Raw genomic sequence first — 68,435 nt, forward strand, 5'->3', positions numbered from 1 at the left:
AGAACTTAGTCTTATTGTTTACGTCACTAGATCCTCCCCCTTCTATATATGGTTCATACTTAAGTCTTCAAAGGGGCCTAGTGACACTGAAAGGGTGATTGAATCCTGATATGCTCTCTGATTGTTAAATTGATTAATCAACCAGTGAAATGGAACTACTTGAGTCTCAGGATTGATGTTCAGTTTGAAACTTAAGTTTATAATGAGTAAGATGTCAAGGTTTTTTTTTTCAAAGAAGTAATGTCACAAAGGAATTCAAGACAACTTTCATAGTAAGACCCTAGGTTGAGTTAATTGAAACTGCTAACTTGTGTGGTCAACTAGGTGTTTAGCTGGGATTTGATTTAAAGGCAGTGTTAAACTAAATCTTAACCACAAGGTCTTGGTGGTTGTCACTGGGCATGAGGATGAGGTAAGGAGTTGAGAGTGTCTTAGGAGAGTAAAAGGTGAGACTAGCTATGAACTAGAAGTAATGACCAGTGGAGCCTTTGTTCCCTTTTTACTGAAAGCAAGATTCAGGAAAGAGTTGGGGAGGTGATGACCTCACCCTATCCTGTTTCTCGTTCAGGACCCTGAGGTTCCCTTTTTCTCCTGAAGCTCATCCCCGTGGCGGTGGGATACACAGAGGTCTTATGTTTGGTTAAGAGAAGTTTACCATGCTTGGGGGGATCTCTTGAGATTTTATGCCATCAAAACCAAGTTAAAATAAAAGTATGGGGGTCTATCACATGCTCTGTCATAATCAAATAGGTTAAAAACTGCAACATTGACCAAAAATTCTGGGGGAAGTAATTTTTCAGGACCTCGATTCATGCCTTAGAGTTCAATATTTCTTGTTTTGTTTTGTTTAAGAGTGAGTATGTTCAATAAAAACGTGTATGACATATCCATGCTTGAACTGTCTGTGTTGTTGTCACAGCCATAGCTTGAATCTGGAAAGAGAAAACTTTAGTTAGGATAAGATTGGTAGGAATTCTTTCCTTTGAACTTGAACTGATACATTTAGACCTTACTATGCATTGTCGTATAACTTGTATTGAGAAGATAAGGGTGTCCTCTGTTTAATGAGGTTTTTCTCTATAATGATGATGTATTTAAAGGCATATCATGATTAGAACTGTAGGATGAAACAGCTAAACACTGATCCTTGTCAAAAGGTAAATAAGTGATAAATTAGACTTGGTCTAATGTTGTTGTTTAAGGATATTGTGAGTGTTCTTAAGCAGATTATGGACCACTTGGCATAGGATGGTCTTTTCAAAGATATCTCAAAGAGAGGGTAGGGAAGAGTCAAGCCTAGCTTGATTCACAGTACTTCCCCTCCAAATGAGGGGTGTCATGGCACATTCTATGAACCTATGGGGGGCATCTCTGTCATGAGAGTGCATTGATCTCCTTAAACTTCCCCATTTTATCAAAGGCTTGAAATAGAAGGGGGGAAATTAACTTGCCTGAGTGTTTAAAGGAACTGTGGAAACTAAGAAAAGAAGTTGGTTGTTTAAATGAGTTGACTATTTTTCCTTTCTGAGGGAGGTGGATCAATTTGACGTTATTAGTAATAAGTGCTCTCTTAAAGAAGAAAAAAACTAAGAAATGCTTAACACAAAGAGTCAATTGGGTTCTTGTGCCATTATCTTTCCATAGACCTATAAAAAAGTCCATGAGAGGCATAGATTCTACCTCATCTGAAGCTATGATGCATAGGAGTCCTGCACCTTTTTCTTGTACATGTCCTTATTTTTGTTAGCACTCCTGCATTATTTTAGCTGTCTGAATCTATTAAACTCAATCTTCAAATGTGTTGTTGTTTTATCCATTTGAGCTATGAAAGATTAGAACTGTCCTATGTGCTGATTCTTGGTGTTCAAATTTTCTTTATGATCACGATTGCAAAATACACAATCTTCCAAGCCTGTGAAGTTCTACTGAGTGTTGTTATTGTTTAGTTTCATGAAATATGCACATGTATTTGGTTCATCTATTGATTAAGTCTTAAACCTCATTTAAGCCTTAAACTTTCAAATGAATCTCCCTTTAGAAGGCAGTTGGGCCTAGCCCAATTCAGATTTAATTAAAAAATGGGCTAGATTTCATTAAGCCCCCAAAGGTAAAAGAAAAAGAGGATGATTTTGTTTGGTTCATCTATTGATTAAGTGTTTTGGAGTTGTTGTATTACTTTTATATCATCATATGGCAGTATCTGTTTTAGTTCCCTTACTATGATCTTGAGTTTATTTTCAGTATTGTCTGTAATTAAATTATTTCCACATATAGCGATACTTGTGCATGATTATGGGACTTTGATTTATTCTATGGCAATACTGGTTTGGGGAGTTGAGGTGATTTGGGGGACAGGTCTTAGCCATTCCTCAATTCCCAACCATACTTGGGGTTCATGATACCCCTTGGATCTTGTGCGGCGTCGAAAATACGGATGGTGACGACTTTTCCCTTGCGTTGTATAAATCCCGATCAGTGAGGCCAATAGCATACAATCGAGTGCCTTAATTGTGTAACTTGTAAAAATTTGATATATATATATATATATATATATATATATATATATATATATATATATATATATAGAGAGAGAGAGAGAGAGAGAGAGAGAGAGAGAGAGATAGTTATACATGTGATAGGTTCAATAAATATAAACTAACCGGACCTTTTTATTTTCGTCCTCTTCACTGCATGGCTACTTGGGCCAAGTCCAGCCACCCTATTCGGCCAAAGGCCCAACAGGAAATTCTTTCACAGATTATTGAGTTCAAGAGAAGAAATGGAAGCTAATATTGTTTAAAAACACAAAGAAGGCCCAACCATGGGTGAAAATGGCCAACTAGGGGCTTGGTACGCCCCTAGTCTCCCCTTTCTCCTTACTTTGTAACGACCCGTTTGGTCGTTATTGCATTTTTTTTACCATTTTTGCCCCATTGACTCATCCCCGAGCCTTGTTAGTACTATTTTGATCCACAGGGACCGGTGGCACAGTTCCCTAGGCCTTGTTTTGGGTTTTGGAATAACTTTTAGAAAATTTGGTCTTAAAGCGAAAATCGTTTGACTCGAAGTTGTCTTTTGGTTAAACGTGCCCGTAATCGAATTTCGACAGTTCCATTAGGTCTGGAGGGTGATTTATGACTTAATGATGTCATTGGTTTGATTCCCGAAGGGTTCGGGTGTGATTTGGGACATTACTTGAGAAGCTAGTTAAGTTAGAATTGGAGTTGACCACGGTCAACATCGGGTCAAGATGATCCCGTGTCGATGTTTTGAAAGTTCCAATAAATTTGCATGATGATTTTGGACAAGTCCACAAAGTTTGGTTAGATTCTGATGAGTGTTGGATAAGTTTGGGTTGTATGGTGATTGTTTTCGGTTTCAACGTCGATTTGAGCATAAAGGGTACCATATTGATCAAACGGCCTTTGATTCGTGTTTCGACTGAACTATTATATCTGTATCGTAATTTTGGAACCATAGCAACTGAAATCATTAAGTTTCGACACCGTATGAGAGGATTATGGTCATTTTACTAAGAATTGGGTAGCCAAATTTTTCAGATTAATTACAAAATTACCACTGAATTCGTATTTAAAAATCTGCACTATTCCAACTATTGAAACTTTCATATCTACTTCATTATAAGGTCAAATAGAGTGATTCAAAATCATAACTTGACTCACATTTCATGAGGAATCCATTGGAGGCATCAAAAGTGAGTTTCGGGATCATTTGGCACAAGAAACGAGGCAGAACAGCTGGCCAGTTTTGTCTATTAATGTTGTTAGAGTTTTTCTCATCTTGAAAATTTGGGTTTGGGAGAATTCAAGGATGTTCTTCAAGTTTCTTCCATGGGGTAAGGTCTAAACCATAATCTAAGTATTTCTCTTTGATTCATTCCCTTGATTTAAGCTTTTATCCATGATTTCTAAAGTAGGAAATTGAGGTTTTTCATGAAGAAGGTTTAATGGGTCTTTCTTGAGAAGTTCATAAAATTGGTTAGACTTCCTAAGTTGCTTTAAATGATGAAATTGTTTGGGTTTATGCTAGCTATGATGTATCTAAGGTTGTTAACCATATACCTTCCGTTATTAGTGATGAATTCTTGAATTTAAGAGTTAGGGTTTATACCCAAAATTGGGGGTTTTTCTTGAATTGTGATATTGGATGAATCCTTGAGTTAATTTAGCAATTAGTTGATGGGTTTTGATCACCTTGTGTTTAATTGGATAATTTAGCCCCGAATTTCTCGTTTTACCCTTGTGGGCCCTGTTTCCCCAAATTCTAGGGTTGGTTTTAACCCAATTTGAGTGATATCAATATAGGTATTGATCTTCATGATTTCTAATCTAGATTTCAAATATGAATAGACTTTCTTGATCTTGACGCTCAAGGAAAGGAAGGGCTAAGGTGTGATTATTGGTGATATTGTTGTTCGGCCTTCCAGGTAGGTTATGACTTACCCTTGGTGAGACTTCGTGTAGCGAAGCATATATTTATATGATATTATTGGAGACAGCATGTAAACCTTCAGGTACGAAGTCGAGTTGGATATTGTCTTAGGTTGGGCCCTGTTGTGTGTTTGGGGTTAGCCACCCCGTTGTGTGGTGACTTGATTGTTCTATTGTTGTTGGCTTGATGCCACGTGATGATAATAGATATTGAGAACTGTTGTTACATCTTGATTGTGATATGGTAGTGCCTTACTTGTTGATGTTGATACGAGGATAGAGTTCCATATGACTTGTGTAGTCTTTCATGATATTGTTGGCGTACCCATGTTGGTACTTGTGATATTGATATATTGTTGGCGTACCCATGTTGGTACTTGTGATATGGATATATTGTTGGGGTACCCATACTGGTACTTGTGATCCTGATCTGATTTTTTATGTTGACACATGCATTGCACGCATTCTCATCCTTCATGATATATTGTTGATACACTGTTGGTACTTGATGAGACACTGTGATGATCTGGGCTCGTTTTTTAAATGAGAGTGATGTGAGAGTCCGATATCCGATGTTAGTTCCAGAATCGTGGATTGAATGAGTGCATGGACTCCGTGGGTCCCCCAGGATGGTGCCGGTGAAAACCCCCGTAGGCAAAGATCCGGGTCTCGTCTGTCTGCTGGGCAAAGATCCTAGACGAGTGGCACTTAGACTTCGTGAGTCACCTTGGGTTGTGCTACCGAGATGTCGATATTTCCGTCCGGAGTACATGTGTACACAGCATTTAAATGGCATTGCATTACATTCATACATTATTGCATTGCATCATGACTTATATTGAGATGATTTGGTGTTTTACTTGTGATGTTGGTTTCGGATTGGACATATTGAGACTTGGCACATTTGGGATTAGATGCTCTAGCGATGATGAGTATTTAGTTCTGATTATGTTCGGCTTATACTTGTTGATTTATCTGCCTATTTGCTTTATTGTCTGAATTATGTTAGCTATACTTAGTCGGCCTATGATACCTACCAGTACTGTGGTTTTGTACTGACCTGCACTTGCTGCATTCTTTTATGAATGCAGAATTACAGGTTGGCTACTTCTGTTTCTCGTGGCCGATAGTCGCCTCGAGAGTTGCTTAGAGTCTACAGGGTGAGCACGAGACATCCGCCACCTTGAAGATTCTTCTTATTTATGTCTTATTTCCTATTCCGAGACATATTCGGACTTGATGTATTATTGATATTCTAGACTTGTAGATTTAGTTAGATGCCCTTGTATGACCAGACCAGATACTAGGGCGGATTTCATTTACTTCCACATTTTCTTATTTATATTATAATTATGAGACTTTCGCTATTTTACTTCTTTCGCTATTTTTTATTATTTGTGAATGTTAAGTTAAGGGTTCATCTACCGAGGTGGCAAAGGTAGGGGCCCGCGTGACTTAGTGAAATTGGGTCGCGACATATGCATTTTTATTATATGCAACTGATTGTATCATGTAGTTGTAAAGATTGTAAAACTCATGTATATTATTGGAATCGTTATGGTCATGAATTATTCGTCTTAGGACAACGGTGCCTACGCCGTTTAGTTCGACTTTAGGTCCCCACACGATTCTCAAAACCCGAGCTTAGTATAAACGATTTTGAAAAAATAAAAATGGCTAGGTAAATAAATCGGTAAAAAAGATAAAAAGGATCACATCGTTATGGAATACTGCTACCATCTTCCTAACGAAGAAAAACCAAATTGACGTTTTTTTAACCAAAAGAACATTTTTCCTTAAAACTCAGTTTTCCTAAAAAGATTTCTTTTAAGCCCAGTCAAGAAAAGTGATTTCAAATTGTGTATATATGTAGTACATTCAAGCACCAGAAATAAGTCTTCTCTTTGGACTAAGCCCAGTCGAAAAATGGGAATTTTGGGGTTAGGGCCCAATTAAAACCACATTTTTTAAAGCCCCACTTTACAAAAAATTTAGGAAAAGGTGGAAAGACCATTTTGGGTTGAGCCCAGTAACAGAAAAAATAGAATTTTGGGCTAGGGCCCAACAAAAATCAAATACCTCTAGGCACCTAATTAATTTTTTTCAAAAAAAGAATAAAATTTGGGCCAAGCCCACACAAAAAAAATATATCACCTTTTATTTACAAATATTGGGCTTTAAGTTTAAAATTCCAAGACCAAGAAAGTTAGTTTTGTTATATAAAAGAAAACTTCTTGTAAATTAAATCCGTATAAAACATTTGAGGACATAAAAGTTTTAGATAAGGACGTTCTGAAATCGTGTTAAACGGATTAACCCGGACCATGGATGAGTCAAGAATGAACAAAATTCATTTATCCCATACATTAAATAAATGAACTTTCTTTTCATCTTTACAAAACTACGTACTACTATCCTTATATAAAAGGAACTAGTTGTATCCGGATATTATAAATCCGGACCTAAATACCCTATATGTAAAGGAGATATACTCAAATTATTTAAAAAAACATGATATGCAAAATGACAGATTTTTATAATGCGGGGAATAAACACCAAATAAACAGTTCGTGCGAATACTCATACATTGGAATTTGAAGGTCAACTATATAGTACAAATCCTTAATAATAGGGTGTCTAAAACCTTCCCTAGGGGATCACCAGAATCCTTACCTAGAACTTTGGATTACGAAGGATTTTTCAGTGTATGAATACACCCTTCAAAACTGGTTTTCCTAATTTCTTAAAAATTAGGTGGCGACTCTTTTAAAACAAAGTCCGAAAGAGCACCAACGAGTTCGAAGTAGCTTTTCGAGCGCTAACCCCACCCACGAAATGCAAACCGTTACAGTTGAGACTGAGAGAGAAGATTCTCAAAGACGCCTGGAGTCGTTAGCTTAAAGGCAACGGAGGGAAAATGGATGGGCAAGGGTACCGTCATCAATAAATCCTCATTAAATGAGCAGCAGGCACAAACATTAAAAATCAGTGCGTTTGAAGGATGATCCGTCTCAAAAATTTGGTCCAATTTCTCTTTGGCCTTTGCTAATAAAACTGATACTGATGAGCAGCAGAACTTATCCCAAGCGAAGCAGGTATAGATAGGTAAGGGAAAATACATCGACAAAGTCTCTTTACATGAGCAGCAAAGGCAAAAATTAAAGACCATATATAGGAGGGGCTAAATTAAAAACCAATGCACTTGAAGGACCATCCGTGCAAAAATATAGCCTAATTTCTCTTTGAACTTTGTTAGAAATACTAATACTGATGACATGTAATAAATAATTATGTATTTGAAAAATATCGAATACTGATGATGCAGTCCTGGATTCAACTTGAATCGAAAACCATAATTAAACTAGCCTAAAGAGTAAAGGGATTGAATTACTCTTGATAACAAGCTTAAGAACCCTAGATTGGAATGTTGATTGAGAGAGGAAGATATTATTTCATTTATCAACTGAATGAATGATTACAATGATGAAAGTACCACTTATATACTAACTACAAAACAGGCGGGAAAGTTAGTTTTAACTAACTTTTGACAGCTCAGGTCACATGCCTGGCACATGACTCTAACTAACTTCCTAACCACCTTAATATCCAAGTAATTACAGCTAATTACTTCTTGTAATTGAATTACAATCATGAACTGAAGTAAAATGCATCCCTAAATCATCTCTAATTCCTCACAGCAACTGGATCATATCAAATACTTCCCCCTTGAGATGATCCTTGTCCTCAAGGATCCTTGTAGCTTGGGATCTTGCATCCAAGAAGCTTTAACAACATCCAAGAGGTCAGCTTGAACCCCATAAATGCTAAAAAACTATACAGAATCTTGCTTCCTAGAAAAAGCATCAGCAACTACATTCTCTTTTCCCTTCTTGTAGTCAATGGTATAGTCATATCCAAGTGTCTTAACTAACCATTTCTGTTGACTAGGGGTGGTAATTCTTTGCTCTAAGAGGTATTTGAGACTATGATGATCAGTTTTGATGATGAATTGTCTTCCTAAGAGATAGGGTCTCCATTTTTTAACTACACTAACCAAAGCTAACAACTCTTTTTCATAGACTGAGAGAGCTTTAGTCCTCTTAGATAAGCCTTTACTAAAAAATGCTATTGGTTTTTGCTCTTGTACTAGAACAGCTCCAATTCCATCACCAGAAGCATCAGTCTCTATGATAAACACTTTTGAGAAATCAGGAAGAGCCAAGATAGGTGTAGAAGTTATAGCTAGTTTCAATTCTTCAAAGGCATTAGTGGCAGTAGCATCCCATTAGATATTGCTTTTCTTCAAAAAATTGTACAATGGTCTGGCAATCAGACCATAACTTTTGATGAACCTCCTATAGTACCCAGTTAAGCCTTGGAATCCCCTTAACCCCTTGATAGTAGTAGGATGGGGCCAGTCTAGCATAGATTGCACCTTTTGTTTGTCCATGAACACCCCACTCTCAGAGATGATGTGCCCCAATTAGTCAATTTCCTGCATCCCAAAAGCACACTTGCTCTTTTTTACAAATAGCACATATTTTCTGAGGATCTTCAAAGTTTCTTGTAAGGGTGAAATGTGATCTTCCCAAGTTCTGCTATATATGAGGATATCATCAAAGAAAACTAAAATGAATTTTCTGAGATAAGCATGAAATATTTGGTTCATCAGGCTCTGAAATATTGAAGGAGCATTAGTGAGGCCAAATGGCATCACCAACAACTCACAATGGCCATGGTGAGTTTTGTATGCTGTCTTGTGGATATCTTCCTCACATATCTTGATCTGATGATAACCAGATCTTAAGTCTAGCTTGGAAAAAAACTTTGCCCCATGTAGTTCATCTAGCAGCTCTTCAATCATTAAGATATCCTTGATTTTACAATGGTTCAGTTCCCTATAGTCTACACACATCCTCCAGGAACCATCTTTTTTCTTCACCATAACAATAGGCGATGAATAAGGACTGGTGATGTGCCGGATTACACCTGATTCTAGCATTTCATCCACTAACTTTTCAATTTCATCCTTTTGAATAGTTGGATACCTGTAAGGTCTTATGTTTATAAGAGATGTTCCTTAAGAGTAATTTTGTGATCATGTATTCTAGATGGAGGCAGGCCAGTGGGAACCTTAAACAGGTCACTAAACTCCTCCAAAATGCCTTTCAATCCATTATCAACCTCAGGGTCTAACTGAGTTCCATCCATGCTCAAAAATTCTGCTACAATTCCTGTGATCTGCTCATCTTGATACATACCAACTGAAATCATACACAACTCTGCTGGTTTGGCAAGTAACTTATCCATCCTATTTGGTTGGATAACCTTAGCAGCTGGTGGTTTGATACCCCTCATGGAAACCTTATGCCCCATAATACTGAACTCCATTTTCAATTTACTGAAATTCCACATGATATCTCCAAGAGTAGATATCCATTGAATGGCAAGCACCATGTTACACCCTCCTATAGGGAACACTAACATATCTGAGTCAAAAGAAACACCTTGCATTTTCCACATCAAATTTTTGCATATATAGTTGTTGTACACCTTTTTGCCATCAACAACAGACACAGGAAAAGGTGAGATAGCAATCAATACACACCCCAATCTCTTTGCAGTGTTCAAATCTAAGAAGTTGTGAGTACTTCCAATGTCAATCAACACATGAATTGACTTCCCCTTGATAGAGAGTGTAACTCTCATAGTCCTAGAGTCATGAACACCATTCATGGCATAAGCTGATACATGAGGTAAAATTGATCCCTCAGAGTCAGTTTCTAATCCTTGACCAATCATGGATAAACACTAAACGGGGTCTAATGACACTTACCCTAATTCAGTAATCTCTTCCCCTTCTTCTACTTCCATAGAAAACAGTTGTCTCTTCTTTTTGCAGATGCGACCAAGACTGTACTTTTCATCACAGTTGAAGCATAGTCCCTTACTCCTTTTCTCATCCATTTCAGTAGGTGTTAGTTGTTTGGAATTTTTGTATGGTGGTTTGGGTCCTATATTGGCATTAGTTTGAGGTTTGAAAAGTGCATTGGTAGGCTTAGAAAATGAGTTTTGATTCTGGTTTAGGTAAAATGAAGAACTAACATGGTATGATGGTTTAATATTTAAGAATCGGATCAAGTTTTTGGGATTAGGATTAGTTAACAGGCTAGTAAAAAGAAGTTGTTGGACAGAAATGGTTTGTTCTTGGATTTTAGCCAAACTAACAGCCTTGGCTAGAGTTCTTGGGCCTAGCATTTTGACAGTAAGCCAATTTCTGTTTCAAGCCCCTTACAAAACAGCTAACAACATACTCCTCTGATAGATCCACTCTTGTTAACAGTTCATCAAATATGTCTACATATTCCTAAACTGACCCTAACTGTTTAAGTTCTTTGAAATCTCCCATAGGATCATCAAACATTTTTCTCCAAATCTAGTATACAAACACCCCCACATACTCACCCCATCTAGGCCAGTCCCTAGTCATCCTACTTTTCATATATGACTGATGCCATTGCAAGGCCCTCCCTTCTAATCTACATGATGCCATTTTTACCTTAGCACCCTCTTCATTCTCTTCCACATCAAAAAATCGATCACACTTATACAACCAATCTTTCAATCACTGTCCATCAAAATTAGGAAATTCCAGTTGATATTTCTTATTAGTAGCAGTTTCATACCTTGGTTGTCTGTGAATTCTTTCTTGTGTTTCATCATCATTGACAGTTACTACTTCTGGAGTTATCTGTCCATTGCCATTGTTGTTTACATTGCCATTGTTGTTTCCATTTCCCATTAACATCCTTTTAATATCCTCCATAGCCTGTGCTACCCTTTCATCCACCAAATTACGCATGTCAGACATTGATGTTACAACTCCTTCTATGGAGTTTTTGAGAGAGTCGACTTCTTTCCTTAATTCTTGCATTCTTGTACTATGATCACCCATTATACAGGTCAGAAGAGCAATGCTTCGATACATATGATGTAGTCCTGGATTCAACTTTAATCGAAAACCACAATTAAACTAGCCTAAAGAGTAAAGGGATTGAATTACTCTTGATAGCAAGCTTAAGAAACCTAGATTGGAAGGTTGATTGAATTGGATTGAGTGAGAAAGAATATAGGAAGCTATTATTTCATTTATCAACTGAATGAATGATTACAATGATGCAATTATCACTTATATTGTTACACCTCGTAGTTTTGTATGTTGAGATTCGTTAGGTGCTAGTTGTCCTAATCATGGACACTGGAGTTATCTTCTAGGATATATAAAATTATATGTGCCTATCTTATGGTTATGAAGGTTTAAGTTCATGAAATAAGCTATCGAAGGATTTGAGAACAAGCGAATTAAGGAAATTAAGTTTGTCAGAACTTTGGGAAAACTTGGCAGAATTTTGGACAGAATTTTTGGTCCAACTTGAGGGAGCTATATCTCCTAGAATATTAGGAGTTTTCGTGTGTTTTATCTATCCAAATTGGAGTTCATTGAGTCTAGTTTCCAACGCAATAAACTGTTCGTCAATGTGACATCGGAGTAAAAAGTTATGGGTGTTTTAAGACAGACTGCACGGGCAGAGAAATTTGACGGTTTAGTTTGACGGACCGCAAAACTTTCTGCGGCCCATCAAATGGAATTCTTCCCACCGTAAAACAGTTCCAGTGAGGCTATTTTGGGTGGTCCATTTGACGGAGCGTCAAATTTTCTGCGGTCCATCAAAGTAGCCGTAAAAAGTAAGTCGGTGCTCGACTTTTTGATGTTATAAATTTGACCCAAGGTTCATTTTTCACCATTTACACCTCAAAATTCATCCAAATACTCTCCAAAACCCTCTCCTCAAGTTCATATGCTAATCAAGGCCAAACCCAAGAAGATCAAGGGATTCAAGTGCTAGGAAGCTCACTAGGGTTAGTAAAGTTCAAGTATCTCTTTGGTGTTGAAGTTGGAGGTTTTATCCTAGTGAAGTAATTTGATCCAAAGCTTTCTCTTGTGTGATTAAGGTAAGTTTTCTCGTCTATTGCATGTTGTTTGATTGTTATATAATTTGGTTGGAGGAGGAAAATAAAAAGAGAGTTCAAATATGAATTTGAGGATATTTTGAGCTATAAATTAACTTGAGTTATAATTTTAGCATGTTATGAGTATAATCTTGCTATGAGTGGTAATAATAATGATAAGGAAGTGTTGTATACAAGTGTATATGAAGTTGTTTTGGAATTTGATAGAAGTAGATGAAATAGGGGAAATGCTGCCCAATTTTCACTAGCTCACAAATTACTCTAGTTTGAACTTAAGAATGTTTTTAAGACTTAACCTTAGTATGAATCCTTTTGAATGTAGAGTTGCGGGCTTGGGAGGAGAACCTTAAGTAATTAAGGAGACGTAAAGGTATGTTAAGGCTGACCCTTTCTTTCCAAATGCATGATTCCCTTATTGTGAACTCGTACTTGATATCCATAATGTCCTACTTCCAAGAGATGCTAGAAATACATGATTTTTAAGGTTCTTATGGTATTGTTGATAAAAGTTCTTCATGATGATGGTGATGATGATTTCATTTCTAAAGATATCAAAGCTTATATTTCTTAATGTTCTCATGACATTATTGAGCTTGTTCCATGATTATTGATTTCATTCCTTGTTGTTGGTCTCAGCTTATGGTAGTTGTTCTTTCGAGGTGAAACATAACGATGATGATGTTTCCATAGTAGAAATCGGAGGTTTACCAACCTTACGTCACTCCGATAGAGTAGTAACGTTTTATTTGGCCTTTCATGCATGCTTTATATATGTGTGTATTTTCTCATACCGCGCTGCGCTATAGACGGTCGAGCAGGCACGTAGATGTGCACGCCACTGCAGTGGGTAGCTTATGATATCATTCCCGACGTGGGAGGATAATGATATGATATATGTATCGGGCTACACGTTCCGTAGCAATGCGTAGATATAATATGATATATGGATCGGGCTGCACGTTCCGCAGCAATGCGTAGATATAATATGATATATGGATCGGGCTGCACGTTCCGCAGCAATGCGTAGATATAATATGATATATGGATCGGGCTGCACGTTCCGCAACAATACGTATATATATATATATATATATATATATATATATATATATATATATATAGAAGACGTTTTTCTTTAAGAGCTAAGCATGCATGACATCCTCCTTAAGAGGCATCCAGATGTACAGGTTATCTCTTTTATCTCATATTACTTTCCATATCTTTATTATGTTGTTATTCATGTCTTACATACTCAGCACATTATTCGTACTGACGTCTTTTTATTTGTGGACGTTGCGTTCATGCCCGCAAGTAGGCAGGGAGATGGATCAGATCCTTAGGTGCTTCATCAGCTCTCTCAGGAGCGCTCCATTTGCTTTGGAGTTGTAGCCTAGTGGTACTACTCTTTTGTGTACATATGGGCATGACGGGATCTTGTCCCGTCCTTATGATGTGATGCACTCCATGTAAAGGCTCATAGACAGATGTATATAGATAGGTGTCCTATAACCTCATCGGTTAAAGCCTTGCCGGCTTGTATATATGTGGGCATAGTTGATAATGATCATAGAGATGAGCTATTATTTTTGTGGATTCATGCCCTTATTGATTATGATGTTCATAGGTTATCTTTATGGTCCACCGAGAATGATTATGTGAAGCATGTTAAGAGGTGCTCGGTAAGTTAGCTCCGGGTGCCCGTTATGCCCCTCCGGTTGGGTCATGACATGTATGCCACGGGAAAGTTTTAACTTACTTTTGACAGCTCAAGTCATGTGCCTGGCACCCGACTCTAACTAACTTCCTAACCACCTTAATATCCAACTAATTACAGCTAATTACTTCTTGTAATTGAATTACACCCATGAACTGAATTAAAATGCATCCCTAAATCATCTCTAATTCCTCACAGCAACTGGAACATATCAACCGAACCGTACTAATATCTCGTACCGAACCAAAACAAAATACCACAATTTTGAAGTTTTACTTCTGAATACCGTAAAAATTAACAAAATTGCTGATTCAATTTGATAATTCGATTTTCGATAATTTATGCCCAGTCCTACCGCTATGAGAACAGTTTGAAGTAAATTTATCTCCGCTGCAAATTGTACAACGAACTTCTCAAAGTAGATCAGACTAATAGTAACAAAATCGGAAGACTAATGCCCAAGTTGACCTAGCCGTTCACCAAATACGTGCTCCAATCATTTTGCCTTTTTCTTTGTCATGTTCTTCCATATTTGTATTCACTTAACGTGCAATCCTACTAAGACGCAATTAATAATCAGTCGTACTACGATCGAGTATCCAATTCCTAGTGAAAACTAGAGTTACTGGTAGCTCGAAGATTCCAATTCCAACGATTTATCGAGGTTTGCATGTACCTCCTTCGTAGTTTTTTCATAAGCACACTTGATACCACTTTTGACAATCTTCGATTTCGAGTCTCAAGTATGGTTTGAAAAGTCATTGAAATGATAACTGCATTCAATAAGAGGCAAAATCAACAAGCAGAAAATTTCGGACTAATGAAGTTTCTTCGAGTAAATTTAAAATATTGGCAAGGAAATCCAAAAGAATTTTACGTCGTCAGATGGAACAGAAAAGAAAGCAAAATACTTTCTATATTAACTACAAAGAAGAATACATACTATAGCGACCAATACATTTGAATTACAGACGAAATGTCTCTGATGAAAGGAAATTATCAATGGAATAATTCCTGGAACAATTCAAACTCCAGCAACCGAGACAAAAATCCGGGGAGGATGACAATTACAATATCTATCTACAAAGATGCGGTATACCAATTCTACAATATTAGTATAACATACTCAACATCGAAAGAGCTCACTGGGAAAAGCAAAAACGTGCAACCACCCCAAACAAGAATATATGAATCAATCATCTCAAAATTACCTAATTTTAAGATCTATAACCGGATCCAGATTGTGGTGGGCCAGGTGGTAACCTGTTAGGGGTGCGACGGCTAGCAGAACTAGAGCGTGAATTTGTATCACCATTTTCAGCAGGCTCATTGTAGCGGCGACTACTACCTCTTGATCCATACCTAGAGAGACCAGAAGGGCCATTTGCAGCAGCATCAAATGCAGACCTCCAATCATCACCAGATGACGGACCTGATGCTGTTGGGCTACTTTCTGCAGAAATAAAGTGCAGGCTATAAATTTGAAATGTGTAAGCAAAATCCAAAAGACCTCAAAAAAAAAAAAAAGAATATGGTCTTTCACAACTCAAAAGCTGCAGAAATAGAAGAATGAGTCAGCACCCTGGTATGGCATCCACGGGGTTCCCCGGGGAGGGGGGCATAATTAACAATTGCGTCATTTTACCCCAAATCATGTTCCAAAAAGTTCACTGCAGTTTAAGTCTAGCCAGGACACTAACTGGAAATTAGCTGGATGTGAAGTATTAGCTACCAAGGACTATAAGCAATCGTGAAGAAACTTTAAGAAGCATACAGCTCGCAAGGGTACATGGGAAGTCTGTTTCAACTAATTAACAGATAACTAACATTTTCATTCAAACCCAAATAAAATAATTAAGCAAATAACTTCGTGGGACTTCAATTGTTCTCAGACAAGGAAAACAAATGAACCGCCTATAATACCTGCTTCGCCATTTGCGTAGCTGGCAGCAGCAGCTGCTCTATTGTCGTGGATACTGAGTTGTCTAGTAAGCTTAGAAAGAAGAGAAGATTGTTTTTGAATGCGCTCTCTCCTGCGTTTTACATTCTGGTCCTCCTGGAGCAGCTCTTCAATTTTTGCAGTACTTTGGGCGCTAAAATCCATTAAGTCAAACAATGTCAACACACTAAACCCAGAAGAATACCAACAAAAATGAAATATTCAATTTATTAAACCCAGAAAATGGATTAACACAATTTCTTGCAGTAACTGCAGGCTTCCATGACACAACTACACTTTTGGCCCAAATTGAATGTCTATATTTCAGTCTATCAATTTATTGAAGAGAATTCTAAACTGTCTCTAACAAATAACAAAAGAGATATTAGTATTGAAGTAAGAAATAGGTTTACATGACTCGTGTCATGAAAGCACATATATTTCAATATGTAAGATAGTTAATTATTTTAGAAAGACGGCTGCACAAATTGTGATACAGTTGCAAGTGGTCCTTCGGATAATGGCCAAAACATTTTTTTCATAAGTATAAAGTGGACATTTTTTTTACCAGAAGTATAGAATGGCCATAACCTCAGGATCATTTGCAACTACACGTTTCTGTCACTGAAACAAATACAATGTGCCACTGCAGATGAAAGATGTTGAGACATAGAATCCGAAAGGAAAAGTTGAACTGCTTACCTGATAGAACTATACAATTTAGTAAGCATGTCTTCTTTTGCCTTCTCTACTTGGCAAAGAACCACTGCCTGAAACCAAATAAACATAACACCATGTGAGATGGCTTTACATTAAAAGAACAAAGAGAAGTGCACAGAATATGCAAAATTAAGACCTACTTTTGGCACATTGGCTGCAAGGCTGTTTAGAACAGCTTCAACATAACCACGCACTTCCTGAGCCATCCATCGAAGTTCTTCTTCAGGATCCACCGGTCTTCTAGTCATTGATTCCTAATACAAGCAGCAGAATTAATAATCTTAGAACACGTGGCCAAGGAATTAGTTTACAGCTTAAGAAAACCATAACAGGCAACTTGAAACACAACTATCAGAAAGAGAACAGATACAAAAATGAAGATTACAAACAGCCAGTTATACAGGAGTAATTATTTGTTGAACAAGGGCACTTATTGGAAAAATCTGTATTGCAGAATGGGTGAAATCAATGAATAGTTGCTTACAAGAGATCCATCTGAAAGACTTTGCCGGATAGGGGGCGCAGATTCACCCTTTACTTGACCGCCTTTAGAGCTGATGACGATTCGCAATTTATTTAACCACTCTGTCTTATCTGCCACACTCTCAGCCTTCAAGACAACAGCGCTGTGTGCTGCAACCAATTACATTTTTTCTTCTGAGCATTTCAAAATAACAAAACAAGCCACAGGAAGCAAATGATTCCAGAGATGTATAGTGTACCCTTTAAAACAGTCTTATATGGAACCCGGCTGGTTATCTTAAATACGAGATTGGGTGCTTTTGCAACATCAGGCCCATTTGCCTTTTTGTCCTTGGAACTTTTGGTAGGCGCCGGAGCTGCTTCTTCATCAGGAACTTCTTCAAGAATACACTCCTGTGAACAGAGGCGGCCCAGGATTTTAAGATGCCGGGGGCACTATTATCTTAACATAAACACCAACAAATATTTTAATGACGATTGAGGGATAATACTGTGTCGGACCGGTCACTAATAGTGTAGCGATGGCGAAAATATAAGTATATAGGTCAAATATGTGTAATAAATAAAATTTAACACAGTGAAGCAGATCAAAGAGATAGCTCAGTGGCTAAAGCTGTGCAACATGTGGTGATAGTGCAGGTTTGAATCTGGGCCAGCTCATTTAACGCTTATTGTTTTCCTAAAATAGGCTCAAAAATAATTAAAAGTGACATTCGGGTTCGATCCGGGGTGACATTTAACGGAAGCAGCAGTTGCAGCCAACATGCCCCAAAGACAGTTTCGTTTGTTAGAGTGCACAATTAAATATATACTAGTTTTTCAATGTATATACACATATATATACAGAATTTTTTCCGAAGGGTGGGAGTGCACGTGCAGTCCCACCATTACATGTAGGTCCGCCTCTGCCTGTGAATCACATGACCATGTAATTGTATTAGGGATTCGATATATTTTGCCTTTAGCAGAAGCAACATAACTGTTAAGAGCACAGGACTATATAACCCAAAACAGAGCTAGAAACCTAGCAGTTCATGCCAAATTATTACGTTTGATGGCAAATCATAGTGTGTGATCCCATCAACTTGCAAGTGTACCAAGACTGTAGTAAGCACACCAACTTCAATCACTAACAATTAGGTCATGAAAATGGAGGCAGTCTAGAAAGAGTCAACGTCAAGCAAACCTAAAAGAGAGCACCAAATATGCTGAACATAGCACTGTGAAAAACTTTGATGAGCTTAAATAAAAAAGAAGCAAAGTATGAGGTACTTATTCAAAGAGTTCAAGACAAGGGAAGCACTTAGAAGGAACAAAGAGTTTTTTAAAAAGAGTAATCCTAAGGCAAAGAGATAAGGTGGATTCTAAGGTCCAAGGTTCGAGGATATTCTGTTTCACCGACTGGAAAGAAAATCAACAAACTGATGAATGCAAACCATAGCCGAGGGAAAGAAGTGAAGAATCATGATGGAACTCCAAACTGTTCTAGTTTATTCACTACTGTGTTCAAGTATCCATAGCTGGATACATATGCGGCTCCTGGTTATTGATGTGAGGTGGATCCAGAAAAGGGGTGGTTCTAGTTATAATCCCGAAACGATTCGTGTATATATTTCACAGAAACGTGAAATCAAAGTAGGCGATAAAGTAGCTGGAAGACACGGAAATAAAGGTATCATTTCCAAAATTTTGCCTAGACAAGATATGCCTTATTTACAAGATGGAAGATCCGTTGATATGGTCTTTAACCCCACTTGTCAAGATTTTCAATTTAGCACTTAAACAAAGGGTAGTACCAATTGAACACCTGAAGTGAAGACAAATTGTGTCAATTAGACACACACTGCTGACATGGCACAGTGTGTGTAATAAACTGCTTATAAGCACTTGAGAAGAACTTTTTAGAATTAATTTTTTTTACATTTTTCCAATCCCCTTCCTCCTCTCCTCCACCATAGCCACTGCTTCACAGCTGTATAGATTCATAGTGTCAACTTATTCGTGCATGCCCACAATTTTAGGGATGTTCAAGGCTGCTGCATGCTCCTTCAATTTCTTTTTCTTCGACTAGCTAGAGAGTATTGGATCTAAGAGTATACCATAAGCTTCTTGTTTGCTATGTATCTTGACTTAAATTTCTGGATAATGACATTTGCGCCTCGCCATCAGCTGTTACAGTAATTTCAGAGTTTTTAACTTCAAATGATCTCCATTTATCTTACCCTTGGAGCTCATCCTCGTCATCTTTTACTGAATCCAGTAAGCATCAAGGCCTTTTCTATGGGAAGAATCAAGACTGATATTTCCAGGGTGGTGCTGTGTTGAGGGCCGATGAGCAAGGAAAAAACCTGGGGGGCTGGATTCTGACTAAAAAGAAAAGGTAGAAGTCTAGAAGAGGACCTTTTTAAAAAGAAATCCACATGTCACGTATTGATTGGTTTTTTTTGTCATATCAGAGAGTTTGAGATTCACGCACTTTGTTATTGTGAGAGATTATCATTTAAGTGTTCAGTAGAATCATTTTCAGCAAGCCTGAGGTATTCAATAGGTATTACCCTTAGTCTAGGTGTCTAAATGAAAAATCTTACGGGACTCCATACATATTCAGCCAGTATCCATTATGACCTTAACCATCCATAATTTTGTGCATGTATTTCTGGCCCATTCTGTATGGTTCTGCCGATTCTGACATTCAACTAATATAATTTGCATTCAAGAAAAAACTGAAATATATTATTTAAGTTTAAGAAAGAGTGAAAGACATAAAATACCTCCAATGTTATGACACCACGAAAATGGCGTTCTTCTTGTTTCTTCGTGTATCCAAGCTGAAAAAGGACGTCAGGTTAGAGAAACTTCACCAAGGGTTTATGCATAGAAATTAACTCCTGGTTTAAATTTTCTTCAAGCGAAAAAATCAATATGACCGAAAAACTCAAAAAGGAAACACTACAATGACAAAGTTAATGCGTCAAAAAATATTCCTGCTTTTATACATTCCTTATGGTAAAAGAAATAAAAGTTCCAACATTCACAAGACATTTCTCTTTGTGGGTTAAAGATGTAAATTTTATCAAGTCTTCAGGAGTCTCATCACATCATTTTTGAAGGTCGATAGATTATACAAGTTGGTAGTAGAAGGCCAGTTTATCTCTATCATGTAAAAAGTGATGAGCATGTCACCTACTGACCTTTCCAGTTTTCTCATTCAAAACAAACCATCGCTTGCTCCACCCATTTGTTTTGGCACTTCTCTTCAATAAGAATCCTGGCAGTTATAAAAGCTATGATAAATAACAGTTTTAACCTAGAGGTAATGAGAAAACTCAGAATCGATTAACCACCATCTTTTCAAGACTACTAAATATTACTGCTTCTAATGGCATCAAAACCATTTTGAACCTATCAAAGAAACAAATGTTACACGTTCAAAAAATCAATTGGGAGAACAAAGAATTGATCCAACTTTGACCTTGGCAGCTAGGCAAACAACTACTTCAGAAAGAACAGAATGCACAAACATTCACCTTCAATTGCTGAATATACTTGTTAGCTCCCCACATGCTAACATGGAAAAGTCGCACCAAAAGAAACTTCGACAAACTACAACATATTATCTTTAGTCTTTGCCCCAGGTTAGGAAATTCATACTAATAACAACTCTATCTAAAGATCACCTTTCTTAAAAAAAATAACTCTATCTAAAAGGGAACACAAAAAATTACTAAAACAAGAGATATACAGAAAGAGATGGATGGATACCTGCTGTTATCTCTCCCTCAGGCCCTGCAGTCTTCAAAGCTGAGCCTTCTGATGTATCCTTGTCCTGCTGGCTGGGTTTCTCTTTCATAGATTTCAAGTTTCCTCCACCTTGCTGGCTTCCAGTTTGAGGACTAGTTGCCTAAGTTAACAATTAAAGACAAGACAGTACAGAGAAGATAACTAATAAGCTTAAAGTGAATAATTACAGAACACAGAAAAGCGTACAGAACACAAACTAATTTAGAAAATAAATAGATAAAGTTCCTAAGGCAATTCGTTGCAAGACCTGAGTTCAATGAGATAATAGTGAGAAGCAGATAATTTGAGAAAAAAGAATCATGATTACCCTATTCAATATTGATTGTTCTGCTTCATGTGCCTTCTTAGAACCCCGATTTTTTAGCTCATCCTCACGTCTCTGTCTGTCCATTCTGGAAAAGAGCCAGTCGCAGATGGACATTGTGAGAGTGGTTAACTTTGTTAAACATGAGTATCTTTTTACCTGCTATAGTTATCACTAGCAAATACCACCAAAACCAGCAATTCATGGAAAGAAAAAGATACTTTTAGGAAAGAATACTGAAAGCAACCATCTTTTGTTTCTCCAATGTTATCTCTCTGTACTGGCTAACTAAAAGAACCAAAGAAAAGCAAAGCAACTGGTCCCTAGGAAGAAACGCAGTGACATGAAAAGATTGACCTCAAAAAAGGGGTAAAGATGCAAACAAACAAATCAAAGAATGATTAATTGTACCTCCTATTCATTTTTTTCTGCACACATTTAGCACATGCATTGTACTTTTGTGCAACAGGATTTGGCCATATAAGAGTTTTTTAATCAGTGGCCATATAAAAGCCGCATAGCAAGAAGCTTAAGATTACAGGGATCAAGATGATAAAAAATCAAAACAAATTAAAAAACGAATGGACAATCATCAAACATACCTCCTCTGCACCAAGCGGATAAAGTGTTGAGGGGGGACAAAAGCACGCTCCATGTCGACAAGGGCAACTACCATTTTCTTGGCATCAGTTTTAAATCCATCCAATGCATCAGAAGCAATTGCTACGACCTAGTATACCGGCCAAATATTTCCATGAAAAGTCAAAACTACAAACATTTGTGTGTATGTTTCCATATTAACTAAAAAGGTGAATCTGAGCTGCTAGACATCATTACCTCTCTCTTGAAAGGAGGATATCGTCCAAGTCCAGGTGTAGCATTTGCAGCAGAGGAGACAAGATCAACAAGTACACGATGCACCTATTATAGATTCACATAGAGAGGTAGGATTAGAACAAAACTTCAGAGCTTGAAAAGTAGAAGCACCTCCTGATAGCCAAGAAAAATATCCAGTATAAGAACCTAGTGGTTACTCTTGCTTCTTCATTTTTCCTTTTGAGAAAGCTAAATAGAGAATAGAGAAATTCATTTGAAATGGCACTCAAGAGGAATGCAACCATTTACAAGAGACAAAATATCTTTTTGACAAAGTAATAATTTTATTGATTTGGAAAAATGCTCCCATATACAAGCAGTATACCAAAAGGTAGAGAACCCACAGAGATCTTCGGTTCTCTATGAAAGACACTCAATCTATACAAATGGGGACCTCGTGGTGCACCAGGATCAAGAGGCTATTCCTCAGATATACAAAGTGTTCTTTTTACCCCTGCAATGGCTCCCCCATATTTGGTACATGAAGCCACGATCTGATAGATATACATCGAAATCTACAATCTACTTAGTATAATATAGATATATAATCTATAGAAATACATATAAAATAGATGAAATTTTTAACATGATGGTAGATGGTTCTAGGTTGCCGTTGCTTTTCAATGTTCTAGAGACATAAGTGACCAAAGTATCATCCATAATGCACAAATACCAAATACATGGTAGCATCTTGTTACACCAACACCGACACTCAGGTGATAGTTGTCAATCACTAGTCTGACACTATCAGCCTGTGCCCCAATTTTTATTTAATAATATTAACAATCTAACATAGTGTCCATATTTATCAAAAATAACATTGGCATCCTTGACAATGGATAGGCAATCCTCCAATTGAAAAAAAGAGTATAATGTGTGTACCCCATATACTTCCTACTTCCAATATTTCAGAAGCAATAATATAGTTTTGAAAGGGCCAATCGCAAGTAGTTTGAGATTGAGGTATAGTAGTTGTTCACTATTGTTTTAGGTTGTAAAAAGCATATGGTGTTTTTTTCACTTCAATAATTTTGGAAGCTCAACATAGTTCTAAAGGGTAAAGATCGTATATTCATTTAATAACAATAAATTACACAATTAACATCCCAAGCTCACAAGTAAATCGTAAAACAAATGGCCAACTCCAAAAGGCAAAGAAAAAGAAGTTCCCACCAATTCAGGGTAAAAATATGCTTTGAGAATCTGCCAAACTGCGTAATGACTCCTTGTGTTGTGTAATCATGGTACCTTTTTGTAATTTTTGCACTTTTGGGCGATTATGTCTTCATGACTAATGAATTAATGAGATAAAACGTTTCAGCATTTTAAAATGTACGCTACACTATACGTCAGATTTATATACTAGTGGGATGTTCCCCGTGCATAGCACGGCCCAATGTCTTATTGGTAGGTTCTATTATGCTACTACGATGGGGTCCCTATTTTTTTGTTCGTTTAACCTGCAAAAATTTTATAGGTAAAATAGCATAGAGATTTTTCTTAAGTGAGAGTTGTTTCGAACACAAAAATTGGTCACTTTTGTCTTTACAAACAGGGACACATTATTTATAGTAATGTACACAAAAATATTGGAAGCAAATTTCAGATTTGTTAATCCAGCTAGCAATCCAGTTGTTTGCATCCACCAATACTAAAAGTGATTTGCTTTTTCATGTAACTGTTATAGCATATTTAAGATCAATTGAGATATTGTTATAGCGTATTTAAGATCAATTTCAGACACTGTTAGTGCGCCATAGATTATTAAATCTAAGGGATTAACTTCAACAAACTGGGAAAGAGAAAGACCAATTACACATGATTATGCTAAAGAGAACGAGACAAACTATATGGAATTGTAAACAGATGTTAAGTGTCATATTTTTTGGTTGAAACAGTGTCTCAAATTGACACCAATACAATTATGAAGGTGATATGAATACACTCGAGATTAAATTATTGAAACTCTATGCCAATGCATTGAAGCAAATTCACATAGATTAACAGAAAGAAATGATACACATGAAGAATAATGAACAAAAAGAAAAGACTAACCAAAACCAAGAGCTGAAACAATCAGAAGGACAAACGACCCAATTTACCTCATCAACACAAAGACGTGAAGGTTCTTTTGCCTGCTCCAGAACACCTTTTATCAAAGACCTCAACCCTTTCTCAGGAGAAATCAGGTAGGGTTGATAACCATCGGCTTCTAACACAATCTGGTAGCAAGCAAAACAATTATGAAATAAACAAAGAAATACATGCAGTTGGTAACACAGGAGAAACTGCACATTATTGAAAAAAAACTGTGGTGTAAAACAAATACCCGCTTGACATTGTTTATGTCAAAATGTCTATCTAATGGGAGCTGCTTTATCCTATTCGGAAAGTTCCCCTCGAAACTTGCAACCACTTTCCACCCATCACCCTGAAAGAAATGAAAGAGCTCTAAAATCATAATGCATGGCGAAGAATTTAAGAGCCCTAACTACATATCAGATGTGATTTAATAATATGTCAAATTTTTACCTTTTCCTTGGGTTTTGAGTAGTCAAAAAAGACACCTTATAGTGCAATTCATGCCATGTACGGGTAATATCGGACAAGATAATACATTAAACAAAGTCCATTTATGAAACATAATGCTAACATATAAAACATGGGATGAGCTACAGTGTAAGTCCGTACGAAGCAGATTGATTGAGGTTTTACACTGGGTTTGGTGTTGTTGTAACTGAACAAAAGGACGAACAGGAAAACAGTACTCAAAATATACATGTAAAGAATTATAACTAGAGCATGAACATTCTGCCAATTCTACTAAGGATGCTTTCCTCTATCCAAAAGGTAGATCTATATGGATAATCTCGTATTCCTCAAAATGCTTATATATTTTTGAACTGCAGTCATGAGGTACACAATCTTTTTTTACTTGCAGAATGGGCCCGCCCCTCTATCCTTCCCAACTTAAAAACCAGAATTCTGTCGAGCAAGGTTCGAACTCGTGACGTGCGCCTACACATCACGCGCTGTACACAATCTTTATAAGCAAGAACATAAGCAATGTACTTTTCTCAGTAAGGTATCACTAAAACTATTAGTGGGAACTTCCATAAATAAAAGCTACTCCCTCCGTTTTATTTTGTGTCTTAGTTTGACAAGGCACGAGTTCAAGAAAATGAAGTAGACTTTCGAAACTAGTGTCTTAAACTAAACATGTGTAAAGCACCAACAGCGACACCTAGTGGTCAATGGAGTTGCGAACCATAAGGTCTCAAGTTCAATTCCAGCGGACGAAAAAAACACTAGGTGATTTCATCTGTCCAAGTCTTGGCGGAAAGAGCTACCCGGTACCTGTGTTGGTGGGAGGTAGCAGATAGAAAGGACAGCCCGGTACACTAAGCTCCCGCTATGCACGGGTTCCGGGGAAAGGGTGGACCACAAGGGTCTATTGTATGCAACCTTACCTTGCATTTCTGCAACAGGTTGTTTCCACGGCTCGAACCTCATGGAATTAGCCAGGATGCACATAAGCTGGTCTAGACACCACGATTACCAAAAGAAAAAACTAGAGATGTGTGTAATGTACCAAAATGCCCTTTGAATCTTGTGGTCTTAAACATGTCATGTGGGATGTCGAAGCTAAAGAGTTACTAAATATAGAAAGTGGCATTTTCTTAGAAACAGACTAAAAAGGAAAGTAAGACACATATTGACACAGAGGGGGTAATTGGTAAACAACGAGAATCTACAACCCAAAAATACTATAAAAATATTGGGAATTTGCCATAGCAAAGAGTGAATAAGAAAATTAAGAGTTTTATTATATTTCACCCACCTCGCCGCCAGTGATATGCTGCAGAAACTTGTCCTCAAATTCACGGCAAAGCTCAAGTGCTAAGGCTTTGGTACCTTCAGCACTATTAACCATTTGTTCCCCAAGCCTAACCAACTCATCTTGTACAACTTGAGACTTCCCCTGAAGCCTGCAGCAGAGAAAAATTCCAAGAATGAGTCAATAGATGGCACACCAATCAATCAATCAAGGAAAAAGAAAGGGTCAGTAAATGATATAAGTAAGCCTAACGATCAAAAACACCAACATTTTTCCAGACTCGAGAGAGAAAGTTCGATTAATAAGGACATTCTATGGATGGAAGAACCAGGAGAAATCCAATAACTTTAATAGTTTGACTAAGAATATTTAAAAAATTCTTGTAAGCTATTATTAGTCTTAGATTAGGTAGGAAAGAGCATCGTATCAACAATGATATCCATTATTAGTAGGAAGGTAAGTCCAAAGAACTAGATTCCCCATTTAATTTCAAAATGTAAATTATCTGGATCGTGCTTAAAAGAACCTATCTTATTGTCTGGACAATCGGAATTCCATGCCTCTTATCAGATCCTCCCTATCTCCTCATCTCCTGATTGCTCAAAAATTCAGTGGCTCACTTTACTTTTCAGGCACTTCTCCACTAGTGCAATTAGTCTTTCCCAGTTTTAGAAATAACAATATAAGTACGATTTGCAGGACCTGGAAAACGATAAGATAATTTTACCTCCAAATTAGACAGCCCTACTCGAAAACAAAATTAGTCTGATTCGAAACTACGGTGTATGTAAAACAAATATATTAACACCAATTTTCCACAATCAATTGCTTCTGCTGAGCATGAAAAACAGTGAAATGGATTGTTAGATTTTCGTACAAACTATCAATAGAAGCATTCAAGCAAGTGAGATTACCCGGAAAGCAGATTTGGAAGTCTGACTTTCATTCTACTGCGTATCTGGTGAGCAAGGGTCTCGACCAAAGCTAACCTACCAAGCTTAGTTTGAGGAGCTCCAGTCAGTATTGATTTTAAACTCTCACTCTCAGCTCGCCATGCAGTCTCCAATGAGTTATCAGATCCAACACTTCCAGACTGAGCAGAAGCTATGGAAACGGATTGACCAATCAAGGCAACCCAGGGGATATCAGCTGTACTTCGTGGTCCTTGATTTGACAAAAGAGCTTGAACAGCCGCGAGCACTTTCGGCTCTGAAGCTGCGTGATCTATCTTGCTAATAACACCGACAATTCTAGTACCTAATGGAACGGAAAAAAATCACGTGTATAGTTCACATATAAAACATACAGTGCAGGGATTATGAATGAGCAGCTACAAATAGAAAATATCCCTTTAGCCTCTTATTTCTAGAAGGCACAAATCAATCTGGGATAGATAGACCTACATTCACTATCATACTCCTTCGCAATTCTGATAGCTTTACATGAAGCAACTTCAGGTGCCTGAGCAGCAGAAATTACGACCAGCAATATGGCATCGTTGTGCTCAACATATTGAGTCTGTTTAGAAAGATATCTCAGTAAATATGAAGTCTAAGCTATCTGACAAATTTAACCATTATATTTGTATAGTTACTTACCAATGAATCATCAAGGTTTGCCTTGTCAACACCAGGCAAATCAACCAGCTTCAATGGTGGAGCTGTAGCAGTAAAAGAAAAATTAAATCAAGGGAAATCCAGGAACACAGCCACCCAAGCAAGGAGAAGAAAGTCACATGGAATACTAGCAAACGACATTTGATCCAATTTATCAAACATCTCCAGGCAGGAAGTTAACAAAGGACAACTAACACAATTTTCAAAGAAGAGGAATGATAATCTGCTACAGGTGTATCCTCGGTGAAGAAGGTTATGAGATGCAAGTAACTTATTCATACACTGCAAGTTTACAGCTCAGCTTGGTGCATATGTTGAATTTATCTGAAGTAAAATGGTGCATGCCAGCAGCTTCGAAAGAACTGCTGCTTAGTTGGAAAGGGGCAGTGCTTCAAACAGCTGCCAGGACAATTTGATAGACTGTACCAGGAATTCTTTGGTGAACGGAAATATTTTGAAGGCAAAAAAGAGAATATTTGCTAATTAAAATATAAATGCATATCAATTTTAGCTTTTTGGTGTAAGAATTAAATGTACAGGAAGCTGAGAGGATGATAGTTCAGTTTGTTTTACGTGCAGTAAACGAACTGAGTTTAATTTTGTATAACTGCACATTTCCGGCACCCCCTGGGTGCTACAAATAATAAAATTCTCTATTAAGTACCAAAAGAAAAGGACTAGCAGAGGAGACAAAGTTGGCAGAGATCGAATACACAATAATAATATAACTGCATGCTGTATATAGAGGGACTTGCAAGCAGTGTCAGTAGCGGCATTTAGACCTATTTAAATATTTGATATTGATCAGAAGGAAAGACAACATTCCGACTAGTCCTTTTCTGATATTAAAACATCCCAACTTAATTTATGGGGACCAATGCCAACACCCACTCTTGAGTATGATCACGAGATCCTTTTATCATAATTTCCTTGACCAATGTTACCAGTTTCAAAAAAATAACTTCCTTGCAAACAATTTTAAATTTAGGCCGTTCTCTTTAAATCCTTCAATCTTCAATCATTGTAGTATTGCACCTACGAATCGATGCATTTGGAGGTTGTCTCGAAATCTGGGTAAATATCATTAGCAAGTTCTAAATGCTTTTTTGATAAATTAGCATGTTTTTGTGCTTCACGGTTATGTTCTTGTTTGTCTTAATCCTCCACCAGTGGGAAATAAGAGATGAAGTTCCCGATAATCCCAGATCCAAGAAAGGAGACTTTGGAGATTTATTTTTTATTTTAGAAGTGGCTTATAGAGCATACAAAATCATTATGTAACTATATCATTTGCAGATAAAAACAGTCTTGCATGCTCACCCGTGCTTGTTCGTAGCTTCAAATATATTTCATCGCGGCTCTTGTTTGAAATTTTGCTTAGTCTATCCTGTAAAGAATGTCGAAGAGCACCTGCGCAGATGAAACAGAGAAATGTTAACCCATTTAAAGACATAAGAACTGGTAGATTTTCATTCACCGGCTTCCTCAGTCGTGTAAAACAACCATTCCTCATAAACCCACTAGCTAATTAAGAAGCTTACTTGCAGAGACTGGCTGTGATTTACTGTCGATCTGCAAAATGATCGATTTACTGCTCAACGAACTATCTCGTTTTAGATCAATACATATGGGGGCACGAGTAGCACCGCCTTCACCTGTTGGCTGTCAATAGAAGGATCATATTAGGCATCAAAAGGACTTTGATTCTGAAACTTGGGAATGAGAGTCAACAAGGCAAAATGAGATGTGGAAAATAACTCTTTAAATTCATGGAGAAAAAACCATACCAAAGCAGGATGGCCAATTAGACTGTTCAGTACAGCTGATTTACCTGCACCCTGTAAAAAGTTTTACACAGCTCAAATGCGTATCGATATCCTCAGAACAATTGAGGGAGCAATTTGTGTATTGACATCTCATGCACAATTGTTCATTATAATAGACCAAGCAGCTATACAGACAGTAATATCCCTATCACAAACAATACTTTCTTTAAGGGAAAGATATTCGGTAATATCGTCCACATCATCAATCTCACAACTCAATCAAATTAAAAATGCTCTAGACAAGCAGTTCAAGAAAGTATGCATTTCCAAGTCAAGAATAATTTGGAACAACCAACGTTCCCCAGAAATTATATAAAATATCTTCCAACTTGATAGAATGAAATAAGGAAGCCATATGAAACATAGCAAAGTTCTATTTTCGGACTATTTAAATATTTACTGCTTTATATCGTGAATAAATGAATACATCATGATAAAAGAAACTGAAACAAAATGGACTACCTAGGTTCCACCAAATGTAATGAAATCTCACCAATTCTTTCATCTATTAGAAATGTGATCGATGATGTCCATATACATCTTTGTGGCTCATATTTTACAAATGTAATACCTAGAGTAAAATCGATGTTTAGGAAAACAGACATTGAGTCTAACTCAAACTCAAAGTTAGCCCATGAGGTGAGCTATACAAGAAGAAAACAGTCCATTCTTTCAACCAATATGTGAACACTCCCCAAACACACACCCAAGACTGAACATCTAGAGTGCAGATAACAAGATTAACATGTTATAGTTACATGGTTGATTAGACTCAAGATCTATTTTCTTCATATAGTATTAGAGGCCGGCCTCATTCCTATTCTTGGTATACTATAGGAAGACAACAGCTTATTCCCTCAACCACTATCAGGCACTTTACTAGTAGAAGATTCAACTGCCTACACTTTATTAACACAACTTGAAGGGCAATGGTCCAACAAAACTCAGTTGTTCCATAGTTTATTTTCAGTTACACTTGAGCTTAGATGGAATAGGTACTCACTTGGCAAGGTGCACTATGACCAGTCCCTAATCTTGGTTTACTAATGAGAGGACAACAGCTCATTCCCTCAACCAATATGAGACACTCTGACAGTAGAAGATTCAATTTCCTGCATTTAATCGACAGCGCAATGGTCCAATAGGCTCGGTTGTTTCATAATTTCTTACTCAATTACACTTGAGTCAATAGGCACTAACTTGATAATGTGTAACCATATCAATTGATAAAACTGCAGTTTCGATACACACATCCAAGTCTTCACTTACAAAGATACATTAGATACGAAATTGTATAAAAGATGTAATCAAGGGAAACACTGATGCAAGGACTAATCCTAATTACCTTAATGTCTCTAGATGTATGCCTTTTCATTTGTCATTCACCTTGGGTACACATGGCAGATTTCGTGTTGTGAACTATCTAGCAATAAAAACTGGAGATTTTTCTTGACACATACCAACCCATAAAACTACAGGATATCATATCCACAATCCAAAACCAAAGCTCTTACTCCAAGTTGACACTTGAAACTCAAATGCTGACTATCTTTTAAAAAAAAAAAAAAAAAAAAAACATGTACACGTAAAACATTACTCCTCCTGTCCCAATTTATGATGCACAGTTGGAATTTCGAGATTAAAACTTTTAGACTTACTGTGAATTTGAACATAGAAGTTTTAAATTTTTTTTGAAATAAAATTTATATATTTGGAAACTACGTAAAAAGTACTGTAAATCACAATAAAAAGGTTGAATCTCGAAAAACTTAGTTGACTCTCGAAATTCCAACTGTGCCACATAAATTGGGAGGGAAGGAGTATTTAATAAGATAAATTTATTGATGTGATAGAAAAAATCCTTGTAAGCAAAATGTAGTGACCATATAAAAAATATGATTTGCTACCAATGGTACTTAAATCATATATAATAACTAGAACATTAATAAGTACACCAATAGTTTACTCGAAAGGAAAAACTTGGTTGACTCTCGAAATTCCAACTGTGGCACATAAATTGGGAGGGAGGGAGTATTTAATAAGATAAATTTATTGATGTGAGAGAAGAAATCCCTGTAAGCAAAATGCAGTGACCATATAAAAATATGATTCGCTACCAATGGTATTTAAATCATATATACTAATTAGAACATGCATAAGTACACCAAAAGTTTACTCGAATCAAACGATGGAACCTCATCAGTACAAAGTAATCACATCCTCTCAAAGCTCTCATGTTCATTTCTCACCAAAATATCGCATACATGCCAAGGAAGTTACTTCTCATGTTGTATATCTTCTTTTCAATTTCTCACTGTAGCTAACATCGACCACTACATGCAACAAATTCAACAATGTCCTCGATATGCTCTCATATTGATTACCATATGCTCTCATCTTGATTAATTCAAAAGGATCACTAGTGGCATTTGGTTTAAACTACTTGGGCTTTCGAAATGCAAGCACAGACCTTGGTGATTAGCCCAATTTGTGGCACCTACACAATGACGAATACATCCCACACAATACTTTTTACTTCTTTGTCGACAACAATTTAAACTCATCATTCGTGTAATCATCTCAAATAGTCATAATGTATTTTAAGTCATCATTCATATGATCACCTGAAATAGTAACAATTGGTACTGGCATCTCTCCACTTTATAGGAACAATGATTATCCTTATCCAAATCACTCATCTTTATTTTTGATTTGCTAATGTTACACCCAATATTATAGTGTCCACACTCTAAATGTCCGACCATGGGTATGCAGGAAGGTGCAATGTGTCTCATTGGTTAAGGGAACAGGTTGTTCCCTTATGTGGTCTTGGGCATTCCTTACCTTGTGCGCTAGCTTTCATGTTAGGTCCAAGATCAGCTTTCTTTATAAGTTTGATCATTCCAAGACTCTTATGAGTAAATGTCAGGGTTGAGACCTTCGGATATCGAGTAAAAATTACCCCTTCACCATTGTATCATCCAAGATGTATAGGTGTGTGTTATCCCTGAAGGTAGTCTACTTTTCGTGTTCCATTCATGCAAAAAAGATTAAACAAAGGTTTAATTCCATAAAATAAGTTGTAGAAATTGGTACTGAATCAGATTAGTACTGAATATGGTGTATTAGTAATGCTGAGATTAGTAATACTGGGATTATTTCTTATCTGCTGTTTGGTTTGGTGTATTAAGGACAGTTTTGTCTTTAACACCATGCTTATCCATGTATTAATAACCCTTGTATTGCTAATACCATGGTTTAGCATGCATAAATAGTATAAAATGTGTGTTATGTATATTAGTTATACAGAGGTTAAAAAATATTACCAAACAAGAGATTAACAATAACAATGCTAACACATATTATCGACTTATTTAAGCTATTTTGATGCAACATTGGTTGAAAATAAAGGGAAGCAAGCAGGTACAAAACCAAATCAAAAGAGAATATCAACTTCATACATAGATCAAAAGCAAATCAAAGAAGACAAACAGAATAGAAAGAGAGAAAATCAACTTCATACATAGATCCTCATACACTGGTCAACTAATAGTAAAAGATCGATCAACAAAATTTCAGTCTCAACTAAGAAAATGCCACGTGTTGAACAACAACAACATTGGGTATAATCCCACCACGTGGGTAGACCCTTGGCTCAATAAGAGATGCAAAAGACAACAGTAGTAATAATAGGCAGTAACAGCAACAAGATAATAAGATAAAAGAAACAATCAGGTTGCACTAGAGATCTAAAAATAGGCAAATGTAAAAAGATACTACAACTACAAAATGCTACGAGTTCAATCTCAAAAAAAAAAAAGGGGCAACCAAAAGTGCTTCTTCTTAGCTGAATTCGAATTTTTGCTTATTCAATTAAGCACATATATACCCTAAATCCCAGATCGTAGGAGATTAATACGGATCGATCGGATCAACTAGCAAATCTAAAACACATACACTAGAAATGTTGATTAACTTACAGTGGCACCGATAGCAACAACATTGAGAAAAGTGGATGGCCTTTTCGAAGAAGTTGTTTCATCAACATCTTCATCGGCAAGTAAAGAAGCAGCTTGCTTCATCGAATCTGATAGCTGTGCCAATTCCTCGATCGCCTCCATTTTTACTAAATCCACAACGGCTCCGATTCAACAACAGAAGAAATCAACGGCTCAGATTGGACAACAGAGAGCACGCAACGGAATAGTAACAGATCGAAGTTGAAACTAGAGGAAAAACCCTATATTGGAGGAAAGATCTGAGTCAAAGGGAAGTAAAAAGGGTGTTGAAATGCTAGGGTTTTTACTCCGATTGACCGGACAGACAGAGAGAGAGAGAGATTTGAAAAATTTTGAAGTTTTTGATGAGGAAAAAAAAAGAATATGGGTGAGGAATTTCAAAAAGGGGAAAGATTTGCTAAAATATAGCTGTGTTGTGTAATAGTAGCAGCAAAGAAAAGTTCAAATGAATTCAATTTTGGTTTTACCTGCGTGACGGCGAATCTACTACTATTACGGATTTACGGTTAAATTTTTTTACTCGTTTTTTCTTTTTGTTATAAACCCCCGTATTAGAATTTGAATTTGAATTTGAAGCAGCCGACCAAGAACCTTTTGGAGAGAACAAGGCCCCGTTTGTCCATAAAAATAAAAAAATAAAAACAATCGTTTTTTTTGGAATTTTAGAGTTAGAGTTGGAATTGTATTTGGCCGTAATTTTTGAAATTATAATTTTTGGTGAAATGTAATTATAAAAGGGTGAAAATTTTTGAAAAACAAGTTTCTTGAGTTTTTGGTATTTCGGAATACAACTTCAAGTTGTATTCAGAATTCTTACGCCAAACGCTGAAAAGTGGAAAAAAATTCCGGAATAAAGTGAATAATTCTTATGGCCAAACGCCTACTAAATGTACAATATTATCAGTGCCTACCGATTTGTCAAAATATGTATTCCCTCCGTCTTATAATAGTTGTTCGCTTTTCCTTTACGCGGCACACGCCAAATAAAATGAATGTTTTACTATCTTATTTTTATTTCTCCCCATTAAATTACACTTTAATCAATATTAATTATTTTCATGATCACTTAATATTAAAGGTAAGATGAAAAAAATTAATTAATTTTATATTAATTTTGTAAATTAATAAGTAATTTAGGACTGATATTTTTATTATTGTGGACAAGTAATATGAGGCAGAGGAGTACAATGGTAAATCTTTTTTCTCTTTTTATAAACCCACCTAGAACTATTTGCACAGAGAGCACCCACAAATGAGAATATTATCAGTGCATGAATTGGTTGGATTATTATTTTTGCCTCAAATAATTAGCATACAATTTATGATTTCTTTATAGAGTTTGGTTGCCAAAATTTTCAACATTAAGCATGGATCAATTCATTTTCATCTTCACCGAATGTTTTGTCAAAAGAACTAACATTATAATCTCATCATCGGAGAATTTTAAATATGACATTATTTAAAGTAAATTATAGGTAAATACTAGCTGCAAAAAATTAATTATCAATAAAATAAATAGGAAAATTTTACAAATTACATTACTAAAAACAGGAATTAGTAACGAACAAATTGTGTAGCTAAATAGTAAAATCCATTGCTAATCCTATTTAGCGACGTATTAGCGACGACTTATCAAAATGTTGTGTTAGCCAGTGTTTTAAAAGACAGTTTTGGGACTAGCCTCGGGCTCGCCCCGGGGCGGCGCATTGACAAAACGCCTCGAGGCCTACCTGTGAGATTTAGTTCTATGAGGCTTACGCCCTAAGTGCCCGACTGTACGCCCTAAACACGTCTAATGCCCGACGCTAACAGTTCTTACACAAATTATGTGTCAAATCCCTTAGTTAATATTGTTGACCCTCGTAATTCTTTAATAAATGAATGATGTTTAATAGTTTTTCATCTATAGAAATACGAAGATTGAGAATAACACAAATAACAAGTCGTAGTATTGCATATTTTACTATTTGAGAATATCGTGAAGGTGAATATCACTTAATATTTCTTTTAAAAATACATAGCTGAATTTTACATCTTCCCCTATCATTGGTTTTCATGTTTTTGTCTTATGTCTCAAAATTGTAATATTTTATTATTTTGCTAGTTGAAAGTAATTTTATTTTTATTCGTGAAGGAGTGATGTTTTCATTATAATACTGATAAAATTTATTGATTAATTTCTTTTAGGGAGGTAATTTACATATTATGATAGTAATATATTTTGAGGAATCGTGATTCTTTTATTGTTTAAAAGTTAAGATGTTCGAGTTGATTTACATCTCTTAATAGCTTTTATATTATTACATTATTTATACTTGTAAAATCATGTTACAAGATTTGTTATCTATGAGTTTCTATAATTAATTATGTTTTTAATTATATATTGTTTGAGCTATTAATGTTTTTTTATAATTTTGCGTTATTATACTATTTTATTAAATTATAAATTAAAAATTTACAGATCCATGTCTGTCTTTTTTTTTTTTTTTTTGTAATCATTTTCTTTAAAAAGATTAGCCACCTATTTGATTTAAAACTTCTTGTAAGGATGAGATCAAAAGTACTTTTTATATCAACTTTGGAGATCGAGTTTGTGATAATCAAATTTCTTATGTGTTAAAGTTTTTGATTTACCAAGTGTTGGACTATTTCTGCTTTATTCACTAAATGATTCATTGTTTTAGTTAAAGTACTGCTTTAAAACTATTTACTTAGCCCAATGGAAATCCTTGTTTTCCTGTACCAAATCCAACACTATTTTGATCATCTCTTTCCGAGTTTCTGCCTATCAAAGTATGGTGTTTTCAACAATTCTTAAGGCACTTCCCAACCAAGTATTGTTTTAAATCATGCCTTGTTTGAATATTGAGATTCTAAATGTGCTATGCGTCTAAAGCCAGACTACAACCAAATAACTTGTCACTTTTCTAAAATAATGTAACATGCCTTTGATAAGCTAGTATGGTGAGGTATTTAGTTAAAAAGAGGGTTCTGAAATATGTTCAAATACTTTAAAATCTGCATAAGAGCTGAAGTAGTGAGCTGATTTTGATTTTGCCCAGTTGAGGTGTTTCTGCCTAAACATTTAAATGTTCAGTTTAGTTGTTTTAGTTGTTTGCTGGAAATTTCACTCTCCTTTTCAAAAAAGTAGCCTTGAATATAAAGATATTTTCCAAAGCATTTAGATGATCAAATGTTTTGTTTTTGGCACTTATCTTACTTGAAGTGCTATTGATAGGAAGCATGTATGACTTTTAATAGCTTAACCTGATTCTTCCTTTTTAAGACTAATGAAGCATGCTTTCAATTTATTTGCTGGATAGTTAGACCATTACACTTGACATTGATTTATTTTATCTTCATTTTTGAGTTTAGATTCAAACATCCTCCAAGTATTGAGATTGCATCAATCGTTGCTAAATGATTTCTTAACAATGATATATAAAAGATGTGCTAATCCTCCAAGTATTGAGATTGCATCAATTGTTGCTAAATGATATCTTAACAGTGATGTACAAAAGATGTGCTATATGGAGTTCTTTCTTTTTTCTCGTACAAACTAAGTGCAGTTCCCTCTTTGTTTGGCCGAATTGCTCTTGTTTGGAATCTCAGAATTGCATATTGAAATTCAGAATTGGTCCTAATATACTCACTGCTTGCTATTAGTGTTTAAAACTGTTGAAATGAGAATATAGGGGCTGTTTGCCACTGATAAATTTTCTATTACACTGGCTTTATTGAAAACTGATCATGTTCTTGCAATCTGAATTTGTGTATTGTTATGGGGTTGAAGTTTAAATTACAATATCAGTAAAATATGCTTTGTGGTAAAAAAAAATAGTTACTGTCTTGAAGGCTAAGTTTTCTTTTTGTTTAGAAACAATTAACTGTTTCGTTGTTAAGAGTTCCTGTTTTGAGCGTGTTCCTTTGTTTATTCACATGTAGATTTTAGTGTGAAAATTTGATTAATTGTTCATGTCTTTAAGGTCCTTATTCATGTATATGTTTGTAGTGACTTTCTTGAATTTATGGGTTGTGAATTGAATAATAGTGCTACTTTACTTCGTTTACTTATTTTTATAAAGAACTATATCATTACTCTAATCCTCTGTTATTTTTCTTGTTTCGCATGTACAACCGGAGCCGAAGAGTTTCACTTCGAAACTCAATGACACCGCTTACGAAGTTCGCACCCCTGCATTGTCTACTTTCTCACTTTGCTTGAGCGGAAAGTTGGCCGAATAGCGCTACCCCTTATAAAAGCCGAAATGGCTTTTTATTATTTTCACATCCCTTTGATTTTCTTATCCGTATGTTTAAAACTCCCTATGTGACTAACCTTTTATTTCCATCTTTGTGTTATTGCTAAGACCTAAATTACTATCTAATTTATAGCTAACATTTAACAAATGTTTAGGTTGTCATCCGTTCTGTTTTACAAATCAAGAAACATTTTTCAAATCAAATTCCATTATTTGTGTTAGACTAAGTAGTAACGTAATAGATTTTTGAGAACGTATGCCCAATTAATTTCCTTTTCTAACATGAAATAAGATGTTTCCAATTAGGCAGCCTTTCAACATGTCAAGTTTGATTTCTTAAAACAATTTAAATGTTTTCCATATAAGAAACTTGAACCTCTTGGAAGTCTTTACATCAAGATAATTGCTACCATAGCTAAAATTGACATTTACAAATATTCCCTTTCTTTGAACATATGTAGTTAGTTACATCCCTCTCAACACCTAGATTTTAAACTTTTTTTTACATTTACACTTAGCCTAATTAGCATAAGTCCGATCGGTTAACCATTGTTAATGGATCTTAAAGGATGCCTAATACCTTCCCTTTAGACTAATTGAACTCTTACCTAGAATCTTAAGTTTCGTAGACATTAAAACGGAGTTGGCTTTAGATAATTACTTTATTTAACCTTAGGTGCCCTAATTCACCATAAATAATTAGGTGGCGACTCCATAACTTTAATTAACCCCGGAATTACTGGGATGTTGTAAACTATTTTGACTCCGGTTAAAATGGGCTATAACACTATATAGTTTCTCGAATCGTGTCATGAGTTCATAAACTGTAGAGTCATCATATTTCTACCCTTTTTCAAGAAGTATCATAAGTTGAGGAACTTTCATATTATTGTTCTAACATGGATACTGAGCATCACTATTATGAGACATGGAATCACAAATTGTTTACAGAATTTAGAATATTAACTATTCATAAGCATTCTGGATTTTCATGACTGAGACTCATGGGGTATCAAACACAAGTCTATATTGATTATGTATGAGTTCACAATGTTTGGAATGAAAGTCGCGAACGAATTACGAAATTGTAAAAAAGTAAAGTTTTCACTAATTTATACATTTATGGACAGAAAAATAGAATTCGCATGTAAAAGGTAGTTTTTAGTGACGAAATAATGTTTATTTAACTACGAAATGCGTATAACTTTAGAGAATTAAACTAAATAGTTAGTGACGTATCAGTTTCGTCGGCATTAATAACCTCTTTAGTGACGAAAAGATTCTATTACCTGCAAAATTTTATATTTTTACTGACGAACTTGTTCATCATAAAAACTATGCATTTGGGGCCGAAAATATTTTCATGGTTAATACAACTCTATTTAGCGACGAAACACTAAGCTGTCGTTGTATACATTTAGTGACACGTGCTTTAGGGACGAACAGTTGACGAATTATTTTTCGTCACAAAAGTTTTTTGTGATGAAATTCGAGTTTTAAGTGACAAAATTATTAGTCGCTGATAAAATAACTTGTTGTAGTGAGTCAAATACTTCTTGTCAAAGTGAACAACAAATGTATACTCCCATCTCTAATTTCAAAACCATTTATCCCATTTCACTGAACGTTACACATCCATAGCCTACAGTCACAATACTTCTTGTCCAAGTGAACAACAAATGTATACTCCCATCTCTAATTTCAAAACCATTTACCCCATTTCACTGAACGTTACACCTGTTAGAATACTCCTTGTTCTCTTCCAGTATTGTTCTTGCCATTGGTGCAATGTCTGTTATCCATGTGTCAGCAAATCTGATCATGCACTACAACAAATTTGCTTTTTTGGACATATTAGATCGTATATAAATTCCAATGGTCATTTTATTTCTCAATATAATATGCACAACAACAAAATATCTATTAAATTAAAGGAAACTCATATATACAGTCATCAAATAACCTTTTTTATTTTGTATCTTTCATTTATTATCCAATGTTTCGTATTATTGCATGGCTAACAGCCTAACACCAGTCTTTTAAAAGGCGAGGGGCTTAAAGAAAGGCGTTTTACTTAGCACGGGGTGAGGCGTAAGCCCCGGTAGCTCAAACAAAATAACACTTGGACAAATGCACTAAACCCACAACATGACAGAAGAGGGAAGCCGTTTGATATCAACAAACTCTCATAACTGAGACAGAAAGAGCGACCACTTTTTATTGAGCTCTTAAGAAGAGCTATGAAACAAGATTAAAAGAGAACCCTTATTAAGTTTTAACATTTAACAGATTACTTATAACACAAGGTCATTCTCTTGTTTTACATAAAATGAACTTCAAAAGAAGGTAAGCAACTAAAAATGAAATGAAAAGAGGGATGCTAAGTCATGTTCTTCACAAAAAAGAACAAATTCTCTTATTGAATCTAAATCAACCAAACCTAATTTCAGACGAAATTCAGAATCACAAACACATACAGTAATGCTAAGACAAAGGACTGCATTTCAGCTAATCTTCATAGCTTTAAGGGAAAACTAAAACTTAATTACCCAGCTTTAACACACAGTTGCCCAAAAACTCATCTTAAGGAACAAACAATACTGAAAATAACATAACCACGTGATTTACAAGAAAACAGTAGGAAAATACTAAATGCTTGAGCAAGCAAATCACATAAGGGACATAAAAACCTCAACTTAAACAGAAATGATTGAAAACAGGAAAAAAAATTACTATCTAACTCAAACAACACTAAACAGTTTTCACCAATGACGAATTCGCAAACAACATAACTAAAAAACAAAAATAAAGTTGAGTCCATCGCTTTTCACCAATCACGACAAGATAGAACGAAAAGATAAATTATTAAAGAATTTCGACTTTAGAACAGCACAAAGACATCAGATCCAATCTCGATGATTCAGATTTTGTTTTGAATTAATATTTGAGCACGCAGGATCATGTTTCAGTTTAACATATCGTGTGATACTACTAGTTGACATAATCATCCACGCATGAACTCATATGAACACATAAACACTAATAAACTGAAATTAAACCAAACCAGATTAAGACATAAATATGTAGAACTGTTAACTATTAAACTGGAAACTAAATCAGATTGAGATACGAAACATGCATAATGCTGCTGGGCTACTAAATCGAAATTAAACCAACCGAAACGACAAACATATATGAACACATAAACACCTAGTAATTACTAAAACTGAAATTAAGCTAACTAAGGAAAGGTTGTTTACCTTCTTCGAGTGCAGCGAAATGGGGCCTTGAGTCTCCAATCTACACTCGATTTCAGAGTAATAGCAGAATTGAAAAAGTAAACCACTTAATACTTCAAATGAATATCTCGAGATATAGTGATTGAAAAATATAGATATTTCAAGAGGGGTTAGGGCGGCTGAAAGAACTCCCCTTTGTTGGATCAAAAGTGAGTATTTATAGGATGATTTAGGGTTTGCTCGGTTCGAAATTGGGCGGGATTCGAATTTTGGGTTTTTGGAAACGAATCAAAAATGAACCGTTGAAATTTGAGCAAATATTGACGTGATTTGATTCGGGTGTTACCGAAAATGGTTCAACCATTTATGGTCTGTGAGGATCAGCTCGCGTTTGAAGCAAGAAAGGGAAAACTTTCTCCTATCAACGACAGAAAGCTCAGGTAAAGTAGACGTAGAGACAATTCGTGTATGAAAATGGGTAGACAAAGGCCCGTGATGGTGAAAGGGAGGTGTTTTGTAACCGAAAATGGTGAAGGAGAGAGAGGAGAAGACGACAGAGGAACGATGTGCGGCTGTTCTCTTTTCTTTAGGTTTAGAAGGTTAAAAAGAAAGATACGGGCCGGGTCGGTTAAAAAGGGATAATGGGCTGGTCGGGTGGAATGAATTATTAAAGGATGTGGGCTGATTTGTTTTTTTTTTTTTTGACTTGAAATGGGCTGCTTGTTTGGGGCTGGACTTAACATGAGTTTGGGGCCTGATTTTGGACCAATCTCTTCCTTTAATTAATGGAAAATTTACTTGTCATAGCTACCTTTAAGACTTATTTATGAATAATAACTATCTTATTTTTCATTTAATTTTTGTATCTTTATTTTTCTAAAATTACATTTCATAACTAGTTTTAAAATACATGCACCTCTCTATATTCTCCCTCACTACACATTTAAGATTTATCATCTTCTCCAAACCCTAAAAAAAAAAATCTCTCTCCTCTCTCTCCTTCCCCTCACTGCCACCTCTCTCTCTCTCCCTTTCTCTATCTCCGGCCTCTCCTCTCCTTCCCCTCACTTACCCCTCCCCCCCTTCTCCATCTCCACCACCAACGCCGCCGTCAGCACCACTACTACCATCTCCATCTCCGAACTCAAAAAGCTTAAAGTTCTAGTTCTTCAGATCTGAACTCCATATGTGATTTCTCGCTGATTCATAAATTTGCTGCTTACTAGCCCATGATAACTTCTTTGTTACACATTTATATTCGTGATGAGTGCTTTGCTAATTAGTAGAGCATATTACTTGGTTATTATCTTGTTCTGTAGGTAATGAGTAATATGGTGGAGCCAGTAGTTGAATCCTACATTCGAGCATCTAATGAGTAAGTTGTTACACAAGAGACATTTTTGGCTGAATTTAAGAAAGTCGCAGAAAGTGTTGCTCAACGTCTGAAGGAGCGGCCAGTGATTGTTGCTCACGGAAAAACACTGGTCATGGATCGAATTGCCTCATTTTTCCTTAATTAGCTTTGAACTGTCACGGTGGTTGTCGTTTTTGCGAGTTCTTCACGCTGATCTTTAGTGAGGAAGATGATTTTCATTTTGTATTTCAATGTATTCCTTTTTTTTTTTGTAAATATAGTGAATGTTCCAAATATAGAGACTCATTTTTACTCTACTTTGTTGGGTTTCATTTTGTATTTCGTTGTATTTCAATGTATTCATCTTTTTTTGTTTGTTGTAAATATAGTGAATGTTCCAAATATAGAGCCTAAATTTACTCTACCATGTCTCGCGTTCTTTGTATTTCTCCGTATTTCATAATATTGAAATACACGTGTTCTTTGTATTTCTTTGTATTTCATAACTAGTGTCCTATTATGGAAGTTATGCGTGATTTATGGGAAAATTTAATTTGATTTCCCAGAATTTAAAAAAAAATCTGTTCCAAAAATAGAGCCTAAATTTACGCAAAAAATAGAGCCTAAATTTAATTTGATTTGTGTGAAATATGGTTGATTTAATTTGACTTACTATTTAAAAAGGAAAAGAATATTATGTTCCAAAAATATAGCCTATTTTTTCTCTCAGATTTTTTTTAAAAAAAATATGTTCCAAAAATAGAGCCTAAATTTACTCTAACGTGTTTTGTATTTCTCTGTTTTTCGTTATATTTCACTGTATTTCAAAAATGCGAGATACAACTGAAATACAACCAAAAGCAGCTATGAATTATAAATCTTCAACTTATAGCTATAACTAGTTAGAAGCTATTAAAAGGTAGCTATTTGTGTAAGTTTTACTTAATTAATTCCCTTTGAGCTTCTTAGTAATTAATTTCTACAACTTCTAAGTGACTAACTTGTACATATATAATGATGATAATTAGTGATTAATATGTAGAAAATAAAGGACTTAATAAAGTGTAATTAATTTAACGAGTACAAAATCCGAAAATGAAATGATGACGAACCATTTGGAATTTGTGATAAAGTAATGCTAATAATGTTGATAGTAAAATAGTGAAAATGAAAGTAACGATATCAATAGTAATAGTGATAAAAAAATAATAGTGAAACTAAAGCATTTAGCTCGTCAATAAATTTAGAAACCCAAGGAAATAAATTGGAATAAAGGAGGGACGAAATTGGGTGTCAACATATAGAGTTTAAAAGATGTAATTGTGTCAATTGACAAGCACGTCTAAATTCAAGAATGCCTTCAATAATATGAAAAGCGATGTTAAATATGCTTTTGTGATACATTGCTTTCTAGGTCCATTAGTGTCGGTTGACTATCACCTTTATGTGTATACGCAAGTAGCTCTAGTACGTACATAGCCTGGTAGCGGATGATGCTACCCGCCCTGTTATGAAGCATGGAGCATGATGATATGATACATAGCCTCGTAGCGGATGATGCTACCCACCATATTATGAACCCTGGCGTATTCTTTGATATATATCTATATATATATATATATATATATATATATATATATATATATATATATATATATATATATATATATATATCCTGGCAGTGGATGATGTTGCCCGCCATGTTATGAACCATGGTGCATTCTGATACATAGCCTGGTAGTGGTTAATGCTACCCACCATATTATAAACCATGGTGCATTTTTTGATATATAGCTTGGTAGTGGATGATGCTGCCCGCCAAGTCACGACCCATGGTGCATTGTTTGAAATATCTATTCTCGTAGTTAAAATAGATTACAGACCCCAGTATGGTTCATCACAGAGCAGAAGTGATTCTCCATTCAGAACAGGGAGTATTCATATCTTTACTTGTTCAGTTTAGTTATCAGTTCAATTTCAGTTTCAACACTCTTCACATGTTTATTGATTTGGGCTGCCCTTTTCCCGAGCACCCCATTTACAGTTCTTTCTTTCAGTTGCTTTACATATCAGTGCAATTCAAATGTACTGACGTTCCCTTTTATTTCCTGGGGCCTGCATTTCACGATGCAAGTAACAATTTACAAGTTAACGATTCAGAGCGCTAGGATTATCGTACCAGCTATTTGGTGAGCCCCAGTTCCCTAGGGGCGTTATCATACTTTACAGTATTTCTAGTCAGTTAGGTATGCCGGGGGCTTTGTCTCGGTAAACAGTCAGACTTTATTATTCTTAGAGGCTTCATAGATAATAGTTGCAGTCAATTTAGTAGGCCTTTATGTTAGCTTTGTCGGCCACTTATTCAGACTTTCGGGCTTATTCAGTATTTCCGCATTTATGATATTTCAGACAGATTCTTAGTAGATCAGCATGTGTTAAGTATTATTTCCATTTAGTATGTTTTGATGTCACATGTTGATTCAGAAAGCCAGTTGGATCGCTCGGTCACATGCAGTCAAGCACCGAGTGTCGTGTTACGCCCAGACCATAATTCGGGGCGTGACACTTATCTGGATGATCTTTCCATGTATCCCTTTGTAAACATTTACCTTGTCAGTTGAATTTTAATGAAGTTGGAAACTAAAAAGATGAAAATGCTCCATGAACATATTTCTTTATTAACTCTTTAGCAAAAAATATTTTGGATGAAGTGAACTTTGTGCTCAAAATGGAAGATTTAGCTTGAATTAGCTTTCAAGCGTTTGCGAAAAAGAAGTGAACATGTTCTATTTGGTTTTGTGGGATGACAATTTGACTTTATATATGGTTTTGTTAGCTTTTTAGGTTGAGTTATGCCCGTTGTCCATTTTCTTAACAAGTATTTGGCTTGCAAGGAACCACATATATTTTGAGGGGAAGGGAAAGAATGTATTCAAAGTTTAAAAATATGGTTTAATACTGATTTTACTACTGATATTACAATAATGTTGTACCTCTTGGAATCTTTTCAGCTTTGAAGGTTCCTTAATAATATTTTGTACTTAACTTAGTACTAGCTTGGTATTGACTTTATTCATAAATTTACCTTTTACTGATAAAAAAGTAAGTGGCAAACAGGAACGATAACAGATTATTCTACTTTTCTAGTGATCTCATTACAGACTACTTTAGTAAATTGTACTTTATTCCATTTCTTTTCCAAATGTCACAAAGCCAGCCAGAGTTCAGGAGAAAGAACATTTATTTCGAGTCATCTTGAGTCCATTTATTAGAATGAAACAAGGGACAGGGTAAACATGAAATTTTTTCACTTAAAACCTGCATAAACAAATATTTGTGGGGATGTGTTTCTCAAGGTGTTGGTTACAACTTCACTTGATAGGTCCTAACAACCTTTGCAACCCGTTTCTTTTTTATCCATTTGATACTCACTCTCCTGGTGAATAACTATGTTGAATATCTGTTTTGTTGGAAACTGTCTCTTCTCTTTTCCATATGTGCAATTAACTTTTGCTTAATTCATCGGTTATAAACATAGTAAGATACATCACTGGACAAATCATGTTCAGGAATCATTGAGCAATGACATGCCGGTAGATGATTAGTTATTGCCACTGGACAAATCACTAAGCTTGAATAAATATATGTACTTGTATCTTTTTTATTTTCCAGTGGGTTTTTATGGGCCTGATTGTATCCTACACACACACACACACACACACACACACATATATATATATATAAACTTGGACTTGGTTATGTCAAAACTTTAACAAACAAATGTTTATGGACTTGTAAGAAGTATAAATCTAGTTTAGTTTGGTTGGTTATTTAGTATATTGAGCTTAGTACTACTACTTGTTTCACATTGTCACCATGTATTCATGTCTATGCCTATGTAAAGAGAAAATATGAAAGTAAAATCAAAATATATGATGCACAAATTGAGTGAGCAGGTGTTATTAAGCTTAATAGTTGCAGCATGTTTGTGCTTGATGCCTGCGAATGTGCTGCTTATAGGGGCTGCTAATATGTTGTTCTACTCTTTATATTTTACTTTTACTATTTCAAGTGTCTTATGGCATTGCCTAAGCTCAAATATTTGTCAGATACTTGATCCGATAATAGGAGTAATATAGAGACCTCAGGTCACATGAACTCTTTAGTTGTACATATGAATTTCGTAGTTCTTAGTAGAATGCATTTTGTAGTGTCAGCCCCGGGAACCTTGTTATAACCCAACACATTCTCACTTTGTATGGATTGCCGATAGTTTCTCATTGAAAGTGCAGACAATTTTTTTTTTCAAAAGAAAATGCTTTTCTTACTTATCAAGTTTCAAAAGAAAATATTTTTTTGTTTATTTCTTGAATTTTTTTTACACCTACATGATAAGATATCCTATTTAAGGATAGAATCAGATATTCCTTCTGTTATTTGGTTCATTAAGATCAGATTACTAGATTTGTTAGTGAATGTTTCATCAAGATTAAATTTTTGAACTGCTTGGAACTTTAAACTAGAGAAATTATTTGTTGTTAAAGGAGGTGTGCCATTTGATGAAATGATCAGCTGGTGTAGGCAGTAAATTTCTTCTTTCTATTTTCAGTGAAGTTTATTTGTATTACTTGGAGTTGTTGAAGATACTTGTTACAAAAACTAAATTGATGTCTGCTGGGGCATGTTAGTAGGAAGTATTTCTGCCTGCTGGTGCTTTTTCTGTTTGACTACGAGCAAAGAAGTTGTAGCCTTATGAAGTTTGGGCTTTTTGTAATTTGATTGGTTTTCTAAAATATGAAGTTGCGGCCTTTGCTTTCCCTCCATAGTTAATATTGTCACATGCAACTTATACTCCTTAAATTAAACTCATTTGGATATTATTAGGATGGTAGTCCCTAGCTGAATGCATATCTCTGGCTTGATACTTTATTGTTAAATTGATCAAATCAAACTCTTGGTTAAGGTTCTTTATAGTACTTTCCTTTTCATGTGAGTTCGTTTTTTTCTTAATTTCTATGTAAGAAAATTTGATATAGATAAGTTTTGTGATGGTTTTGTAGGTGCAACAAATGAACAAGAGGTAAACGAAAACACTGAAGACCTTACCTAAGAGTATTAACTGATAGTTCAATTCTTGTATATATTAACTGATATATATATACATATATACATATATGTATATTGAGAATTACTTGGTATATTGATCGCCTTTATTTTCGTTTCCTCCGGATGAAAAAGGCTCTTTCGAATTTGAGATGTGATGTGATGTCTTCTGAAGCACTTTTAATTTATGATGTTTGATAGAATCTGATGCTTTAGGGTAAAGTCATATTTTTTTTTTATCTATATTATCACTAATTATATATTCTATTAGCAAGAATTAGTGACGAAAGCTAAGGTCACAAATAATATACAATTAATGGCTAAAGTTTGTCGCTAATTTGGTTACATACTTTTTGTGATGAAAACTTTTCGTATCCAAACTTAAACAAATTTAAAGACAAATAATGGTGTGTCACAAATTTTCAACAAAATTAGCAATGAAACTGTTCGTCACCAATATCCTCAAAATTCGTGGCTAAAATTACACGATAATTGGCTTCCAATGCGTGCAACATTTCACTACAAATATTATTATGTTGCTAATTTGATTACATATTCTTAGTGACGAAACCTCGTCATATCCAAACTTAAACGAATTTAAAGACAAATAATAGTTTTTCACAAACTGTCAACAAAATTAGCTACAAAGCTGATCGTAACCAATATCCTCATGTTCGTGGCTAAAATTACCTGATAATTGGCGTCAATTTGATTATATACTTTTGTGATGAAATCGTTTTGTATCTAAACTTAAATGAATTTAAAGACAAATAATGGTTTGTCACAAATTGTCAGTAAAATAAGCGACGAAACTGATCGTTACCAATATTCTCATGTTCGTGGCTAAAATTACCCGATAAAGTTTACACCATTTCACTACTAAAGTTATTACGCTAATTTGATTATATACTTTTTGTGATGAAACGTTTTCGTATATAAACTTAAACGAATTTAAAGACAAATAATGGTTTGTCAAAAATTATCAGTAAAATAAGCGATGAAACTGATCGTCACCTATATCCTCAAATTCGTAACTAAAACTACCTGATAATTGGCGCCAATTCATTTTTACGGAGGGAAAGCTTTGTGGACAAAACATTAACTAAAAAATTTGTTTTTTCGTTACTAAAAGTATATGATTCATGCATTTGACTACGAAATGTAATTTTTGTTGTGAAAAGCGCATATTAGAGACGAATATTCAACCGCAGCTTAAAATTTCGTGGCTAAACATCACATTTGTTGTAGTGATGTCTACATGTCTGTTCTTCATTTTATGCCTAATTTCCTCTAACATGGTGATATTGGGTTTATGTCTAGCATCTAAGATCTCAGAATTGAAAGTCTCACACATGTTATTTTCCACAATATCACACTTGGCATGGAACTTGAAAATGCCATACACCATGTTCTAATATCAAAATGCAACAAATCCTCTTTTATTGCCTTCTTACCTAGTTTAGGCATTTTTTCAATCTCCTCTCCCAAACTTGACTTCCAAGCTGGCCCTTGAGCATCTCCAGAACTGCTTCATTCTTTCTTTTCTTTTCCATTCTTTATGCTAGTTACTCCATATATGTCTAGCACACATCCTTCTCTCAGCATTTGGTGGAAACTCCATCAAGACAGGAACAAGTCCCTACAAAAACAAATGTATAGTATCAAGAAGCCTATCAAGAAACTAAAGTAGTAAGTAATATAACTGAAATTAAAAATAAAAAGATAAGAAATAACACCTTCAGCATGTCTGAAATTAAAGTCAAACCTTCACCAATTCCCAAGATCAGATCAGTAATCAAATACCTTATGAAGCAATTCCAGCTATATTTGGTCTCTGTATCCACCACTGCTTAGACAATAGGATACATTTGGTTGTTCCCATTCTTCCCAACAACTACTAATAGCTTACCCTTACAAGCTCCTTTGAGAAAAAAATCATCAAATTCAATTATTTTTCTACACCCATCCAACCATCCTTGCTTGAAGGCATGAAAGCACCCATAGAAATATACAAAGAGGTTCTTCCCTAATTCGGTTTCCTTATTAATTTTAACCCAACAAGAGCTTCCTGGATTGGTTTGCTTGATCATGTCTGCATAGTCACATAATCTGGAAAATCCCAGATTCCAACAACCCATATTTTCTATCATAACCTTCTGTTTAGCCCTGTAGCACACAACCTTACCATCATAAATACCCAACTAGTCTCTTACCACATATTGAATTTTCCAGATCCTTATGAATGGGTGAGAAATAATTTTGTCATTAAACTTTCTAGCTATTAGATTTGAATAGCACAACTTGTTCTTGTTAAAGGAATACACTTGTGAATAGGATGGTAGTTCTTTACCATAAAATCACGTGATTCCCTGTCAATGGAAGCATACAACGATCACTTACACTTATAATATTTACACTTTACCCTCACCCGATGACTCTCATTAGGTCTTAACTTCAATTGCCTCATATACTCTACTACATAGTTTGCCAAAGCCTTCCTAAACTGTTTTACACTCTCAAAGACCTAAACTGTTTTACACTCTCAAAGACTATTCCAAGCTCAAATATAGACACCTACATTCTTCATCAAGCCTTACTTTTCTGCTTTTCCTTCTAGGAGGTAAATCTTCTCCCGTAATAGTATCTATATCAAGCTGCTCATCATTCCCACAATCAGAGTTATTAAGATATCCTCATCTTCACCCAATTCCCTGCATATTTGTTAGCCTCGTTTTCCTAATATCCTCAAAGCTTCTATCTACACCACCAGCCTATTCAACTGGTATTTTTTCAGTTGTCGCAGGCTTTTTTCTCTGTCTTTTAGTTCTTCTTTCTTGTCTAAAAGCTCTCAACTCCTCATCTATATCTAAGCCATCTTCTAGAGGTATTTCTCCTAGATCAGAATCACTACTCATATATATATATATATATATATATATATATCCTCAACAACACCCTCTTCAGTTAGGTTAGATGCCTCATCTACAACCTCTTCAGCTAGGTTAATAGCCTCACCAACACCATCTTCAGCTAGGTTAAAAGCCTCACCAACACCATCTTCAGCTAGGTTAAAAGACTCACCAGCATCAACCCCCCATTTAAGGATCAAGTTTCACTCTCAGTAATTTCTGAACCAGTTAGAAGACCAGTAGGTGCCTCACTGTCAACTAATGCTTCATCCAATACATGATGGACAAATACATCAAAGGTGTCCTCATGTTTTAAGTCTTTTATTAGGTCTAGTAGATGTAGGTCAGACTTAACCACATAGAATTGTTTAGTAGTTGCATCTTGGTATTAAAACCCACCAACTTGTAAATATCTCAATTCTCTAGTATAATAAAGCAGCTCCAATATAGAAAAAGGGTCCTTATCAATATACCTGAGGGCTGACACATACTCTCCAACATAAGCGGGGACAAGAATCTCGAAAAAGCACCCTCCATGGTGAATGTTGGTAAAAATGATCACCTCCATAGTCAATTGTTAGGGTAACCCTATATTCAACAAGCACGTTAAGTTGACAGAATATACTTGTTGACGCCTAATTTTCACCTCATAAGCCGCGTATTTTAAGTTTCAAATTTCCCGAGTCAAAGACAAAGTAAAGATACTTCCTTTCAATTTTTAAAATTTCAAAATCCAGAGAAAATTGCAAAAATTGGCATTTATTATTATTTCACAAAAATTGACAATTATAAGAAAGTTACGAGTTATTTACTTTCACAAATATGATTTGAAAAAAAATATGTATCCCGCTCCGTCTAATTCGGGAAAATTGTTAATTAAAAGGCGACGTACAAATTACGTCTCATCTAAGCGCATTATTTACATATTTGAAACATTAGTCGAAATCATGTCAATAGTGGGCTCATTTTAAAGCTCGCATTTTAAAACTGCGTATTATAAATCTTATTCTTATCGAAAGTTATTTCACGAGGGATTTTTAAACCAATACGTGATCTTTTTTTTTATATATAAAAAAAGGGAGTATATAATTTTATTTTTGAAATGGGTATAATATTCTTTTTAAAAAGGGGGGGGGGGATGTTTAATATAACCCCCCCCCCCCCCCCGCCAATTTATTTTCACGCGTCATTTTCACCTTGCCCTAAATATTGTTCTTTCTCTCTCTTTGAGAGGATGTAGCGGCAGCGCTAGGTTTCCACCGTGCACCACTATTTTACCACCGTTCCTCCACCATTTTTTAGCTTTGGTTGGGTATTTCCCCACCATGTGTTGTGGTGTGGGATGCCTTGGGCGGAGCCTAGAGCTCTTAGCCACCTGGTGCCACCACACCACACGCGAGAGGTGGTGTTGTGGCGATTTGCCCGATGCATGGCTATGAAATTCCAATTTGTTTCATTGGTTTGGTACGATTTTTGATTTTTTTTTTTCCGTTGTTTGTACTATTTGTGATTTGTGCTATTGTCCTTTTGTACTATTTTGCGCGAATTAAGGGGATTTTAGTGCTGTATGAGTAAGAATTTAGGATTTCTATTGTCTTTACTTGATTTATTTGAATTAATTGGTTAAGGTTTGTTGAAATTAGGGGGAAAAATTCGATTCTGGGTTATTGTTGTCCTAGGGTTGAAGCTTTCACTCTATAGATTGAAAAGGTTTGTCACATCTTTGGGGGGCTGAATTTTTTTTTCTAAAAGTAGAATGGTTTGGATAATTACATTGATTTTTCCAAATTCTACTATTATATACTATATAATATACAATACTATCATTAATATATTATTATTATTACTTCAAAAATATAATACTATCAAGAACAAAGAGGCTGTTTGGAGGATTTTTGAGTGTTGGTGTCTGAGGTGGTGACCCAATCCCTCATTTGATCTTTAGGTTGCCCTACAAAAAGGTAACACCCTATTCTAGTTTGTTTAATTCCTATTTTAGCTTACACGTATACATTAACTTGTTTATGGTTGCTTGAAAGTTGTTTTAGTTGTTGTTTTAGGGAATCTAGTTCATGTATATACATTAATGTTGCTTATTTATGTTTGAATGCTGCTCAATCACTATTTTTTCCAAGTTTATTAAGTTATTGTGTTATAATGTTAATATGATTAAGATCAAAGGGTTCTTAGATGCTAACTAATAAGTATTAAGGCCAGAAACAGGTTTAAAATGAGGCAAATCATCAGTTTTGATTCTTAATTACTGTTTCATTGGAATATTAAGGTCCTGGGAGATTGTTTTTTCCATTTTGTGTGTATAACTATTACTCTTTATAATTGTTGTGTCTTGTTAGTCCTATGTTGATTGCTGGCAATGCAGCTTGAGTAATTGATCTCGCATATAATGATTTTAAAGTAAAGTGTAGGTATTGATGTTAGTTTATGGTTGATTACAAGTTTTTGAACTGATTTGGAACTTATAAAAAATGATTTTCTGTTTCCTTATACCTGCTTGTTAATTGTTAAAACTGAGTTCTAAATGGTGCCTTTAATGAATTCTGTTTCCTTATACCTCCTCTGAAATATTTGCAAAAAAATAAAAAAAGGTTTTCAAACCCCTTTAATTCTCCTATTTATAACTAAGTGATAGATTAAATGATAAGAAAAGGCTTTTGCGTCTTTCTGTGACTGTTTAGTCTCACATGTATACATGTTGCCATCTTTAGATCTTACTAAGTGTTTGAAAAATGGAAACTGACCCTGTGTTATTTGGCTGATCATGAATCATTTTAGATAGTTTAACACCTTTTTGAGAAATAGTTTAAGTACCTGAAACTGTCTTGTAGTTAGAGTTTTGAAATTTTGAAGTTTATTCCTAAATCTGTGCGTGTTGATTAATTGAAAATTGTCTAAAAAAAAATAGAAAGGAGTTGTTTTTTCCTAAACTATTGAGTATTAGTCTTAGCTTGTAATGACTTGTCTTCTCTTCTTTACTAGTCCCTCACCTAGTTTATTATGAAAACTGTTCATGTCTCTGTTTGAAATTTGAGTGTAGATTTCATGTGTTCTTGTTATTAAGATAAATAGGAGTATAAAAAGACTAAAATTGAATATAGAAAGTAAAAAAATAGACTTAGTAGCAGCTTAAGTTCTTTTTCTTTCTTTCTGTGTGTTTGACTTCTTTAAGACTTAATCATTAGCTAAATTTCCTTTTTTGAAACTGTGCTATGAGTCTGATTAAGATTTGAACTTTGTTGAACTTAGTGTCATGTTAAAACTGAGACTAAAAGTTGCTTTTAAAAAACAAGTAGAATACTTGTTTTCTTATACCTGCTTTGTTACTTGTTTGGGAATTCCATAGACGTACATGTATGTGATTCCTACTCTTTCTTGCTCTGTTCAAACTAAGTGTGGCGTTTTTTGCTTGGAATAGTATTATGACCTTTTATAGTCACGGTTTAAAGCTTCTTTGGACTTGTTACTATTTTCCTGTGAACTTCCCATTATCTGTGACTTGCTGTGACTTTAATTGACTCATATCTACATCTTAGATAGACTTATACTCTCCCTGATTAGTGTGAACCTGTTTGATTTTGTCTTAATCACTTTTTGTAACTTAATAAGACCCCTATGTGACTCCTCCTCCTTGTTTTGGATTTCTGTATGTAAATTCTGAATAAGTCTTAGTATAAATCTTCATTTAGGGATCCTATTAATGCTCTGTGAGCCTGGATATCTACTAAGATGATCCTAAGTGATTTTTTGTGACCTTTGCCACTTAAGAATGGACCAAAACCAGAACTTAGAAGCCTGGAAAATAGTAACAAACCTGTAATATGACCTAGATTTGCTTAAGTTAATATTAGTTTAGAAGAAACAACTTTAGACCTGCTACTTGATTCTGTGACACTTTGTTGTGACATGAATGAAACTAAAAATGATTTTTGCCATTAGTTAACTTAAGAGTGATCTAAAGATGAATTTCTGGAAGCCATTTGACATTATCTGCTTTGCTTAAAGATTAGACTAGTCACATGTTTGTTTGCCTATTTGCCTTATCTTTTCATTTCTGAACTTTGCTAAGCATATGAAGATAAAAATGATCTTTCCTAAACCTGTTTGATGAAATTGAGACTGTCTGGGTGTAAAGTTGGTTAAAACATGAAAACATTGAGATTTGCAGTCCATTTTGATCTTAGAAGAGTCTAAGTGTCCTAGATTTTGTGTGCATTTGTTGGCTTCACTTTGGGAACTGGAAAAGAATAAAGGATAAGGAAGTTATAAAGAACTTGGCTATTGTCTCAAAATTGATATAAGAGGGATTAGGGGACAGTTTATAGGTTGATCTTGTATTTGAATTTCTGATACTTCCTTGTACTCTATTTATTTGTAGTTTTCCATGAAAATTGCTCTTTGTAGCTTATATTAATATAGGACCATAGTTTCTGAGGTTTCTTGTATAGCATAGATCACATGGGGGCTAAGGGTGAATGAACTGGAAATAAAGACTAAACTGCTTCAAAAATCTAAGTATAGCACCTGCTTATTTGTACTTAGTCCTGCTACTCAATTGTGAGTTTTTGAGGTTCATATATGGGATTCCTTACTCCTGTTTACTTGTTTAAATCAAGTCATGTCTAACACACCACCTTGTGCCCTATGACAACAGTATGAACCTTTCTTGACTACCCTTTTGAACACTGAGCTATTTTTGTGCATTATCCTTGACTAATATGCAAAAATGACTTTGGACCTTGAAACCTGTTTTTGTACCTCCCTTGATCTGTAATGGGTAGTTTAAAGATGATCTCCTAGCATTTGTTTAAAGCTCTCCATTAACTGAAATGAACTCTTGATAGGATAATTTAGTACTATGTCTCTTTTAACTGTTGATTTCCTCTAAAATTTAAGAACTAGAACTCTAAGTGTGAGAGTCATAGCCTTTACCCTGTTCCTTTTCCCTCCTTTCTCCTTTACTTCTTAATCTTATGCTACCTTACTCCTTTGTCCCCCCATTGTTGATGTTTCCTGTTTTATCACCTAAAGAGTGTTATGTCTCTTTTGGTTATGCCATGGCTGTTTCTGAGAATTGATACTTGATAGACCCTGCATTACCAACTCTCTACTGCCTAAGCTGCTTGATGCCTTAGCTTTTGCATCAGTTGAACTTTCCTGTGACTTCCCTGTCTTAAGTATATTGATAATTAGTTTTGAAGCTGCACATTATAGAACTTTTGCTTGCTTGTTTAGCCTGGATTGGCAGTTGAATACTTAACTTTGAGATGCTGGGGATTTCTGGGAAAAACTTGAAGCTTTTATGTGATTTGTGTGTTGTTTTAGAGCTGATGTCAAATGAGTATATGGTATATGGCAAGTGTATATGGAGGGTATTCCCTTCAAAGGGTTTTGATCTTCATCTTAGAAAGTATACTAGTGGTATATCATGTATACCACAGCTTTGACACTTAGATAATTTGAGAAGAAAATTGAGTAGTTTACTAATGGTATATCATGTATATCACAGCTTTGACACTTAGAAAATTTTGATAAAATGGAGTAGTATACCAGTGGTATATCATGTATATTACCCCTTGACACTTAGAAAGTTTTAGCTTGGCTTTGTTAGTTGGGCCTGTCATCTGCGTTTCTATGTTTGACCTATCATTACTACTATTTTGGGCCTATTTTATATCTGGGTCATTTGGGTTGTTGGATGCCGTCAATTATTATTAGTGAGCCAGGCCCAATAAGTTAAATTCATTTTGGCTTTGTAATAATTATTGTAGTCTTAATTTTGTACTTAGTTTGATTTATGAATGAGTACTAATACTATGTATACCCATTTGTATTCTTGTCCACCCAAATCCGTTGGTGGGCCCCAACGGGGCCCACTAATGTATCTAGATCGAGTCTACCAACTTAGGGCAAAAAATGGAGCGTACGTTTGGACCCGAGGATTACCCTAAATGCATAATACATTCTTATTGGGCTTGGTCGGCCCAATTCCTTATCTCTTTATTTATGAATTTTATATTCCAAATTTGAGCATCAATTTTATTTATTGGAACCTTTAAAAGTTATTCTATAGTTTAAGAGTTGCCAAAACTTGACTTTTCAAAATATTACAAATTGACTCCAATAAAAGGATATGACTCATACAACTCTCCTAAAATTAATACTATTTCGCAAGCTTGGACAAAAATTGATCGATTTTTAAAAAATATGAAGACTGAAATAATTATTTTAAAAACTTGTGGCCTGTTTTGTGGACTTATGGACTATATGGACTGATTTAAGACTTGTGGACTGATTTGGACTTTCAAAACTTGGACTAAAATTGGATTGAAATTGATAAAAAATAAATATAGTTGACGTATGGACACTAATAGTATGCCTTAAACTATTTTCTACACTTAAATAAAAACTCTTTAAAAGCTTAAAATTTAAAAGGGTGGGCTTACGTGTGTTCTACCTAGGTTAAAGGCCTTCGGGAGTTAACCTAGTTGTTCTAGTCTGAAACCCAACGCCTAATTTTGGGCAAAATTCTACCACTTTCGTTTCTTGAAATATAATATATTTTGCATGAATGACTAACTTTTGTTGCGGAAATATAGACCGAAACAGTTTTTTTTTTTTTTTTTACCATAAACAATTTATATCTACAAAGGCATACTATTAGAACCCGTAGGTGAATCATATTTTACGGATCTTTAATACCAGGGTGCCTAACACCTTCCCTGGGGGATCACCAGAACCCTTCCCCGAACTTTGGTTAGATTAGAATTCTTTTAAAATTTAACCGTTTTGAATGAACCCTTTTCGAACTGGTTTTTCCTAATTTCCTAAAAATTAGGTGGCGACTCTAAACAATATCCATTTAGAGCACCATCACGTAGAGGTATATTTTGTTTTTCCCGGTACAATTGCCAACCGTACTTCCCCGGGTCACTTTCTTTTTTAATGAGGCAAGTGCAAATACGAATCGGAAAAAATATCGACCCGCTACAATACTCATACCACCCACCCACCAGCTCCAAACGACTAAAAAAACACAACTTTAATGCTTATTTTACTGAAATGATAAAGGAAAGGGACAGAATATTCCCAAACACACATCCCCAAATATGGAAATTAGAAACCTAACTTTTTGAACACACTTTTTGAATTGATTAACAAAAAATTAGAGGATTATCTAGTTAAAGACACTCACACGAAGAAGATTCATAAAAAACCACTTGGAATCAAGCGTTTCTTCGTCGATTTTTGATCGCCTAGAAACGAATCGCTAGAGAGAGAGAGAGAGAGAGACGTCGGAGAGAGACAAATAAGGGTTATGTTTAACGATTTAGGGATTTAGGGTTTTATTTTTCCTTTTAATTAATTCAACGTTTTTTTAAAGCAAAATACCACCTGGATTAATATTTACACGTGGGAAGTCTTAAATGGAAGATTATTCAACACATCAACATGGCTTACTTACACGCACCTGAGTCTTAATACGAAATAGGTAAAAAGTATTTAAGTAGTTCAAATCTGGAGTGGTACAGGTGTTCAATAGGTACAAGCCTGGGTTGAGGTGTCTAAGTGGAATCTGTGGATAAATTTAAAGGGCACATGAAGACTTAAGCCAATATATTTTGATATCATCACATAATAAGCATCTATCCTAATATTTGTAAAAACAAATTTATAGACCCGATTTTATTGTCATTTTCTTGTTGATTGAACATGACTTTCCCAAGACAAAATCCTTTAGAGTCATGAAACGACATGGTTGATGATATTAGTGAATCCCTAAGTCCCTCTCGGGTTTTAGATGCAAGTAGGATTCTTTAGTTCCACGTAAGAAAGAAATTACCGGAAGGTATGTCTTTTGTTGATGGCATAAAATTTCAATAGACCGAGGCTTTTGTAGCTAACATGACTTCTTGCATGGCCCAACATAAACTCCAACCCGTTCAATTAGCATTTTTGGATTGAAATAGTAATTCAGAGGCCAATCCCCTATTTTCTCCATGGCTAGATATACTATGCGGTCCTTTGATATCAAGCGCAATGAGAAGATAACTTGCTATGTCACTGTGAGAGGAGAGAGTTATCCGTAAGAAATACTCAAACATTCGGTAATGTGAAATCCATTGTCGGACCAGTGTGTCTCCTATCAAGTTCTTATGTTTCTTATGCATTTTGTAGATCAGCATTTAATACTCTTATAGGAGTTGAAAAATTTTGGAGAGTTGGAAGTATTGCAAGAAGTATATCAACTTTCATATCCTCTTTTATCTAATAATTCTACCGTTTCCGTTAACGAAATCCATTCATCAGTTTCATAGATTGTTTAATAAAGGTTGCACCCATCGGGAAACACCTGTGGTTGACAACATTTTTCAATTAGACACCTTAACTAAACCTTGTACCTATTGAGCACTTAGACTATATCGACTTTGTTCTAATTAGACACTTTTTGTTGACATGCAGGGCTGTCACGACCCAACCCGCCATGACTGGCACCCAACTAAATCCTAGTGGGCGAACCAACACACAAGACATCTATCCATTCAAATCCGGTTTTATATTAACCAAGCTAATCAGTTATTACTCATTCAAACATCAAATGAACAAAATAAGTCATGCCATAAAATACTGAAATAAGTGCGGAAGTTCTAACTATTACAAAATCCCCAAAATCCGAAAGTCATCATACAAGACTCTAATCTAGAACATGTCTAAGAAATGAAATCTAACTAATAAATATCCATAATGTCCAGAGTAAGAAAAGACATCATAAGAGGAAGATCTTCGGGTGGCCTGACATGGAAAGAAGCTCACCCTAAATCTATCAGCAAACGTCCTCCACACTAGATGTGAGGGCGGGTAGCAGTCTCCGTATCACAATCTACACTCAAAAGAATGCAACAAGGTAGTATCAGTACAAACACTATGTACCGGTAGATATCATAGGCCGACTAAGATTAGTATCATGCATAATTCATAAAATCAATAGAATAAACAAGCCAGTCAACAGACATGAAGTATCAATAAACCATAGGAAGTCAACCAAGGATCATCACAATCAAATCACCAAGAATGTCAAGAATCACAATCACGTAAGCCACAACGGAAATAAGTTTACCACAATGATCACACTCACTGTACACACATGCTAACTGATGTCATTGCTCAGTAGCCATGACCTGCAGGGGACCAATGGTGTCCATGTACCACTCGTTCCAGAATACTCCTCGGACTCGAGCACAAACCTCCGCTCCGGAATGAACCTCGGACGCGGGACGTATTAACGTACCTCTCATTTCTGGAACTAACCTCGAACCACGAGCCCATAATCTAGGTCACATATGTGCCTTCCCATACCTCTTATAGAACAATGTTTCTTACCTTCTCAATATCGATACTCAAATCATCATTTCATGTCATAATACCGTCGAGAAGATCATATTAGCTTCTCATCACAGTACATTCACTACAGAATCAACACACAGGAATAGTGGCACGAAGCCTACACAATCACTCAATCCCAATCACATAGGGGTTCAGCCATACAATAGCATGCATGAAAACTAGACATGCTTTCTCCTAAAGAATTCACAAACATACAATATACTAACCAAAGTCTAACTCAAGTAGACTGTAACCTACCTCAATATAGAGCTGGGACAATGCAAGTCACTCTACTACAACCTTTCCTTTCCTTAAAGCCTCCGAATGCTCAAAGTCTAGAAATAGAAGGCTCAATGAGTCACAATTTCTCAAATCACAAGTACCAATGCAGGAACACCCTTCCCTTTACCCCATTCCAAGGGGTGGATGATTTTCTAGGTGTTAAGCAACCTATCAAGGGCCTTCGTAATCATTAATCATTAATTAATAACAACATTCTATCAATATTCCCATTACAAGTAGTTTTTATGGTCAAGACACCATTTCTATAGAACCCTAGGTCTCCATTCACTTAGTTTATGAATCCACGTGTTCAATTCATGATTAAGAGAAACTAACCCAAGCCTTTAGATGACAACTAAGTGATAATAACCATAACCCATTCAGTTTAGAAGGTTCATTCATATTCTAGGGATTCTATTTCAATTTCACCATTAAAGAGCCACCAAGGGGATAACAATCATGAGGGAGAATGGAATAGATGGAACTTACCTCTTAAGAGTTTCTTGCCCTAGCTTGGAATTTCACCCTAGGTTCTTGTTGGGAAGTGTGTTGGTGTTTTGTGAATAGAGAATATGAGACTAAGTATAAAACATTCGGGCCACTGTTTTCCGTCGATCGCTACAGCGGTCATCACGCCGCTGCAGCGGTCCCCCTGACGATCCTATTTAGTCAAATACCTAGCGACAAAATCCTATGTTCCTTTCATTACGGTATTTCTGAACAAGTTCCTGAGAGGGATAGAATCACTACACTATCACGGCCAACTATACCAAATTCTTAATTTAAGGATATATTTAATGCTATTTATGAAATGAAATAATAAATAAATAGTAAAAAAATTACTTTATAGCGGTCCATTTTGGGCAGCGAGCTCGACTTTTTATCCAGTTTTCCCCCATCACCCAACATTTCATCCGAGGCCTAAATTACACAAAGCAAACATGTACATATACATAAAGACGCCCTACGAATCCATCCGTGGCCTCAGAATTCCCAATGGAGTTCTAATTTTCTACGTTACCCCCCGATGGACTCAAGAAAATCAAGTAATAACCACAAACAAGTCAAATTTCAGCTCATAAGCTTACACGATTGAGTTCTACTGGTTCGTTCTACCCTTGGAAAGGTTACATTTGGTGGGGTGATCCTACATTTCCCATAACGACCGGAAGGGTTGTTACACCAGATAACGACTGGAAGGGTCGTTACACCAGATACCAATCAAAACCCCGTTCGGCCCTGAACGGACAAAGATGACAAATCTAGGGAGGAGTTACCTGTCTCGGTGAAAAGCTGAGGGTATTTGCTACGCATAACGAATTCTGTTTCCCAAGTAGCTTCTTCCACCGGATGATTCTGCCACTAAACTTTCACAAAGGCTATTTCCTTGGACCTCAACTTGTGAACATCTCTGTCTAAGATAGCAATGGGCTCTTCCTCATACGACAAATTCTCATCTAGCAAACCCGAATCCCAACGGATTATGTAGGAGCCATCACCGTGGTACCTCTTCAACATCGATACATGGAACACCGGATGAACACCTGATAGACCCAGAGGTAAAGCCAACTTGTAAGTCACTTCTCCCACACGTTTGAGGATCTCAAACGGCCCAATATACCTCGGGTTAAACTTGCCCTTCTTCCCAAACCTCATAACTCCCTTCATGGGTGAGACCTTTAACAACACTTGCTCTCCTTCTCAAACTCAAGATCTCGGACCTTGCGGTCGGCATACTCATTCTGCCTACTCTGCGCTGCCAGAAGCTTGGTTTAAATTGCTTTTACCTTCTTTAAGGACTATCTCAGAAGGTCGGTACCCCACGACCTCACCTCGAACTCATTAAACTATCCAATAGGATACCTACACCTCCTTCCATACAACGCCTCAAATGGGGCCATATCAATGCTCGAGTGATAGCTATTATTGTAGGAAAACTCGGCCAAAGGCAAGAATTGATCCCAATGCCCACCAACATCTATCACGTATGTACGAAGCATATCCTCAAGAACCTGAATAGTCCTCTCAGACTGCTTGTCAGTCTGAGGGTGGAAGGCTGTGCTAAGATCTAACTTCGTACCCAAATCCTTGTGCAAACACTCCCAAAACCTGGATGTGAACGTGGTGCCCCTATCGGACACAATGAAGATAGGAACCCAGTGAAGTCTAAGCACCTCAGGAATGTAGACTTTAGCTAATTTCTCCACATCATAAGTTATCTTCACCGGAATAAAATGGGCAGACTTAGTCAACCTGTTAACAACAATCCAAATAGAGTCAAACTTCCTTAGCGTCTTCGGAAGACCCACCACGAAATCCATGGCTATCCTTTCCCACTTCCACTCAGGAATGGGCATCCTCTGCAGTGTACCCCCAGGTTTTTGATGTTCATACTTCACCTGTTGGCAGTTCATACACTGAGCAACGAACTCTACTAAATGACGCTTTATCCTAGTCCACCAATAATGTTGCCTCAAATCACGATACATCTTAGTGGAACCAGAATGAATAGAATATCTTGAACTGTGGGCCTCTGTCAGAATGGTCTTGATCAAGTCTCCCACACGTGGCACACATACTCGCCCTTTGATTCGCAACACGCCCTCCTTATCAATCAGGGCTTCCTTAGCCTCACCACGCAACACCTTATCACGTATTTTGCACAACTTAGCATCCTCAGACTCTTAGCCTTAATCTGCTCTAAAAATGACGACCAAGCCTCAACACAAGCCAACACCTTGCCTGTGTTAGAAATTTTGAGCCTCATAAAACTGTTAGCCAGAGTTTGAACTTTTCTAGTTAACGGACGCTCCGAAGAAACCAAACGATCCAAACTTCCCATACTAGTCGACTTCCTGCTCAATGCGTCAGCCACTACATTTGCCTTACTAGGATGATACAGAATGGTGATGTCATAGTCTTTTAGCAGTTCTATCCATCTCCGTTGTCTAGAGTTCAGATCCATCTGAGTGAACACATGCTACAAACTGCGATAGTCTGTGTACACCTCACAATAGACACCATACAAGTAGTGCCTCCAGATTTTCAACTCAAACACCACCGCTGCCAACTCTAGATCATGAGTAGGATAGTTCTTCTCATGCACCTTCAATTGCCGAGAAGCATAAGAAATCACCTTCTTTTCCTGCATCAAAATAGCACCCAAACCATAACGTGAAGCATCACAATAAACAACAAAATTCTTGCCCTCCACGGGCAATGCTAGAATTGGTGCTGTAGTCAACAATGTTTTGAGCTTTTGAAAGCTCTCCTCACACTCGTCAGACCACTGAAACAATACCTCTTTCTGAGTCAAGCGGGTTAAATGAGAAGCAATAGAGGCAAATCCTTTCACAAACCAACGATAGTAGTTAGCCATACCCACGAAACTACGGATTTCGATCACTGATGTGGGCCTAGACCATTTCCTGACTGCCTGAATTTTCTGAGGATCTACCATAATACCCTCTTTCGAAATAACATGCCCTAAGAAAGACACCGAAGACAACAAGAATTCACACTTGGAGAATTTAGCATACAACTCCTTCTCTCGCAATATCCCAAGAGTAATTCTCAAATGTTTCTCGTGCTCTTCCTTACTCCTAGAGTACACCAGGATATCATCAATGAATACTATTACAAATGAGTCTAAATAGGGCTTAAACACACTATTCATCAAATCCATGAACGCAGCTGGGGCATTCGTAAGCCCAAAAGACATAACAAAGAACTCATAGTTGCCCATGCCTGGTCCGAAAAGCGATTTTAGGAACATCATCTGCCTGAATCTTCAACTGATGGTACCCTGTACTGATCAAACAAGTAATCAATACGGGGAATAGGATATTTGTTTCGGACAGTTACCTTATTCAGTTGACAGTAATCAATACACATTCGCATAGACCCGTCCTTCTTCTTAATAAACAACATAGAAGCATCCCACGGAGAGGCACTCGGGCGAATAAACCCCTTACTCAGAAGATCTTGCCGCTACTCTTTCAATTCCCTGGGTTCTGCTGGCGCCATCCTATAAGGTGGGATAGAGATAGGATGAGTCCCTGGGTCTAAGTCAATCCTGAAGTCAATGTCACGATCCGGTGGCATACCAGGTAAGTCCGAAGGGAACACTTCCGCAAACTTGCGTACCATTGGAATCGAATCAAGGGATGGAGTATCCACACTGGTGTCACGGATATGTGCCAGATAAGCTAGACAACCCTTCTCTACTAGCTTTCTAGCACGAACAAAGGCTATTACTTTCTTAGAGAGGAGACTAAGGTTACCCTTCCACTCGAGTCTAGTTGCCCCGAGCATGGCTAGTGTAACAGTCTTAGAATGGCAATCTAGTATAGCATAATGCGGGGACAACCAACTCATACCCAATATAACATCGAACCCGAGTTTTTAAGTGGTTTATACCCTTAGTATGGAGATTCGCACCCGAGTTTTTGAGGAATTAAGTGCTTTACCTCGCGGGTACCAAAGCATAACTATATGTTCTTTACAATATGATAGGATTAAAGCTAAACAAATTGAATCGTCGCAGCGGAATGGAGTCGGGGAACTGGCAGAAAACCAGCCCATTTTGACGGAGCGTCTATATGTCGATGGTGGCGTTAATGCATGCCGTCGACACGGCACCGTCTCTGACTCTCTGATGGTTAGTCGACGGCGCCAGTCGACGGGCCGTCGACGTGTCAACGGCCGTCGACCCGCACGTCAAACCGCACCTCTGGAACTTTCTAGTTCCATCTATATATAGTTGACCTCACATTTTATTTTCATTATTTTCACTCCCAAATCAGAGAAGGGCCTAGAATACTCCTCTTAATATTTTCCATCATCATAGTGAAGATTTAGCAAGATCCGAGCCCCGTAAACCCGAGCTTGTGAAGAGGAAGTTGTTCCTAGGGTTTCATTGAAGTTGATGAGCTTGGAATTGGAGTTAGAGCTTGATTCTTGGTATCCTAGTTTCTTCCAGGTATGTACATGATTCTTATTCGGAGCAGCAGTTTATTTTGGTATGCTACTTTTGAGATATAGACATGTACATGGGTATGACGGGGCCCTGTCCCGTAATCTCTACAGCTTTTATTCCATTAGAGGTCTGTCAACAGTTATGTGTAGATGACATGGGATGTAGCCTTGTCGGCTCCTATTATTTTGTGTACAGGTCATGTGGCAGCCTAGTTGGCTTACATTGTTATCATTAGTGTATATATATATATATATATATATATATATATATATATATATATATATATATATATATATATATATATATATATATATATATATATATATATACACCTATGCATGGTTTTTTAATGCTATCCTTTCATGAGTCAGCTTAGTCCAGGTTGAGTTACTTGTGGGCCCATAGTATGCAATGTTATCCAGATATGAGTATAGGGGTGTTTAGTCACTATAGATCAGGCACTCGTCGTGGCTCATCAGCTTGGGTCCTGACAGAAGTGGTATCAGAGCAGTTCTGTCGTGTCTAGTTGAATCTCTTTTATGGGTGTGTCGTGCACCACACTTATAAATAGGAGGCTACAAAACATTTAGGAAATTGCCATTTTTTCTCTCTTAGATCGTGCGATAGAGCCGTATGTTAAGAGTTCACTTCCTAATAGTTTGTTCTGATTTCAGTGATGCCCCACAAGAAAGCTACAGGAAAATGAGTAAATTCAGCTAATCCTCTTATCCCACCGACAAAGAATCTTGTATAAAAAGCATCTGGATTTCGCGCAAATATGTGATTTGAGATTTTATCTTCGAATTGAATATTCTATTAAATAGAAGTAATTCATCATCATTCGGTTAGGATCAATCTAAACCAATCCATCAATAATAGTATCTGGGGAATGAGCATCGGCTAACTCTGTCCCTTTTTTTTGGGGTGTGAAGCAGTGTCAAACCAAAATACCCAGTACAAAAAAACTTTTTGAATTCCCGGTAGAAAGAGATTTCGCTAACGAAAAAGCCTTTAATGCTACCCAATATCCCTTCTTTTTCCAAATAATTTTACAAATACGCTTATCAAAAACGAAGAATTTCATGACTTTATTGACCTGACCAGGAAAAAAGAAGTTTTTCTATTTTTTATGATACTTCTTATTAATTGAATGAAATTGTAATGAGTATGAGTTGACGTAGAACGGAAAGATCCAGAGTTATACCTTACATAATGTATTTGATCTCGATTATAGGAATAATAACAATATTATTTGGAGCCACTTTAGCTCTTGCTCAACATGACATTAAGAGAGGTTTAGCCTATTCCACAATGTCAGACTTTTCAAGTGATTAAATTTAAATATTATTTAATGGATGAAAATGGAAAATTTTTAATCTCGATTCGGGTAAAGATCCGCCCGATTTGGATTTGTACATATAGGACAAATGCTTCCATTACCATTTCTTTTTGTATTTCTCTTTTTGAATTCATTTTATACAAGTATTTATTAGAGTTGGTCAAGAGGAAGAAACTTATAATATCGTAGCCGCTCATGGTTATTTTAGCCGATTGATCCGTAAGATCCAGTATAAGTGAACTAGATAAAGCGGAATCAGCCGCCCAGAAGGGCAAGGGAGTGGCTGGTGAGGCCACCAGCCATACTCAGCGGGCTACCAGGGCTCGGGGCAAGTCCCAGAGTGAGAGCCCTTCCAGACTTCGCATACACCACCTCTAACACCTGCCCCAGTGCCTCCAGTCCTTTAGCCAGATGCACTGGGCCAGGATATGTGGGATGCTATACAGCTATTGTCCAGATTGGTAGCCGCTCAGGCGTAGCGTCAGGGAGTTGGTGTTGATCAGGGAGACCGAGCTGGTAGTGTGAGGGTTAAGACTTTTCTTGGGTTAGATCCTTCAGAGTTTTCTGTGTTAAAGCAAAGTATGAATCCTCCGAATTTTATTGATAGTATGCAGCGGACTTTGAGGGTTATGCATGCCGATGAGGTCAAGTCAGTGGAGCTGGCATCTTATAGGCTCTGTGATATTGCAGTATAGTGGTATCAGGCATGGGAGTTTTCTAGGGGAGAGAATGCTCCTCCAACCATTTGGCGAGAGTTCTCAGATGCCTTTTTCGTCATTATTTACCACCGGAAGTCAGACGGGCCCGAGCAGATAGGTTCTTGCGTATTGAGCAGGGCAGTATGAGTGTTTAGGAGTATTGTGTACACTTTGACTCCTTGGCTAGATATGCCCTAGCTATGGTGGCTGAGATGGAGGACAGAGTTCATTGCTTCGTGGCGGGTCTAGGGCCACATTTGATTGATGAGTGCACGACAGCCGAGTTGTGGCCGGGCATGGATATTTCCCGTATACAGGTATATGCCCAGAATCTGGAAGATCGTAAGCGTCAGCGGGGAATAGAGTGTGAGGGTGACCGAGGCCATGGTAAGAGGGCTAGGTCTTTAGATATTGCTGGTGAGTTCAGAGGAAGACGGAGACAACAACATTCCCATTATCTATTTCATTCAGCAGGGAGTGCACCTCCGCGGTTTCCAGGCCTAAGATTTGATCGGTTTTCTTATCCAGGAATGGGCCAGAGTTCCAGAGTATCAGGTTTTCAGCATAGACCTGAGTCAGGCTGTATGAGGCCACCTGTACCGCGGTGTGCCCAGTGCGGTAGATTACATTCCGGGCAATGTCTATTTAGATCGGATGCTTGTTATGCTTGTGGCCAGCCAGGCCACGTGATGAGATAGTGTCCGTCACAGGGTGGCGTAGGCATTGTTCAGTCCACCGGTCTGTAGCTGGTTCTTCTTCTTCAGTACGCCTTTCAGGGCAAGTTCTTCAGACATCAGCGGGACGTGGTAGAGGAAGGAGTGGAGCCTCTAGCTCGAGTAGGCCTCAGCACCGTGTTTATGCATTAGCCGGCAAATAGGATCGTGAGTCATCTCTTGATGTGGTTACAGGTATATTATCAGTTTCTTCCCATGAAGTATAGGCACCTATTAATCCAGGTTCTACTTTATCATATGTTACTTCTTTTGTTGTTGGCAAATTCGGGATAAAGCCTGAATCGATTAAACCGTTTGAGGTGTCTACGCTAGTTGGTGATCTAGTTATAGCTAGGCGAGTATATTGAAGCTGTGTAGTAATAGCTTGTAACCATCATACCTTAGCAGATTTGATTAAGTTAGACATGATTGATTTTAATGTCATTATGGGCATGGATTGGTTGGCCTCTTGTTATGCTAATGTTGATTGCAGAACAAAGATAGTTCGATTCCAGTTTCCCAATGAGCCAGTCTTAGAGTG

General features: G+C 36.3%; 1 protein-coding gene across 2 annotated transcripts; it reads right to left on the reverse strand.

Moving 5' to 3' along the window:
- Positions 1-14,407: 14,407 nt before the first annotated feature.
- On the reverse strand, positions 14,408-34,029 carry LOC132606237 (dynamin-2A-like). 2 transcript variants are annotated; one of them, XM_060319643.1, is made up of 23 exons: positions 33,580-34,029; positions 29,561-29,611; positions 29,315-29,435; positions 29,094-29,183; positions 27,756-27,817; positions 27,561-27,675; positions 27,072-27,414; positions 26,161-26,308; positions 24,649-24,750; positions 24,422-24,541; positions 22,281-22,364; positions 22,046-22,173; positions 21,447-21,531; positions 21,101-21,239; positions 20,530-20,606; positions 20,110-20,166; positions 17,578-17,731; positions 17,340-17,488; positions 16,996-17,109; positions 16,838-16,905; positions 16,120-16,289; positions 15,408-15,649; positions 14,408-14,969 (listed from the first exon to the last, which is right to left on the reverse strand). In XM_060319643.1, the coding sequence occupies exons 1-22, from the start codon at positions 33,718-33,720 to the stop codon at positions 15,414-15,416; spliced, it is 2,754 nt and encodes a 917-aa protein (XP_060175626.1). In that variant the 5' UTR covers positions 33,721-34,029; the 3' UTR covers positions 14,408-14,969; positions 15,408-15,413. The 2 variants fall into 2 exon arrangements, with proteins under 2 accessions (XP_060175626.1, XP_060175625.1); XM_060319642.1 differs by lacking the exon at positions 14,408-14,969 and having other exon boundaries at positions 15,090-15,649.
- Between the last annotated feature and the right edge of the window lie 34,406 nt (positions 34,030-68,435).

The sequence above is a fragment of the Lycium barbarum genome, chromosome 8, assembly GCF_019175385.1.
Source record: "Lycium barbarum isolate Lr01 chromosome 8, ASM1917538v2, whole genome shotgun sequence".
Lineage (NCBI taxonomy): Eukaryota > Viridiplantae > Streptophyta > Magnoliopsida > Solanales > Solanaceae > Lycium > Lycium barbarum.

Excerpts from the sequence above, each read along its gene's own strand:
- LOC132606237 (XM_060319643.1), bottom strand. The coding sequence starts at position 33,720 with ATGGAGGCGATCGAGGAATTGGCACAGCTATCAGATTCGATGAAGCAA. Across the intron at positions 27,415-27,560 it reads GAAGGAGTATGATAGTGAAT|GTACTAGAATTGTCGGTGTT; the intron begins GTAGGTCTATCT and ends CCGTTCCATTAG. Across the intron at positions 20,167-20,529 it reads TGAATGAGAAAACTGGAAAG|CTTGGATACACGAAGAAACA; the intron begins GTCAGTAGGTGA and ends GTCCTTTTTCAG.